Source organism: Thalia democratica, chromosome 1 (genome assembly GCF_965202585.1).
Source record: "Thalia democratica chromosome 1, ktThaDemo2.hap1.1, whole genome shotgun sequence".
Lineage (NCBI taxonomy): Eukaryota > Metazoa > Chordata > Thaliacea > Salpida > Salpidae > Thalia > Thalia democratica.
This window is the reverse complement of record NC_139165.1, coordinates 73446807-73518895: the sequence shown is the minus strand read 5'-3', so window position 1 is coordinate 73518895 and position 72089 is coordinate 73446807. Positions and strand designations below refer to the sequence as shown.

At 25.8% G+C, this 72089-nt stretch overlaps 2 protein-coding genes across 2 annotated transcripts; both read left to right on the top strand.

Moving 5' to 3' along the window:
• Positions 1-33688: 33688 nt before the first annotated feature.
• Positions 33689-42264, top strand: LOC145848231 (uncharacterized). Its single transcript, XM_082953844.1, has 5 exons — positions 33689-33713; positions 36571-36627; positions 36935-37039; positions 39036-39146; positions 41600-42264. The coding sequence occupies exons 2-5, from the start codon at positions 36595-36597 to the stop codon at positions 42257-42259; spliced, it is 909 nt and encodes a 302-aa protein (XP_082809970.1). The 5' UTR covers positions 33689-33713; positions 36571-36594; the 3' UTR covers positions 42260-42264.
• A 12958-nt stretch (positions 42265-55222) lies between these two features.
• LOC145841626 (E3 ubiquitin-protein ligase RBX1-like) lies at positions 55223-59431 on the top strand. Its single transcript, XM_082949013.1, has 3 exons — positions 55223-55312; positions 58243-58510; positions 58942-59431. Exons 2-3 carry the CDS (start codon positions 58269-58271, stop codon positions 59009-59011), a joined length of 312 nt encoding a protein of 103 aa, XP_082805139.1. The 5' UTR covers positions 55223-55312; positions 58243-58268; the 3' UTR covers positions 59012-59431.
• Positions 59432-72089: the final 12658 nt, after the last annotated feature.

Sequence of the window (72089 nt, the reverse complement as noted above, 5' to 3'; positions counted from 1 at the left end):
ATTTACTGAAGTTAAAAGCCTTTGTTTAAGTGCTATTTTTTATGTACTTATCTATCGCAAATAGTTATAATAGTTTAGTTTTATATTTAGACAGCAATCATAGCATTTTTGTCTTATTTTATTTTTTATATTTTAAATATACAAATGCAATAAACAGGGTTGCCAAAAAACCTGGAGTAACCTGAAATTTGACAACTTAGGCAAAAAAAATTAGAAAACTTGGAATTTTTAACAATTTTAACATGTTTAGTAGTAAAATTTTGTTTTGAAACAAAACATCTATTATATAGATAAAAAAAAGTTGTCATAATTATTATAAAAATAGACCCAAAAATTTGTACTTTTAAAAACCTGGAGAAAATTTGCTAAAAACATTTGGCAACCCTGAATAAATGCTGTTTCAGTTTATTTACTTTAGAACCTTTCTCATTTACACTCTCTTCGTGTTTTAAATTATTCTCTTGGTAATTTGAAAGTTTAATTGGTTAAGTCTTGGCTTAAAGTAATGCAAGCATTTATTTAAAACTTTATAATACATGAAGGTTTGATGTAACGTCAACTTGGTACCACTTTGTTTTTGTCTTAATAAATTGTTGGTGAATTTCTAAAACTTTTAAGTTCAGATTTTCTATCAGTAACTAAGTCAGCGAGATGTAAATTAAACAAGAATATAAAGATAAATTTTACCACAAAATTATTCAAATTAAGAAAAACATTATTCCAAATATTTACGAAAAAAAACTCTTAATCATAAAACAGTAAACAACGTTTTCCTTGTGTTTTGGAAACTTTCCAATTTTATAGTAAGTGATTTTTTGGTGTCGGCATGAGCCAATTAATTCATTTCTTTTGTCAATATAATTCTTATTTTCTCAAGTATTGTTAAAGTCTCCAAAAAAAATAATTTGCGCAAACAGTATTTATCAAAAAACAACAAATTTACGCTTGAATAAAAAAGTATTAGTAAGTAAGCTCTATAATGACAATACAATAAGTTTTACTTTGTAGGAAAATACAAACTTGTCTTTCTGAAACTTAAATTTAAAACAACTAAAACTGGCTGAAATTTATTTCTGCTTTTTAGCTCTCTAAATTTTGTTTAATTTGAGAAAAGTGTATAAGAAACTACAGCAAGTTAGTAAAGTGACTGAGCTTAATGCTTTGTTTTTATTAATACAAACGCCTAACAATAAACTACCAAAAGACTTATTAATATAAACGCCTAAGATAAGTTAATGGTTCGTAAATTATGTTACTTTGTTTATACGATTTTTATCTAATATATAAAGACTAACTGATAAATAAATAATGAAAGCGTTTCACATGTAGTTGAAACTAGTTTTTATAGTGTTTTGTTTAAAAAAAAAACAGTACTAAATGTTTAAAATCCATTAATATGTTACCATGCTATTCAATATATTACCACAAAGTTTATGAAAATATTAATTATTTTAAGAAATATTAGTCAATGCAATAAAGTATTTCAATGTATATCTAATAAACATAAACTTTGTTGTAACCTATTAAAAGGCATGAGTTTTTTTCTAAGGTTTTGTTTACACACAAATATAATCACAAATAATTGAAAACTGACATAATTATTCTGCTTTTACTAACAGTAGAATAATAAAATTAAATTTAGATTGAAGCAATAAACACTAATTAAAAGGAATATTACTGAGAATGAGTAACCGATTAGCTAAACGTTGACTGATTAAAGTTATGATTTAAAGTAATATCGTTATTTGTAAACTTAGTAAAATGTTCCTTTCAAGTAGTGAATAATTTATAGTTTCATTGATTTTTTAGTCGGCGAAAATTTAAATGAAACCTTTTACAGCAGTTATAAAACCATTTCATCGTGACATTAAATAGCTCAAATATCAAGTTTTTTTAGAGCAAGGCTTTTTCTTATTTGAAATTTTTGAACTAATTAATTTTATATGTTTTTCAATTTTTTTTATTTAATTCCAAAATTCTATTTATGTGCTAATTTATAATTCTAATTAACTAATTTTAGGGTATAGGTATTTTATTAGTAATCCTAAATAGACTATGACTTGAAAGAATTGGCAAAGGTTTGTATCTAACTTAAAGTGACAATCTATTATTTCAATTTTTTAAACATTTTAACTTTTTTTGGATGTTTGTTTATAAAACAGTGTTACAAAATTGATAATGTAATTTTTTTTTTTTAATCACGTTTTTTCTACTTTCTAAAGTAAGTAAGCACTTGTGAGACTAAACTTGTATAAATATTGATTGCATACTTAGTTTTAGGTCCGGTTTTCTTATCTGATTTGTAAGTTTTCTTTTAAATTATTTTAAAGTATAACTGAATAATCGCAAGCTTAAATTTTTTATTTTTAATATAATTTTTTGTCGTTCGTAGTCACTAATATTTATAAACCAATTTTTTATCAAGTTTAACAAGATGCTTACTATAAGAAAGTTTTTTATAACGTTCACCAGTTTAAAAGATAGTTCACGAAAGCTTGTTCAAGTATACTTATTTATTAAAAGATAAAACTACTACGAATTTAATATCTTAGTTAGACTATGGTCTCATTAAAACTTTTACTAATATTTATTTGCGTTAAATTTGTATGTCACCTGTGATAAAGCTTAGTAAACCGTTGTAATAGTTTACTAAAACAACGTAATATATTTCTATTTTATCATTATTTTGTTAGGAACTCTTGACAGAAAGTCCGATTTTTATCTACTTTTTATCTAAATTAAAAACTTAAATACTGCAGAACTTAAGTTGGTTTAGTTTTAAGTAAAAAATTTTGTGTCTCTGCATAATAAAAAGTTAGACAGAAAAACAAGTTAGTAATTAAAAACTAAATGCTTTTGTACTTAGACTTAAATAACACAGACAACTTAATTGTTGTACATTTTAGAGTTTTAAAAAAAAAAAAAAAAAAAAGATAAACTTCCTGGCATAATTTTTAAAATGATTAAACTGTTAAACCTTTTTTTTGCAATAACTTTAATCAATTCTTTGTTATCAATTTTTTTAGCTCGTTATGTAAGTTTTAATTATAAAAAAAAAAAGGAAACTGCTTTTTATGAGTTTCGTGTGTAGAAATCGGGTTACGAGCTTATAGCTTATTCTTTGATTTTATCTATTACTTTTACAATGATCAAAAGTTGTAAAATGTTTGTAATCAGCTTGTTTAAATAAATTTAAGTAACAATAGTGTTTCAAAAACATTGTAAAGGTTTGCTTAGTATAATCAAGTTCTTAAGTAGAACAAGTGTTGTTATTTATTATTTAGTTTAGAGTTCTTATATAGAATTCAGAACAAGTTTTTCTATACTGTACCACTTAAATAGTGCTGCAGTAATAAAAATTTGAAAATTTAAATACATTTGTAAATATTTTAAAATAATTTTTTCTTCTAAAAAATATTTAAAGATAATTTTTTTATAACAGACACATGTATAAGTGTATTGATTGAAAATAAGTATTTTGTTAGAAATAATTAATAAAGTTACAAACAGTTTAAATTTAATTGTCTAGTAGTTTTTTTACTTACAACTTGTTTCTATAAACTTATTACATCAGATTTTTGCTCATATCAGTTTAAGAAAACATTAAAACAAATACACGTTCAATGCACATATTTTGTTTTTTGTGTATGTGTTTTATATCTAAAGATACAAACTTTCAAACTTGTACTTACAAGTATTTCAGCACTTTAAAAGTGCTTTAGCATGTTCTTCTTATTTAAATAATACAATAAATACAAAGTTGAAGCGAGCGAAATTTGTACAACAAACTTAGTTGTTTTTTTTTTGCTTATAAAACATGTACATAGTTTAGCCTAAAGCTTTTAATGTAGTTTTTTATACAGTGTTGAGATCTTCATTGCAAGACATTACTTTTGCTTGACATTTTTAGACCTTTAATGTTGAAAGCTCACGCTTCATAGTACATACAACACAATCGATAATAGTTTTCGAGCTATTTTTATTTTTCATTCTAGTTAAAATTTCCCAACTGATACTAAAATCAATTATTTTACTTATAGCTCACCATATGTATTGTGATTAAGCTGTAGCATTGCTAATTTTTTTGTTAAAGCTGTTCCTATGTTTTTTCAACCGATCTTTAAAAGTAAACGTTGACAAACCATCATAAGATTGTTTGTCTCCCCATTTGCAGTCTAAGCTTATATTTCGTACATAAAAACTTTAATTAACCGAAAATATTTTTAAATTCTAATATTCGTTTTTCAGTTTTTTTTCTTTATCTTTAACATCCAAATACATGTTAAATGGTTAATTAATGTACATAATGTAAAATAAAAGCAAATAACTTCTGGTGTAGGTAAAAAATAAAAAAACTTTTACCTGGAAATAACAGATGAAAATTGTAAATATTAGAATCAAATATAATTTATTGTAGATAAACTAGAATACTTATAATAGTGCGAAATTAGTAAATACGTGCAGTATATTTTCAAATTTAACATGAACCTTATTATTAAATATCGATATATCTATATTTAAGAATTTATAAATTAATTTAATACCTCAATAGTTATTACCCCATGTTAAAACATATATATGCAAAAACGCCATATAAAAATCTAAGTATTTAACAGCATATTAATATTAACATAGTATTAGTTTTATTATAACAAAAAATTTAATTCATCAAATTTGATTAATGAAAAATCGAAATAAGAAGTCAAATGAACTTACTGATAATTGAATACTTTTTCTTTAATTCAAAACTAGTTTTACAGGCAACTAAAAGGTGTTGGTAACATATTTGATTTACAAAACAAGTTTTTTATTAATTTAGTCTAAAAAATTCTCGGTTAAAAAATATCTAAATATTTAGATAAATATATAACTTTATCAAGTCTTATTCTTATTATATGATATTATGATATCATATATGTATATTATAAATGTTCTCCATATATACAAATATATTTTTAGCTCATTATTTTTTTTACAAAGCTTAATTTGTTTTTAATGATCTACAATCCGCATGAAAGTATAATTATGTTTAAAACAGTATAACGTACTTTACATTTTTGTGTAGCATGTATACTTTTAAGATCACAAAAATAAACAATAAAATATAAATAACACATTTTCATACAAATTAACGATTTGTTAGAATTTTTTTTACAAATTATAAGTATGCTATACACTCAAGGCTTACAACATCTAATTTTCTATGTACCTTCCGTTTTTTCTTTAGAATGGTTTTTAATCTACAGAAGTTAAAATTTGTAGAAGGTATATAAAATATTACCTGTTCCTAATCTTTATTCATACAAGATTGTTTTCTGAATTTTGATAGTAGTTTCAATAGCAAGTCCTTGTAACATAAACCCTAAACTTAAAAGCGAAAAACTCTAAACCATAATGTTGAACAGCTTATATAATTAAACTGGTCAGAAAAAGTTTTTAAGAAAATGGTAACTACTGTAGAACAACACAAAAGATGCCTCGTAATATATTTTATTAAAAACAGAGGATATTATTTCATTAGGCTAAAATATGTTGCGTAGTGTATACAAAAACAAACTATTGTAACATTAAAAACAAGTGTTTTGTTTATACCTACCAATATCGACACGTGATATTTTTGGTGGGGAGTGCAAAAAATTTTTAAATGTCGAAAATTCCTCTTAAATTGATTTTTAATCTAATTTAATAACATTTTTTCAGTACCATAGTTATATTTGATAGCAAACAAATTGTTTTTTAACAGCACTACTATACAAAAATAATACTATTTTTGTGATCAAAAATTATTAACAACTACAACTTGTTTGAAATACTGTAATTATTTTAAAGTTTTAAGTTTTTGGGTAAAATTTTAGTTGAGCTAAATGTACGTTTTAAGACCATGATAACAAAATATTGTAAAGTTAGTGTTACTAAAATTGCCGTAATATTTAAACGCAAATTCGTTGTATTAGATATCTTCTAAAAATAAGATTAAGATGTTCTATCATTAGTTTTAGATTGAAAAAAAACTGTTCTAATTAACAGTTGAGACTTTAAGTTGTGCTAGTTATACGTTTAGAAAATATTAAGAGAACATTTCGTAAGGTTAGTGTTACTAGAGCGGTCGTACGTAATGTTCAGACCCAAATTAGGTGTTTTTTTGAGAATTTAGAAAAGATCTAGAAAATTAATCTAAATTAAACTTCAGCTTAGTGTTGTGGGGAAGTCTCAAAGGTGCAATGTTTATGGTCACATTGTAACGAATTCGATTCTCGATTTCGTTGTTTTATACTTTTCCGCCAGTTGGCGCTATAGTCAGCCGAAATTTTGTACTTATTTCAAGATAACGATAAGAAAATGCTCATTAGCCTCTAGCTTGCGCACTACGCGCAGCTCGATATGTTGTTCGTTATTTTAGTTTTTGGCTCAGTTAGCCATAAGATCGTGCAAAAAGCACACTAATCTTAAGAACTTAAGACACTGATTGAATTCAAGAACTTTGTTATGATTGTCATTTTATAAGAACTTTATGTTTATTTGTATAACTGTATTGTAATGTGCTCAGTTAAGCCATAAGACCGTGCGAGACGCACACAAATTCATTATAAGAACTTTTTTATTATTTTCGTTCTATAAGATCTTAATGCTTATTTGCGTTATCGTATTATATTGTGCTAAGTTTAGCCATCGTTGTGCATGAAGCGCGATATATATTAAGACTCTGTATTATTAGTATTTTTATTAGTAAGAACTATTTTAGTATTTAAGATTTTAAACACTTTAAGAACATTTCTATTTGTAGAACTTTGTGTTTGTTAATTGTGTTTATATTCGCAGTTTTATTCAACTGATTTATTAGCTGCTTTATCACTTCTAATTTTCTAGTTGTCACAATAACACATATTTTTGTCATCAGAATTTATTTGTTTGTTATCGTTTATTCGCAGTTTTGTCTATTCACTATTACAGGTTTAGCTGTGTTCTTTAACTTGAATAAATTCACATCACATTGAAACTATATTAATTAAGTTTATTATTAATTTCATTAAAGTTATAATTAACGATATGAGTTCAGGAAACTCAGGAAACCCATTCCCTAATATTGTAAGTAACTTACTGACACCAGGTTTAAAAAGGTCCAAACGCTTAGCAGAAAAAAGAAACGCAAGCAGAGCATCTTCTTTACCTAGTAGCTCCCACATGGAACCTACAAGTTCTAGCTCACTTCCCCCTAACTTAGACGCGCAACCCCCCGTAGATATTAACAGTAGCTCATATAGGCCCTCTAGGACTACAACATAATTTGATAGTAAATTGGTTTAAAAATTTATTTTGATTATGTAAAAGTTGTTTTCGTTTGTTAGACAAAATATTTCTTTAGTTAGCACAAAAGTACAAATTTTTTCAGCGTTATAAATAATAATAGATCCAAAAATTGTAGAAAACAATTATGAAATTTGGTGTAAAATTTTATATTGTTAAAAACAGTTGCCAAAGTTCTGAAAACTATATCCTTTTTTATATTCAACCAGAAACTATAACTTGTCAGTCAGTCACAACCGAAAAAAAAATTGGTTGCAACTGACTAAAGATTTTCAATAAAAACGAAACCCGGGTCTGAGTAAACAAAAAGTTTATGATATGATTAAACTTTTGTGTTAACTTGAATTTGTTTAACGGCACATTTACGTCCAGGCTTCGGCTCTGATAAAACCTCGTCGAAGTTTCTTTTAGATATAACAACTTCAGGAATAATTTGAAGAAACTTTATATCAACTCATAAGTTATGGTAAAGAAGATAATGATAAGAGATATTAGTTTTCTAAATAAAGATTTCCTAATTTCAACATGAAACATTTTTCTTTTTTTGTAAGATAAAAAAGTGAGTACTAATAGTTTAAACTTTGTTTTTAAACCTAAAATACTTAATCAAAGTTTGAATATATAAGGTTTATTTTTCAAGCAGTGGCATTTTTTTTTAACTTAGGTAAAAATTTAACGGTTTTTATTGGAATATCACTTAGTTGTTAACAAAAAACAATAAATCATTTAAATGATAATTATAGTAAGACTTAGTGTAAGTGATAACCTTTCAATACTTATTAGGAATTATAGTTTAAAAGTTGTTTTCAATAAAACAAAAAAAGAACTTATTTTTATAAAAAAATCTTACCACATGTATGACAACAATAAATTTTTTATTTTCAAACACTCTATACACGACTGTTCAATTTTGCAATCTTATAATTAAAATATTCAAAATCTACTCAAAATTTTTATTCATATGAACCTTAAACAAAGCTATTTAATAGTTAGTAAATAGTATTGTACAAACTTGAAGTTTCAGCACAACAATTATTTGAACCTTATTTTAGCTATTACGACTAAATTTTACGCATTTTTAATTTAGAAATTACGACTTAACCTAAAGGTTCTTTCGTACACCAGACCCTTCGACCAAACTTTTTGACCACTTTTCTTTTATCGTTAATAAAACAATATTATTACAATTAACTTATTGTGTTAAATTATACACACTTGTATTTAAACAAATCTATTTTAAGTCGTATAGACTAGGCTCTGCAGAAAATATTTTTTTTTCAACTTAGTTGTTTAGAAACACACTGCTTTATTTTTATTTTGAAGTATTGATAGCTCTCTTAATGAATGGTTTATTAAATTAAGAAAGTGTAAATTTGTTATAGTTTTTATGACAAATACTTTACGTTATAATTTTATTAACGATATGTTAATAAACGTATGTGTTTGAGTTTAATTTCAAAAAACTTTTGTCCTAAAATCTGAAAGCTCAAGCAACGCAATCTATGCTACTATAAGTATAGTTGTATATAATTATAGATAAGTATGTAACTGTTTTTTGTCTGCATACACACTATTTGCCAGTAAAGTACTTTGTTTTGTAGGGTTTATAAAAAAGTATATAATTATTTTTTTTAATAATTAGTTTTATTATAGTAGAGGTTTGTTTATTTGGTGGGCAAGATTTACCAGTAAAACTATTCGAAGTCTAAAAACTCCTAGTTTGCTGCATAACTTAAATAAACATCAAAAGTAAAACTACAATGAAATTTCATTATAAAAACTACTTAAATAAATTCAAGTTAAAACCGAACTTTTAAATTTTTTTATTAAAAAGCTCAATTTCCACAACATGTTTCAAGCAAAAAATACGTCGCTAGCAAATTTTTTTCTGTACGTGGGTCGAATCTGGTTAAGAGATTAGATGTTAGTAAATTTGTTATAAGTTTTTTATTTTTCAATTTAAACTTAAGTTATATGGATTTTGAAAATGTAAAGTAATCTACTAAAATATAGATAAAACAAGCTTAAAAAATACAACAAACGCATTCACTCAAAGATAAATGTTTATTTTTTGCATACGATAACATAATGTTCAGTTTAAAATCTTATAAATTGATATCAAAGATAGCTTTAAAAACTCTTAAAGCGCAACCCTAAAGCTTGTAACTATTTTTAAGGTTTGCAGTGTTCCGCTTCTATCTCGCACAGACCGTACGCATTGTCGACGTGGTCGCACCCGATGTCGTTGATCGTGTCCGCGTGGTCGGCCCAGATGTGCGCGCAGTCCTCGTTCCCGTTGTGGTTGTCCGGGTTCCCGTCGCTCCACCTGAACAACGCTCCGTTGAAGTCGAAAACTTCATTGGATGAATCGATCTTCCACGTGCCCTCCACTTCGGTGTCGGTTATGCCCAGCCACAGGTGCTTGTTGAAGTTTGCCGCTCTGACGTCCCTTATCAACCTTCAGCGAGTGTTAAGTTAGAAAAAACGATGACAGCATTTAAGTTTGGGTAACATCGGTGTGATTGCTTTTTTAATTAGTTTAAAACTAAATATATTTTTTTAGGTTTATAGTTTAAGGTGTTTAGAAGAAAAGAAAAATGTTAGTTTATTTGAAAACATCTTTTATTTTTTGAAATTTTTATCTAAACAATTACGTGAAATTATTTTGAAGATTTTTAAATAAGCTTTTGAATTGTTTTCTAACTTAAGAGTGTTCTCGACACTAACTTTTTTATATTGCAAGCAAATTACAGACTAAACTTACAACCTTAAAAAGTTTCAAAATAAAATAAATGACCTATTTGTTCATAGTTAGACAAACCATAAAATACTCAAAAAATATAACCTTTATATTTTAAACTTCATATTTACGGCTATAACAATAACTATAACTTTACTTAAAAATGCATATAAATACTTTTACAAACTACATGTTACCTATTTCTACAAGTTACTGTTCACCAAATCAATTATTAAATTAAAGTTTTTTAAATAAATTCTTTTAGGTTAAAAAAACATGCTTATAAAGGTAACTTTACAATAGAAAAAAATACTTGCTGACTTACACAAACAATTATTTTTATAATAAAAAAGTTGACTCACTGATGGTATTCGCTACCAGAGGCACCGAGTCTTTTAGAAACAATATGACCTCCGAACTCAGTTTCGCACGCTTGCCGGGAATCGTGGTAATTCAACTGTTGTGACGTAACAGCGTACGTGAAACAATCTGAAACAAACGACCAACATAAAACTATTTCCAACAACCTGATTTACTTGTTTCTAACCTGTGCACTCTTGTTTGTTGCACTCGGTTGTTCTTTCTGCCGGTCCTTCGCACACGCCCTGCGTGCAATTTCTTCTGTCTGTCCTGACGCCACCACCGCACTCTCTGCTGCAGCTTCCAATTTCCCATTCAGACCAAATTGGCTCTGATTAAGTTGGTGAACAAAGTTTTATTTTAAATTATAAATAAAGACAATTGAGCTGCTTACCTAGCTTTCAAACGATGTTAGCTTCCACAAACGAAGGTTGAAAAGAGCCGTTCACGCACTCAAGAGTGGAAGGTGAATCGTTCGCCATCATGTAAGGCTCGTTGCAGTGGTAAGTGACGTTTTCATTTTCGTTAACGACCTCACCGAAACCTGACACCGTCGAATATCCGTTTTCCAAAGATGCCGGTATTCCACAAGCTGTAAGAAATTTTTTTTCTAATGAAAACGCAATCAAAGAGTTCAATACTTATTGATTTATTTTTACATCACATTTTTTCCGATACAAAAATCTTATTTTAAAGCATTTTCAACTCAAACTTAAAGGCTTATCGTTCTTCGCCACACTGACGACCGCCGAGAACCCTCCGCGACTGACGCTGCAGTCCGACTTGAACACGACCAGCAGCTGGTTCAAATCAGTGTCCACTCTGCCTTCCCCATTGACCTCTCCCACCAGCTTCTTTGCTCCCTTTGCGCCCACGCTGTAAACGTTCACCGTGTCCAGGTCTTTCTCGAGGTCGACTGCCCCGACGTCCAGGGACAGCGAGTAGCCCTGGTGAACTCTGACCAGCCACCTGTGCTTGGACGCGTCTGGGTAATTCCCGAAGCCGAAATTTGCCGAGCCGATGTTCACTTTCAAGTTGTCGGGCCGTTCGCCGTAAACGTCCAGGACGGCCAGGAACTGGTTGGTCTGTTTCGACTGGTCGTCGTCTTTGGGCGCTTCGGCTTCGTAGTTGAAAGTGTATTCTATCCGGTTGTCGCTTCTCACCGTCGACCGGGTCGATGCGGTCTGCAGCTCGTGAACCTTGAGGTCGTCGTCTGGTAGCAGGAAAATTTTCAAAAGTTAATAGTTGATGTGATTTCAACTACATTATTTTAGAATTAAATTTAGAACTTCAATTTGATATTTTTTTAGAAACATTATTGAATTTACTTAATACCGAATTGCAATGTATCGTTTTAATTATAGTCTAAATTAATTTATATGTTTCAGCAAAAATGTCTGGTTATGTTATAGTTTTGAGCAGAATAGCTAAAAGTTTTCATTTTTACTTATTATTTTAGTGTACCTTCTAGCTCAGCAAGCTCTAGCGGTCTACTGTTTGCTTTATTTAAAAGTTTTTCCTTTGGGCCGCTCGATTTTGAACTGAATTCAAACAGATCAACTTGCTCTGGAAGGTAAACTCGGAATCCAATGTACTCTGAAAAACCTCCTCTGTTTTCAACGGAAACTTTTACGAGATCACCATCATAGCTTTTCGTTCTGTTCTACAATAGTTACAAGATTTTTTTGTAAAATTTTTCTAGCTAAGTTAAATATTTAAGCTATTAAACATTATGATTTACCAAAATTTATTTATAACTTTGAAACAAAGTAATATTTTTATAGAAACAGTTTTTTTTATCAATAATAAAATAAACAAATTAAATCAACAGTTAATTTACTATTTTACTTTTTATTCTGGTTAGAATTGCCTTTATTTAACAAAAACTAAAATTGTACATAGTTTTTTTACGATTTAGCATCTTTAACCTTTAAAAGTTATGCGTTTTTAAGCTATAAGTAAAAAAGAATAATTTTGGCCTTTTAAATACTTTTAATACTTAAAAAGTGTAACTCTGCTTTTATGAACATGAATTGTTTAAAATATTCGCATTTTAGACTAACATAATACAATAATTTATTCTTTTCTAAATATGTTAAAATACTATTAAAAATAATTTTGTTATATGTACACAATTTTTTTTTTGATAGTTAAAGTCGATATATGACGGTTAGACAAACAATGTTCTGAGTTTCCGTGTTTTTTTGAAACTTTATTTCAGAGCTTTTAGTTTTAGTTCACAATCGCATGACAAAAATTAAAGTGTGCGTTTGCTTACCAGCAACAAGCTTTCAGAGGAGCCGGCAGTCAAGTCAGCCAGTTCCAGGCTTACCAGTTCGTCGATTGGGTGAGAACCAATCGTTGAGAAGTAAGCCACCAACAGCACAAAAGTAGATACTAACTTCATGTTGCTTTATAAAAAAAAACTGTTTGGTTCCGTTGCATTAATAGCTGCTTATATACTTGAAAGATAGAGCGACTACGCCTGTATTAAAGTGTTTTTTCTGTCGGATTATTTGTTTCAAAAGCTTCTGGTAAACATTGCGTTGTTTTTAAATCGCTAAATTCACAAAGTATTGTTTTCGAAAATCCTGCTTACTTTGAAATATTTTTCTTTAATCTCAGAAGCCTTTGTCGTTAATAAGTAAAAATCTTTTAAATCGCGTTTCGGTAAACAGCGCTAATCATTCTAATTGTAATTAACTTAATATGTCATTCAAAACTCTGAAACAACGTTTTGAAGCTATTTAAAAAGCATGATTTGCTATTTTCCAAAAATGTCTCAGGAAATAGTTTAAAGTTTGATTTAAAAATCTCACCGCAAAACTTTAGTAATTACCAGAAGTCATTTTTAAGTTTAATTTAATGCACATTCCATAAACATTCATAATCTCCTAGCGTTTTTTGAAAACATAAAGACATTTCACCTTCGATTTAAAGCAAATACAAAAGGTTCATATCATAATTTAAAAATATATATATTTACAAATTTATAACCAAATAATATATTTTAGTTTTTTTGTTTGTAGTTTAACTTATATAATTTATTCTTAAAATAAAACTATTTTTTTAAGCAGACTGTATTGTAAAACATCAATTAAATACATTTAAAACTCAAAATTTCGCTTAATTATTAATATCTACTAAGTTAAATGTTTAAAAGCTCATACTTTAATAATAAATCGAAAAGATAAATAAAAAATGTTTGATCAAAAGTTAGGCATAATTTCAAAGACTAGTTTCAAAGACACCAAGTATAATAAAATAGTAAACTGCATATAATTATATGCAGTTTACTATTTTGTTATATTTGAAAGGTCTTTTTTTTCCACCGAAACCTAGTAGTAAATAAAATATTTAATTCGCAAATTATTATCTATTATTTATGATAATACTGTGAAACCAACAATAATTCAAGTGGAACTAAAAATGTTCACAAGAGCTGTTTGATTTAGTTAAATTGAAAATAAAATAAGTCGTAAAACTGGTATTAAAATTTATACTTAAGCACAATGTGATGTTAGCAAAACTATTTTTTTATTTAATAAAGTTTTTAGTTGAGTTTAAATAAGAGATAGGTTTTATTATTTGTTATACTTTATTACGAGCAAATTTACTATTTTATGACAATTCCAGTTTATAAAACAATACCCTAAGTTTGTGTTTATTTAAAACATGTAGTGAATTTTTCAATAAAAGCTTGAAAGAAGTAATGTACACATCAAAAAAAATTATACACGTTCATTAGCACAAATCTGGTTTAAAAAATCGTATTACAGTTAAAATTAAGTTTCTTTTTAGTTATTTCTGTTCAATAAAAAACATTTTTTAAATACTTTAACATTTGCAGGTCTGGTATTGCTTTAGAAAAGTCAAAATTTAACAATGGCAAAAAACTTTTTAATAATCTGTACGCCTTAGAAGTAGGGTTTATAATTTTATGAGAATGGGGTTTTTATATGTGGATTCTTATTTGCTTCCTGATGTACATGTTTTCTACAATAAAATACTGACGGTGGTTATTTTCTCCGTCATTGCTTCGGTCATTGTGGAATGTTTTTATGTGCACAAAGTTGTTGAGTGAGTTACTATATTAAAGTAATCTTATTTGTATTAAACAAGTTACTTCTAACATCAGATTTTCTGTTTTTAAATCTTGCTAAGTGCTTGTTATAAAATACTTTAGCTTTAATTTTATTTTGAAATATTTTTCATCAATGAGTTTTATAGTTTTATCTAGTGTTGATAAAATTAAAACAATTTTTTATTACAATAATTAATTTTGTTAAATTTTGTTTTTTAATAACCAACAACTGTTTTTAATATTTCAGGCACTATAACGCTTATTAGCATGTTGACTCAGTAAAAAATTTTGTTGCACGAGAAAAGTTGAAAAACGAGTTTTTTCATTGAAATTTTTTTTTGTGTAACTTATTAATGTTAATAAAAAATCTTGCTTTTTAAAAACAGATCAAGTAACAAGGTTTTGAAAGCTTTTGATTTATTACAAACTTTAACTGTTAATATCGTGATTTAGAAATTTAATACTAATGAAAAATGTTTTTTGTTAATTGTTTAAGTTCATAGTTGAGTTATGAAACCAAACTAAGTTTTCAAGTTTACTGTAATTTCAACAAAGCATTTAAACAAAATTTAAATTTACACGTTTTTGCTTAATAATTAGTGTTTATTGTATTAAATGTTTAAAAAATTCAAACTTTAATAATAAAAGTAATTTGGAAACATAAGTAAGAAACGTTTAATGAAATTTTAAGCATATCTTTAGTGAACATTTTAACTTATTTAGTTTATGTTCGAAAACACTACCAAGTATTTTAGAAATGAATGTAATACCTTATATACATCATTCTTAAAGAGTTTTTTTTTTTTAAACAATATTACTTTGTTAGCATTTAAAAAATTTTCTATATAAAATATACTAAAACCTGGAAATTTTCTGACAATAAAACTTTTTGTAGAAAACACGAAAACTAAAAACTAGTAAGTATAAAACAAAAATTGCAAAAAGTTAGGTAAGGTGTGAGTTTTTTAGTTTTAATTTATACTTGATAATGTAAAAACAGCAAATTTTATTTAAAAATTTTTCAGATTGGAAATCGAAATAGATTACTCTGAGATTTTTTAAGTACAAATAAATTGTAAAGTTGGTCAGAAAATAAACAAAACTAACTATTACTTTTTTTTTAATTGTTTCGAAATTTTTTTAATTAAAAAAGGTTTTTTTTAGTGTTAAAGACTTCATAATTAAATACAAATTTAGTAATGGTTGGTTATTCAACAAAACTTTATAATTTATAATGCTAACAGTCATTAATTGCTCGCAAAAAAACAAAAACAGTTACAAATGTATCTCAAGTGAACTGCTTTAGTATATTGTTAGTAGACTTTCTTAGTATACTATCTATTAAGTTGCAAAAGTTAATAAAAAAGTTAAAATTAATGCTTAAAAAACATATAGAATTAGCTTTATTTTACAGCTAAAAGCAATTATAGTTTGTTTGGAAACCCATTATAAACTTTAAACTTTTATTTTAAAACAAAATGTTAAGTAATCAAGTTTAAGGATAATCCTAGTAACTTAATTCATATTTTTAGACAATAAAGTCTTTTGTGTATTTTCGTTTAGATGTCCAATTTTGTGCTTTAGAATATATTTAATAAATAAATTTTGCTAAGTTTGTTTTTATGCTAATACCTTTTATAAACTTTAGTAATCTTTTCACTTAAGCCTTATTTCAACAAAACAAAAGTTAAATTTCACGCATATTAAGTTTTGTACCTCTGGTTTGCACTAACCTAACTATAAGTAAAGCAATTAACAAATTAAAATATTAAATTAAAAGTAATAGGAATTAGAGAATTATTTATTTTTAAATTTGCTTTCCTTGGCTTTAACTTTTTTGTAACATATATATTCTAATCTAACAACACTAAAAATACTTTAATCAATAACAATCATAAAAAGTACGTGTTAGCAACCTGAACGAACTGCTAAATAAATTAAATGAGAAATTAAATTTCAAGTGCTTGTTTTTAATAAACTTTTGGTTATAAGCTGAAGCATACAATTTTGATGTTTGTTTTATAAATCCGAAATGTTTTCTGCAGACTACAATTGTTTTTAGCTGTAAATAAAAGCTAATTCGATATGTTTTTAAAGCGTAAATAAATTTTAACACTAAAGTTTAATGAGGCTTAAAATACTATTTGTATAACTGAAACACATACGAAATTGAATAACATGAAATGCATAAATTTATTATAATCATTAAAAGTATTATGTGAATCTTTTGCTGAAAGAGATCCTAGCGAAGCAAGTTCACTGGATTATATGGATAGGAGTCTAATATGCACGAAGAAACATTTTTACACTGCATCATTTTTCCTCGAGGGATCATTGTTTCACAAAGACAGTTTTGCACGGGTTGAAACTTTTTTTTAATCTTTTTTCACTATCACTATTACCCCTAACCGTTATCCACGATCGGTATTTTTTTTATAATTAATTCATTATTCTTTTTTTTTTTGGATTTATAATTTTTATCAGGATTTTTTTAAATTTTTTTTTCTATCACTGTTACTCCTAACCATTACCCTCGGTTGGTAACTGTTTTTTTTTTTGTTATTTGTTTTTACTATCACTTTTACCCCTAACCCAGGGGTCGTCAAACTGCGGCCTACTAGCCAAATTTGGCCCTCGAAGACAAAATATGTGACACGCGAGGTAAATTTTAGCTAAAAACATAATTCTTTAAAACAATAAGAAAAATAGTTTTATGGTAAATACTTGCAAGTTGCAACTAGGGTTTAATTTAAGTAATTACGCATTAAGTGCCCTTTTATAGCTTGTTTTGTCATATTTTTTAGTTTAAAATAGCATTTTTGTATCTTTTGTTACAATAATTTTCTAAAAATTGCGGCCCGCGAAGACTTTTTTCTGTATAGTGCGGCTCGCGAGAAAATTTTTGTAAAATAAATTGGTCCGCTACTAATATAAGGCTGCCGACCCCTGCCCTAACCCTTACCGTCAGTCGGTGACTTTTTTTTGATTATTTTTTCAATTTATATTATTGTTTAGTTTTTTACTTTTTTTTATCTATTTTGTTCAATTTTTACTCTTGTGCAAAAGTGTCTTAGTGCATACTTGACCCGTTCCCGGAATGTATATTAACAAATTTTCACTGCACTCTTTATTCATTAAACTAACATATTTTTTTTCAACAAAGCTCTGTAAACTGAATTTTTATATAGGTACCAAAATGACCTATCTTATGCTTGTGTTTAGACTTAAATATCTCTTTGTTTAAAATCTATCAATTTTGAACAAAAAAGTTTAGTAATAAAAACAATTAAAAAATTTAAACAGTAAATTTATTAACATTTCAGACATAATTTTATATATTTGAGAGTTGATTTAGTGAAAAACTTTGATGATGTTAATAAAACACAAAAGAAGAAACAATAAAATAACAGTATTTGAAACAAAGTTTTAATTTCACCCTAAACTCTGTATAAATTTTAATACTGATGTGTCTATATATATATACTTAATACTTACCGATCCACAGATTATGCTTCGGGAGTAAAAAAGCAATTATTAAAATAAATTAAACTTTAGTAAACACATATATGAAAAGTAGAAGCTAAAGTAGGTGTATATTTGTGTTTACTAAAGATATGTTTATTTTAATAACTACTTTTTTACTCCCGAAGCATAACTTGTGGATCGGTAAGTATTAAGTATATATATAGACACATCAGTATTAAAATTTATACAGAGTTTAGCGTGAAATTATAATTTTATTTCAAATATTGTTATTTTATTGTTTCTACTTTTGTGTTTTGTTAACATCATCAAAGTTTTTCACTAAATCAACTATCCAATGTCTGAAACTTTAATAAATTCAATGTTTAACTTTTTATTTTGTTTGTATAACTAAACAGTTTTGTTCAACATACATTAATAGATTAAAAAAAAAGATTCAAGTTCTTTAATTTTTATTAAAAAAAAACTTAAATGTAGTTCTTACTCCTGTTTTTATTGACAATATTAAAATGTTGTCTTAAACTGTTAAGTTAAAACCCATAATGAAATATTTTATGCATGATAAAATAAAAACGATGTACTATTCAAAATTAGTAATTGACATGTTATAAATTAAGAAAAATAAATTTAATGATATGTAAATAAATTACTCAGTCAAGCAGTTCCAGTTAAAATAATTTATCTAAAAATGATATTAAATCAAAAAGAAACTACAATTTTAAACAAATTAAACAGTTACTTTACAATTTAAATTTTTTTTTATAAAACTACGGTTGTTCTGATGTTGTATAAAAAAATCAATATGTGATTTGGTCAAAAGTTTCCAAAGGTAAAAATGAAGCCTTTTAAGTTGTAAAATCATTTAAAAAAAGTTTTTATAACAGTTTTGATCGGTTTTAAAGGAAAAGTTTACATTGTTACCTAGTTAATGTTAAATATTTAATTTTAGAACTTTTAATGAAAAGCAAAAAACAAAAATGTACTGTAAGTTTTCACTACTTCCAAATGACCATCTATGAAATATCAGTTGTTGTTTTATAAAAGTTTTAATAAAAGAAAGACAAGTTTTTAAATATTGAAAAGTTTTAAAGAATATATTTTTTTATATACATCATTATTTTGTACAAAAAACCATAGATTTACTTTTATTTGTATCAACGCTAAGTTTTAACTTTTATTCTACTGGACTGAACTAGGAGTTTTTATTAAATTATATAACTAGAAAATATGTAGCCTAAAATAATAAAGGTCTTTGTTTTAATTTTTATAATGCGGTGCTTACTAGCAAAAAAAAAAAACTATATAGATTTTTCAAATCAAAATTACATAAATATAATTATTACTATTAAAAAACCTCCCAGAAGAAACATATGATGGATATCACTTAAAAAAACTTTGTAAACTGTCTTGGACAAGACGTTTAATGGTTTCTGTGGTGTGTCCGAAGGTTCTTCGTGCGCCAGGTTCTAGAATCAAGAAATTAGAGCGTATTTTTTTTCGTTCAATAAACTATAGACTATATAATCAAAGAAAAAACATAAAAAATTAAAAGCTTGCTTATATAGATCTGAGAAAGACATTTTGGCCAATGAGCTCCCGCATGTAGAAATCATAAGAGGAGTTTTGGTGATAAGAGCATATCCTAGCTCCTAAGGACGGTTTCAATAACTATTTTACTTGAACGTTACAAGATCAAAACCCAAGAATCGTCAAAAATACAATTTAAAAAAATTAAGTTAAGATTTTCGAGAAAACTATTTTTTCTGTTCTTTTTTTTTAAGAGAAATGTTTACTATATTTTAAAAACAGCTTGAAACTAAATGATGTAGAAAGCCCTAGAACAGTGATTGGCTTGGCACTGGATTATTTTTTTTAAACTTTAACAATTGTTTGTCTGCCGCATTGTACAGAAAAAAAAACTTCCGTTGACAACAGCTAATTTAAAGTAATTGTAAATTTATAAAAGATACTTTTTAGATTGAAAATTTGATAAATATGCAAATAAGAAACTTAAATTTAGTAGTTTTAAAATAAAGCTTAAATGTAGGTCGTTAGCACAAAAACTTTTTTAGTGTTTTTAAAATACATGGTTTATACTGAACAGTACATAAGCTTTTTTGGCTTGGAGACGCAGTTTGCTCTGGCTGTATATAGTTCTTGCAAAAGTTGAATGGTGAAGCTAGATAGTATTAAAAGAGGCAAAAATTTACATTTGAAAATGTTATATTATTTTTATATCACTAAGTCCTACTTATTCTAACTAAAAAATAGTTTCAACAAATAAGTTTCATACTTTAAACTGAAATGTGTCTTATATTTATGCTGAAAACGTAAGAAAATATTTTTATTCACTAAGATAACAGTATGAAATACATAGCCTATGTGTTATTACTTTTTTGAATCTAAAACGAGTTACCTCAACTTCATTGAAGATGAAATGTTTTTTATCATGAAATAAAAGTAGTTCTGCCTGATTTGTGTCTGCCCTGACCCCAAAAAAGTCCTGGTTATGTTATAGATTTATATAGTATAATAATATATTGTATAAGTTATACTACCACACTAAGTTGATCACTAAAGTTGATCAAGTTTTGTTTATGTTGTCCAAAAGAATGATACACATATACTTTTCAGCTGGATATTTTTTTATGATTTTTTTTTATGTTCTTGTTCTTGTATTTGACTATTAAAACTTATAGTTTTATGTAAACTATCAATTTTAATTGGACTACCAGAATTAAAGAATTCTCACATGTATTACAATCATAACAAGTCTATAAACACTTGTTTGTTTAAACATAAGTTTCATACTAGTACTCTATGGTCATAAGCTCAAAGCCTTCTGGTAACTTTAGTGGCAAATATGCCAGAGGTGATATTTCTACTTTTTTAATGTCTTGACAACTAATTATTAAATGATTTCAATTATTTAGTAAATGTTACAAGTTTAAACAAATTGTAAATAAGAAAATTGTATAGAAAAATGAGGATAGTTTTAAATTTTCTTAATAATCCGTACACAGATTTTTTCCTAGATTTTGAATAAGTTTGAGTTGATTTAGTTTCAATATACTGTTTTATTCTAATCAATATTGTTAAAGAAAAGAGGTAGGGAGTACAGCACATTTTTTTGGTCATATTGTTAAATGTATATGAGTGTAGTGTATATGGTTCGGATGTGTAATTGCTTAATTAAGAAGAATCTTTAAAAAAAAAATTGTGAAGAAAAAAGTATACTGCCCAAAAATTAATTTCAACACTACAAATATTTTTAAATTTTTTGTCTTAAACAGTAATAAAATCACTTATACATGACTTATCCTAGACTTATAATTTGTATCTTTTTTAAAGCTAATAATTATAAGCATACATTTAAAAACATTTCAACTGATTTTTATGTATTATGACATCATTATTACTTAAAATATGCAAACTTTGTCTGTAAAATTGTACCTTTTTTTTCTAATACAAAAGGCAAGTTTTTCTGTTGTTTTTACATTTAGTTTTTTTTTATTTTGAATGTACAATGTGTGAAGTCAGCTAGCCAGAAAAATATTACTGATTCATTCAAGTATTTTCACGTTATTCTTTAAGTCCATTGTTTTTGCCTTTGAAGACCACCAAGTTATTGTCAGACTTATTGTTGAAACTTATAAGAAGTTAGCTTCAACTATTAATATTTCTTCACAAGAATCAGTTAAACCTGTTCAGCTTTGGCAAAATACAACTTCCATCATGACAGATTAGGTTAAAAAAACTTTAATATTGAGGAGGAAGTTACTAAAAATTTTAAATCAAATGCTCCACCTCCAACTCATTTGTTGTGAAAATCCCATCCAGTGGAGACCTTTGATCATTCTAATTTGACAGTATTGGCTGAAATAGAATCCAAGTTAGACTTCTGAAAAAAGCTACAAAGTTTAAATCCATCATTTGACCATTTTTGCAAGGAAAAAAAGTGTAACTGAGTGTGCAATTTCATCCATATTAAGTTTGGTCAGCCATGAAAAATTAGTGCACAGTACAAATCAAGCAGATCTCTTTGATTACATTCTAAATAAAGAGAACCAAGTTAATCGCCTTGTAATTTATAACAAACGCAGGTTTACTAAACTTGGGTATTCAGCAACATCTATTTTGCAAAACCTTTTATTTACATGCTTGTAAATGAAACACATCTAAGCAACCAGCATGTGAAAGTTGTCAAACTACTGCTTGACTCAGAATTTCTAGTGACTGAACTAGAGGCACTTTTTTACTTTACTCACAAGGTGACACTACCTTTTTTACACTTTATTGAGGTTAGCTCTCAAAAAGACCTCCTCAAAGTATTTCCTAAGCTTTATAAGAATCTCAGCAATAAAATAATGAACACTTCGGATGCCTATGTGGTACATTATTTACATAACAAGGTGTTAAAGCCAACTTCTGAATTGTGTGTAAAATTCTTAACAAGATGTGTCTCTATGTTGCCCAAGTTTTTGATCGCCAAACAGGTAGAGAATATGGATTTGGAAACTTTCGTTTGCCTGAGCTCCACTTATTAACTTCTAAAAAACTGAAAGGACTCCCAAACAATAACTTAGAATTAGAAAGGCACCTTGCTAAATTTGGATAGCGTGCAGCAGTGGCAAAGTTTAGGAACAAACACTTTGCAGCAAAAGGGATAAAAAATGACTGTATATTACTTATATCACATTCTTTTCAAAGTAAACATAAAAGTTTTTTGATTTAGTTGTAAAATTTATGAATGAGATGGAGCATAGGTGGGTAGCAGAACAAAAAGTTTTAAAGCTTAAATAGATAAAAGAAAAATTGAAAAGGAGAAGAAAAGGGATCAATATGTGCAGAAGTGTCTGAAACTGTGTAAAAGCTGGGGTCGGGCCTGTAGTGAGCGTGGAAGAGCTGCGTACTATTTAGAAATCCTATCCTGATCCAAATGAAATTTTGTTTGTACAAATGTAGTGACTTAATTTACTTTAGAGAGTCACACAAATCTGAAGTTTTATAGAATCCAGAACTTTTCAAAGTAAATGGTAACACTTATGAGGAAAAACTCCTAAATGTATGTGCTTTTGTTGCAGAAAATGATGAGTGCTCTCAGTCTCTGTGTTCATTACCAACAAACGCTGATGTAGCATTAATTTTACAGGCCCTCCCCTAATGTACAGAAAGAAAAAAATAAAGATATTTTGGTAAGGCATTATTATATTCTGGTATATTAACACATGGTATATTACTATTTGTGAAGGTAAAAATGATTATGGGACTTACAAGATGGACCATCTCATGAGAGTTCAAGATGGAAATAATTTGAAGTGGAAAAACCTAAACGTGATTTGCTGAACATGCATATAGATTCAATTCTTGAATGTAAAATTAAAGAGGAATGGAATGTTTCTAATGAAAGATCTATTACTTTTTCACTGAGAAGCCATATTTAAATAGATTGTTTAGTAGAACACATGTCTTTTACAGAAAGTTTAATGATAGTTTTTTTATTTTTACCTTATTATTTTAAACAGATATTCCATTAGATTTTATCAATCATGTGACAGTTTTTTTATACTAAATTTTTTAAAAGTATCAGTCATTTTGCAATAATGTTAAGTGTTAATACTAAATAATACAGTACAATGTTTGTTTTATTTTGCAATGTTCTTTATTTCTTTGTAAAAGTCTTTATTTTGCAATCATTAACATACTCAATTCTATACAACATTATCTTGCCTATAATAAATCATAACTTTTTTATATTTTGTTAGTTTGTTGTAATACTTTTTGAATAATTATTTAAGGGTTTTTTAAACACTTAAAGCTAAATAATCTATAAAATCAAATATCCTGCTAATATACATAACACATCACCTAAATATTTAAAGGTAAGTAAGTATACCTAAAAAGTTTAGTTTTACAATAAATATTTTTACTTGAATTACTAACAAACTAGGTAGGCTTTTAATTTTCCAAAAAGATAATTTACAGACAAAATTTGCATATTTAGAGTGATTAATATATCATAATGCATCAAAAGCAGTTAATATGTATTTAAATCCATGACATTAAGTATAAGCTTTCATTTAAGATACAAATTATAATTCAAGGACATGTTTAAGTGATTTTATTACTGTTTAAGTCAAAAAATAGAAAATTGTTAAATTTTTGGGGTTGTAAATAGTTTTTTGGGCAGCATACTTTTTTTTGTATTTTTTTTTAGATTCTTCTTAATGAGTCAAAAACACATCCAAATCACATGTACTCTAAAGTCAAGCAAACATCACCCAAGTACTCCCTACCCCTATAAAGAACTTGATTTTAAAAGTTAAAAATAATCTTTTAATTCCTATTAACTTCTAAAAAATTTGTGTAAAGATTTGATAAACTCAGGATGACTCAAGACAGTTTAAGGACAGTTTTTTTATTTAAACAGTGACAACCCTGTTGTTTACTTTAATGAATAGTCTTTAACAATATCAAAAATGGTTACAAGTACACTTTAATGAGCTAGTTAATGTTTAAAAACTTAGTGGACCTTCTTAGCTTCAACTGAAAACACAATTGATATAATTGTAAACATTAACAAAAGCAATCACAATGAGATTGTTTGTTTGTAAGTTTAAAATCTTTTTTGATAAAGTTTAATATCTAAAAGTTGGAAAACAGTAAATGCTTCAAACTTTTTATTATAAAGAAAAAAAAATTCAATGTTTTTGTTATATTTATTTAAGAATCAAAAAGTTTTATCTCAGATTATTTAAATTGTTTAATAATTTTATTTTTCTGCTATAAGTTTTTTTGAACAACCCTTTTTTAGTTGAAAAGACTTTTAATGTTGCAATTTTAGAAATATTAAAAACTTCATTTTTAGATTTAAAAATAGGTTGTTTTTTTATATGATATTTGGTTTTGCACAAAAAAAACTCCTGCATTAAGGGCATAGGGGGGTAAACACCCTTTTTTGGTTTTTGATCTTATTTTATATAGTTTTTACTAAGCTACAAGATGCTTTTTATAGATTTTAAAAATTCAAAATATTTTTTGAGATATAGCTAGTCAAAGTCGGAGGCAACAATAGGTTCCTTATGGGAGGCGCAAACTAAAACGGCAAATAACTAGAAATCACTAAAAATCTATCTTCTCCCACGTTTTTTGAGATAACTACCTCAAACTTTCAGGAAATGTTCCTTGCAATATTTAGAAAATTCTGTCGGAACAGAATTTAAAAAAATTAAAAAATAAAAATTTTATAACAAAAAAACAAAAAAAAAACTGTTTTTTTTTGTTTATTTTTATTTAAATTTTTATTTTTCAATTTTTTAAAAATTCCTTGCGACAGAATTTTCTATATATATAAAGGAACATTTCCTGAAAGTTTGAGGTAGTTATCTCAAAAAACGTAGGAGAAGATAGATTTTTAGTGAAATAGTCTATTTTTGCCGTTTTAGTTTGCGCCTCCCATAAGGAACCTATTGTTGGCTCCGACTTTGACCGGCTATATCTCAAAAACTGTTTTGAATTTTTTTAATCTGTAAAAAGCATTTTGTAGCTTAGTAAAAACTATATAAAATAAGATCAAAAACCAAAAAAGGGTGTTTACCCCCCCCCCCTATGCCCTTAAATTGATTTAAATATTAGTAATAGACTTACTGTAAAAATTTGAAGATTGGTTAAAGAATGAAGAAGATAGATTTTTAGTGAAGTAGTCTTTTTTGCTTTTTTAATTTGCGCCTTCAATAAGGAACCTATTGAGGAACAACTTTGATTGCTTATATCTCAAAAGTTACTTTGAATTTTGTTAAACACCACTGATAGCTCATATCTAACTCTACAAAATAAAATTAATATGTAAAAATCAAGGTAGACCCCCCTATGCTCTTAATTTAGTCAAGTTCATAATTTATAATGCAATTCTTGCCAATTATAATTGTATATTTCACTAAATAAAAAATCAAGTTAAAACGAAAAGACTTAAACTTTTTTCACTAAATCAGGGTTTCCAAAACTGGGCTAAAAGGCCCCCTGGGGACTTAGAGCAGTAAAAGGGCCACAGGGGGGCCATGAGGTCATAAATTGAAACTTACACTAGATATTCTGGATTTGATGATGAAGATCAAAAAAAGGTCTTAAGGTGTTTTTATGGTAATGGCAGCAGTTTTGAAACTTGTACTTTATGTTAAGGAAAAAAATTAGGAAATTTTGCGGGCCATAATTTGAAACTTACATTAGATATCCTCGAGTTGATGATGAAGAGCAAAAAAAAAGGTCTTAGGCAGTTTTTATAGTAGCTTTTTGAGAAATGTTATTGAAGGGGGCCATACTTTTTAAATTTCTCTAAAGGGGGCCTTGTGCAAAAAAAAATTTGGGAAACCCTGCACTAAATTATCATTCTATAAAATAATTCGTACACACCTATTGTAATACAAGTAGAATTATTAATACAATTTGTTGTTCTATAATCTATCTAGTAAATGTAATATATATATTTTTAAAGCTGACTTTCAATAACATATATTTTAGTTTTTTTAAAAAGTTTTTTAGCTAAAGCTTTTGATAAATATATTAAAACATAATATTTTATTTCAGTACAGAACTTATTTATATCTTCTTATGTATTTGTTTTATATAAAAAATTATATTGATTGTTAGTCAATAAATTGTTTTTATAGATATTGTTTTAAAACATATTTTACCTTCTTTCCATTCTGCAAATAAATTTTATTTACAATGGAAAAGAATAAAGTGTTAAACATGAAAAAATCAAAAACACTTTCTCACAAAGAAAAAAAGAATAAGTCTCATACAGTAAGCTATTTTGTAAATAAAATGACCTAAATAAAAACATGCATACAGTTTTTAACAAAATCAAAAATAGAATGTAATGTTTCTTATAATCTAAACAAAAAAAAAACAATATAAGTTTGTTAAACTATTACTTAAAAACTTTAACTTTTTAAATAAAGTTTGTAATACATTTTACTAATTCTGTTTTAAAAACATTTCTAATTAAATAAGATTTTCTCAAAGTTTTTTAGAATAAACACAAAAACTTTTTAATCTATTATAAAACAATTTTTTACAGGAGAAGTCTTCTTTTCTCAAAATATTTTCTACTCTAAAAAGAAGTAAAAAAGAAAGAAACATACCAAAAGGTACCTAAATCAATGAAGTTTATCAACTAACTTATGTAAAATTTAATAATTTTACTTATGTCAATTTACTAATGTATTTTATTATACAAAGATATTTAAAATATTTTAAAGAGGTCTCTTGATATATAGCGCAGGATTTATCTCATAAAATTTAAATGAAGTTGTTTTAATTCAGGTTTTAATACTATGTTATTTTTTAGTATATTTTTTATATATAGTTTCAATTAGTTTTGATGTAGTGATTTCATTTTTAAGATAAAATTTTCTGCTTTTCACCTAACTCTAATTTTATTTAGACTTTTTTTTGTTTAAAAAACAAAAAGTTTATAATAACAATTTGTTTCAAAAAAGAATCATTGTTACAGATTTGCTTGAGTTTTCAACATTATAAAAAAGTTTTTTCTTAATATCTCTTTAATAAATGCTTAAAGATTTTAATATTTTTAACTGAGCTCTGTAATATTAAGATAACATGCTTATTTCTAATCTGCTTATACATACGACTTAAAGTATTTCTTTAAATTCAAAATATACAATATACATTAAATGTTTTTATGTTTTTACAAATGTATTTTTTATAGCGATTTATAAATATAGAGATTACAAACATATATTTTAATTTGCTTAGTAGCTTTTAATAGGCTATAAGTTCTTGAACCCTAGAGTAACAGTAAATTGAGTCAGAAAAGCAAAAAAATGAGTTTTTTATTAAAATATTGTTTGACTAATCTAATTTAATCAGGCTAGTTCTTGTTCAATCAGGCTAGATTTTGCCTAGATTCTTGAAAGCATTGCCAAAACAAAAATTGCTTGAGGTTTTAAAGATTAAAAAACTGATTTCTTTTTATAATATAATGAAGTTTTTTTAAACTTGCTTGTTAGTGGAAAAATAAAAAATAAGACTAATACTATGTTCTTTTTATTATTTTCACTACAGCATGTATTTGTTTGATTATTTAAGGTTTGTATGAGGATCCAAAAGTTCAAAACTCATTTCTGCTGTTTTTCATTATAATATTTTTTGGATTCTAATAAAAACTTAACTAATCTTTTTTATTATAATAAAGACATAATGTATATATAGTTTATTACTTTTTATTTTATTTATGGTTCCTTTTCTAAAAAGGTTCTTTTTTTTAATTTTTGTTAAACTTAACTTTATTTACTTTTTATTGACTAGTTTTTCGAAATTTAATCAAAGCTATAATTAGTAATTGTTTTTACTTTATTTTAAACATTACTTTTCATTATAATCAATGTAAAATAAGATTTATAGAAGCATACCAAAAATATGTAAGTTTTTAATGTTTCTGCTGTTGTTTGTTTATATTTTAGTTATAAAATAATACTAAAGCTTCTATATCTAGTTATAATTGCACTTAAACTTTGTTTTAAGTTGTTTTGATTTTACATTTTCAAAAGATATACCTTATCTCATTAAATTTTTCTATATATTGCTCCACATTTTTTGAATTGCTTAAGTTAGTTTTGTTTACAATAGTTTTATCAAACTAAGTTGTATTTTTAAACTCCATTTAATCTTTATTCTTTAAAATGGAAATTAACCTGCACTTTTATTAAAAAATTTTTTTTTTAATAGTTTTACCATTTTTGTTAATATTTTCAATTAAAGCAAAACCATTCTTTAACAAAAAAAAATAAGCAGTTGATGTCAATGAAGCTAAAGATTCATCATCCTTCCAAAGTGAATTGTCTGAAAATCAGAAGGATAGAGGTAAAGTTTATTGTTTAAAGTAAATTGGACAGATTGGTTTAAATTGGTTTAAAGTAATCAGCTGGGAGAAGGTGGACACAGTAGTTTTTTAGCTAATTTAGTTATTACTTTTATTTTTGCATTTTTTGTTTAAATTAGGGCGTAGGGGGGTTAATCACTTATTTCACAACTTGATCGGATTTTGTAGAGTTTTAACTTAAGTACAAGTTGATTTTTACATATTTTTAAAGTTCAAAATAACTTATGAGATTTAACCATTGAAAGTTGTAAAGTACAGTAGGTTCCTTATTGGAGGCACAAATTAAAAAGGCAAAAAAAGACAATTTTACTAAAATATATCTCCTTTTACATTTTTTTTTGAGAAAATACCTCAAATTTTTAGGACATGTTCTTTGAAATTTGTAAAAAGTTCTGCAGGAACAAATTTATTTTTAGTTAAAAAACAAACAAAAAATTGTAGTGATTTATATTTATTTGCCGTTTTAGTTTTCTTCTCCCATAAAAAACCTATTGTAATATCTATCTTTAACCGGCTGTATCTCAAAAGATTTTTAGAATATTTCAAATGTCTACAAAGCAATTGGTAATTTAGTTAAAACTTTTAAACAAGTTATGAAAATTCTTACTTATATACTATATTGTCATAAAGAAATAAAAACTGAAGTGTTTTTAATTTGCTATATAAAATAAATTATGCTTTTTAAATACTATTCAAATTTTTTCTTATGTTTTAACTATTATTGATCTACTAGTGTACTACTCCTGCACGTAGTTTAATACTGTCTATAGCATAACGTTTTCATTATATGCTATAATATAGAATAAACATAAAGATTGAAACATCAAACTCTATTCAATAATAAATGTAAACTTAATAACTTTGATGATGTAAAACTATAGTAGTATGGTATAGTATAGTAATATTTAAAATAAGAGAGTAATATTAACATATAAATTGATATTAAAGTTAAGTTAAAGAAGAGTATGAACAGCAGCTTAATATAGTTGTTTTCTAATACTATTTATCAAGCAAAAAAAAGTTGATAAATTCCCTATAAATTTGCTATATTTTATGAATTTCCTTAAATTTTTTTTTGAAATCTTAATGGGAACCCTGTAATATAGTATTATTGCCAAGTTCAGCTAAAATTAACTAGTTGTTTAGTTTAATACACAATAAGTTTTGTTTATAATTACATTTAACTTGAAAATATTTTACAGGTATGAAAGAAAATAAGTCAGACTTTAAAGTGAGTCTCTATCTTTTTTTTCAACTATAGTTGATTTGAAAAGCTTATTCAAGAGAATTAAAAGCACCACAATAGACATTAAAATTTAATGTTGATAAACTTGTGTATTATGGAATTTAATAACCAATTAATTTTTATCCTTATTTATTTTTCATTTAGATAATTTACTAATCTCTTTAATTTACAATCTAATTACTCACTGGTTAATCTAAATTTAACTAATAGTATTTACAAAATAATATTAAACAAATGAAAGACCACTGATCAGACCAGTTATTAGAAATTGCTGCTATTCTATACATTTTACCAATGCACTTTGCAATACTTCTTTAATTTTAAGTGAAAACCAGCTCTAAGTTTCAGCTGGTCACATCTAATAAAAAGTGAAAAACTTTTAATCATGTCAAGGTAGTTTAAGTATAGGGTGGGCAACCTATGGCCTAAATGCAAAAATATCTGACCTGCCACTTATTTTCTACTTGTATAAGTTTTCAACTTTTGCAAAACAAATATAATGGAACTTTTCTGTAACAAATAATTTGAAATTACTCTTTGATTTAAATTTTAATTATGCTTATTAAAGTATGATTTCGTTACAATTTTATTTTTTGAAGTTTTTCAATTTAAGTGTATACTTTTTTTAAATTACCAAATCCACAATTTTTTTTTTTCTGGTTAGTTTAAGCCTTTAAATTATAAAGTTGCCCACTCCTATTTTGCAAAAATATAGTTTGTATTTTTTCATCTACCAAATTAAGTCTGCAAACTTTTCTTAAAATGTTTATTTTAATTATATTTAGTTTTAATTATTGGTTTATATTTACTAAAGATTTACATTTTTAAATGGTTTAAACTAATAAAAATAATTGAGCTTAGTTTTTAATACATTTTTGAACTATTTTTTCTCCTGTATTGTAAGTTTGTAGTGATGTTTTTTTTATTTCTACAAAGTTAAACTAACTTATTGATAATTTTTTGAATATATTTTAAAAAATGTTAAAGGAAAATGTTGAAGCAACTTTTGAAGTCGAAGAAGTAAAAACAATTGATAAAAGAAAAAGACAAGCTTGTGTAACCTTGCCTGCTGAATGTAATCATAAGGTAAAGCTTGATTGGATTTCACTTTTAATGAATTTTTTAGTTTACTTTTCAATAAATTCTTAAGCCGAGTTCTTGTCCTTAATATTAAGTTTCAAGCTTTCCTCACGCTCAGAATACTCTGGCTAGTTTTCGCTAAGTTAGAAATTTTAAAAAAGTCGGTCCTGTTTTTTTATCCTTAAGCTAGTTTTTATGAATTACGATATATAGTTTTTCGTTAAAGTTTTCTTGTTTTGTTATCATGTCATTTTAAGGATATTATTAAATTTTTAGTAACTTAGCTTGATTAAAAGCATTTTTACTGGTTTATTGCTTTTTTAATTTTATTTTAAACTCGGACTGGCTTTTTTCTTCATAAAGTGGCAACCTTTATTATAGTGACAATTTTTTAAACTATACTATTAAGTTCAATTTTATCTTTTTTAATTTTCCATGACTCACAAATTGGTTTTCTTTATGAAGTGCTCAATTCAGAATTGAACAGCAATAATAATAGTATTTGTTTTGATGTTTAGTAAACAAATAAACAAATCTCAACTACTAGAGGAGAAGTAATGAATTTATTCTTTCGAGACTTAATTATGCAAACTAAGTTTTGGTCAAAGGCCTCGTCAGTGCTTATATAAAAAATCTAAAAAGACATGTAACAGTCATGGAAAATAGTATTTAAACAATTAAATGAAAACAATTTTTACTTAAAAAACAAGATGAATTTAATTTTAATCTTAAGGTTGAATTTATGGTAAAGTTTAAATTTTAGTTGAGTTCCGAAATCATTATAATAAGAAGAAGAATATGTAGGCTTCTTTTTATCTTCTAGTGAGTTTTCAAAATAAACATTCTTCGAAAAATGTAGTTAATAGTAGTAAAAGAGCTTTAAGTTAAGATTCATTCTAATGTAGCTATTTATAATTGTGAGATAACTATCGAAAATTTAAAGAATTACATGCTTGCAATAACTATGAAAAATTGAAAATTTGGTTGAATGCTTTTTATAAAAACTTTTAATTTCCAGAAAATAGTAGCTCCATAAAAACTTTTTAAGAGCATGCATAAATCCAATATTACGAACAACTAGTTTTGAAGTGTAATTTTTTTAAGTGGGGGCAGGAATATAAGAGTTCTACCTTTTGTTTAAGTTATCCCTTCTGTCGCCTTTAGGCGATCGCGACTTTTTCTAGTATGGATGTACTGCAAATACTTTGTGGGTTTTTAGCTTTGCCAATATGATGGATTATTTCCCAGTCTACTCTATTATCAATGTTGTTATATTTAAGTTTCCAGATGTATTTCGATATTTCTATGCCGTTTTTAAAATCACTGATATGGTTGTACCATCTTTTTTTGAAAGTCTTACCTGTTGAGCTTAAATAAATTTTTGTTTCGTTTTCATAATATAGTATCATATAATATTATATTATTAAGTTTTAATTTATTTATTGACTATGTATTTAAAACATACTTAAGGAAAACATTGAAGCAGCTTTTGAAGTTGAAGAAGTAGTAAAAACAATCGATGAATCAAAAAAACAGACGTGTGTAACCTTACCTGTTGAAAATAATCTGAAGTTAGATGTTGAAAAAATAACTATATCTACCAATACTGATGAATGCTGCTCAAGCTATGAAAAACTTCTTATAGAGGTTTGTTTTCTGTTAATTAAGGGTAATTTTTGAAAATAAGATTATTTAGTTGGTTTTATATTGTTAATTTTGTAAGCTTTTTTTTTTTTTGATTGATTGAACTAATTATATACCTAAATTTTTAGTTTTGATCTTGTATAATCCTCTTTTATTCCAACAAAGTACAACAAAATTTTATTTATATACCTCTAGTGTCAAATTTTCAGTATTGACCATAGTAGTAATTTTAAAAATTCTTAAATTTTTTGAAACTAAAGAATAAGTATTTCCACTTTTGAAAATTTTAAGAACTTTATATTAGAAAATCATAAATTTTAATTGTGTAAATTATTCTTTGAAAGTATTAAACTATAATAATTAAAAAGTTACTTGAACCTAAACACAAAACTTTTAGTTATTGTATCTAAGTCAAGAAATACATCAATTTTATAAATATATTTTTACCTTGTATAACATAATTTTGTTATCCATGTATCATAAATACAGAATTTTAAGATAAACATGTTTTCATAAATGTTTAAAATCTAAAAAGTTTAAAACAAACAAGCAGAACAAGATATTGCGTGAAACTTTAAACTCTATGAAGCAGCAAGTAGGTGAAATAGAAAGTCAGAGGCAGAAAGTGGAAAATGCACAGGCTAAAGTGACTGAAGCTCTACTTAGCAAGGTTTGTTGTATCTAGTGTGTAGTTGCTAGCTTGTTAACGGTTTCAAAAACATTCAAGTACAGTCTTTATGTTAATACATAAAGATATTAGAATGTAATTTTGTTGACATGTAATCTTTATCTTACTTTTTAGGAAGATGAAGTCCTTGATCTTAGAAAAGAAGTTATGAATTTGCAAAGAATAGAAAATGCAAACAAGGTTAACTAGAATAATTTAAATATTAAATATAATATTTGTTTCAAGCTTTCTAGCTTTTTACAAATTATTCTTATTTTGCCTCAGCTATTACACTCATTTTTATACATTTCTAAAATTCAAAGTAAATTAATAGACATTAGGGGTTTTAGTTTATTAATCCAGTTCCATGGGAAAGTTTCAAACTAAAAAAGTCGTTTTTAAACAAACTCAAACTTAGCTTTTTTTTATTAAGTGTGTAAATGTTTTAACTTAAATAAAAAGTTCCTATTTTTACTTGTAACTTTTTTTTGAGGATTGTGAGTAATTTTTGAAATCTCATTTGTGAATACTATAGTAATGTTTCCTGAAATTTTTAATCCTCTAGCTCTAAAAAAACGTAGAAAGTGATTTTAAATTTCTTAGAAAGTAAGTTAAAGATTGAAAAATTTTGGTTTATATAATTGTATTGAAAATTTTTACCGAAACTGACAATGTATCAAAAGAAAAATTAGTATTTAATTGAAATAGTTTTATTACATTAAGTATGAGTTGTACTTCATACTGTGAGGTCTCATATGAGAGTCAATCTAAGTTTTGTAAAATTGTTATGATTGAAATGTATGGATCTCATTTTCTTCATTGTTGATTTTCTCAGAAATTTAAAAATCCCTAATAATCTATCTATTTTAATTTTTTTAGCTAGAAACTAAAAATTTCAAGGAAACAACTTTCTTAAATAGTTGAGAATATTTTGCATGTATTTGTTTTTTAATTTAAAAAGTAATAAGTTTAATTGAAACGAAATCCAAAAATTTTCAAGTAGAATTAATTTTTAATTAGTATATCGTTTGCTGTTTTATTTGAAAAAAAAAAAAGAAAAAACGGTGCAATTTTAATGAAATAGTCTTTTGTTGGTCTTTTTAGTTTGCGGCTTCCAGAAGGTAATGTAGTTACAGGGTTGCCACATGGTCAGGAAAAACTTTTTTAAAATGACAAAAGTCAGGAAAAAATGGGGCTTGTTGAAAAAAAGTCCGGAATAGTCAGGAAATTTGACTAAATAAAAAAAAGTTCAGATTTTGTCAGATTAATGTATAAAATTCCTTATTTTCTAAAGCCTTTAAATATTAAAAAATTAACTAAAAATCCTTTAAAGTCAGACTAAAATTGCAAAATTTTCCAAGAAATTTACAAGACTTTTTAGTTTCTAATGCCTTCATCTGGTATAAATTAATAAAATATCCTTTGTAAAACTGCAAAATTTTTCTATTAACATATTGAACAACTACCCTACTTGAACAAGCAGTTTTTTATGCTCTTTAATATTGATGATCTATGGCAAGAACACTTCCATAGTGAAACTGTGATATATACACAAAATTTTCTTGCATTTATTTAGTTATGTGATATCTCTTATGCAGCCTTTTTTGACATTGTACCAGAGTACCCAGTCTGTTGTTGCCTTTATGCATGAGAACATTTCGTTCTTGGTAATTAAATTGCTTGTGCATCATTATGAAAGACGTGATAGTTTCGAACCTCAGCTTAACCAGTTATTCAAGGTTCAATTAAATGATCAAGCTTCCCTAAAACCTGCCCTTGATCTTGGATGTGCTGCAACCAATTTGCTTGCATATTCGAGGAAAAAGACCTAGTTGAAGAACAAAAGGTCTTAATTTTCAACTAAAAGTATAGATTATTTGTTATAAAAGCGGTTGAAAGTCTTCAGAGCAGAATGGCTATTGGAAGTACATTTGTAAAAAAAATGTCATGCCTAAATCCACATAGCCTTGAAAAATTAGAAGTCACCATTGTTGTTAAGCGTTTTGCCAACATTGTGCACTCCTGAACATAGTAAAAAATGTGCTCCAACTCTGAACGTGATACTAACATTGAACAATTTAGAACTTTGGTATGTTGTCCGATGAATGCATTAAAATTCAAGCAAAAGAAAGATTGTTTGGGCCAGTTCTATTTTGAAACATTAAAAATTTTTACCAAATCTTCTCTCGAAAAGTTGTTGAAACCATTTCTTGTGTTGCACAATGACCAGGGTGAGGTCGAACTAGATTAAGTATTAACAAGGCTCTGCTTGAAAACAGTATGAAATGAGAATTTATTACATCCAGAAGAAGAGTTAAAGATTATATGTATGCATACAAACAAGAACTGTATCAAGTTAGAAAACACAAGTATTTTGCTGATAAAGCTGTTTGTTGCAAATACATCAATCATACACAAATGGTTCAAGTGATGTAATGGAAGTTAGATGATTGAATTCATCAAAAAAACTGTTGTTTTAACTTGTATAAAAATAAGGTTAGAAGATTTATATAATTTCAAGTGTTTGATTTTATTTTTAGAATAAGTTTAACTTAAGAGTTTAGATTAAGAAAAGTCAGGAAATTTTTCTCAGCTTGATCTGTGGCAACCATGTAGTTATCAATTTTAATTATCTATATAAAAGAAGTTAATTAGAACTTAATCAAGTAGTTAAAAGTTCATATTAGCTTTGATAAAACTCAACAAGATTAAATTTAAGAAAAAAGTAGGTGGACTCCCTCTGACTTAAAATAATACTTTCCATTGTGTTTCCAACATGCACTATAAAATTATTATAGTTTGGTATAAATAATAATGTTACTTTAGATTTTAAAAAAAGTCTTGTACCCTTAAAATAATACTTCCATGTATACCAACTTTATTTAACTTTTTAAAACAACTGCTGGCTAGGACTGTTAGTCTTCTTTTTTTTAGCCGAAAAAGTTTCTAACAGCTAATATAAATACCGTTTTTGATTTATAAAGCACTTATCTGTTATTTATTTTTAAATTTTAATGTACGAAATGTGTTTTTATATAAAAAATTATCTAAATTGAAGCACAAAGTTCAAGACTTCTCCTTGATGAAAATAGAAGTGGCAAAAAAGACAAAACAGGTCAGAAAATTTTCATCTTTTAGACTTTTATACTTTTTTTCATATATTTTATTCTAAATCATTTGATGTATTTGATAGTAAACAATTTTAATTTAACTAAATTTAGAGTCACATTTTTCTATAGATTCTATATTTTAGCCATCAAATTTTGGTTTTTGTACTTCTTATTTTAACACATTCAGTAAGAATGATATTATAATAATTGTTTTCAAGTATTTATTTTGATAAATTAAATTAGATATTTTTTAATACTAAGTAAAGAGGTTTGAAAAAAAAAAGTTTAGTGCTTTATTGAAGCAGTTTTTAGATAATAATGTTGATGTCAGAACTGAGCGATTCCAAGATTTTACTGAAGTCCATTGAGTGCCAAGTTAATGAAAAACAAGCGGAAATCGACCAAATAAAGAATAAGGTTTGTTTATGTGATTCTAAATGTTTCACCTCGTGTGTTTGAACTTTCAGAAGTAAAACAGTTAATTTTGTTTGTGTTTTGAAGTTTATTTTTTGAAATGTTGTTTCAGTAACTTTTAATAACTTCTGCCATTTGATTAATCTTAAAAATATGTTTTAATGTTTATTCCTGGCTTGATAAGAACTCTAATTTAGTTTTTCTATATGGCTATACAAAATATATATTTAAGCGTTTGCCAATTAAAATCCTAGCCAAACAAGCTCACTGGAATATAAGAAAATAACAAATTTAAATAGTACTCTTTCTTTATTACACTAACACATGTTTCCGTTGAAGTGTGTTAACATTTTAACATACAGAAACATGTGTTAGTGTAATAAAGGAAAAGTACTGTTTAAAATAGTTTTTTCTACATTTATATATATATATATATATATGTATATGTTATTATTTATATATTGTTGAATATTGGACTCTGACATCAAAACCTGAGCCACTGAAATAGGACACACAAGAAAAAAATATTGAAAATACTAAATACATAAACAAAAAAAACTTATAAAAAATGAACGTTTTGCAGACAGTGGGGCAAGGTAGATACAAAAAATCTTATTTTATTTTTTACATCTATACATAGGTATTAAAAGTTTATGTAAATAATAGAGATTAAACCTATTTTAATCTAAAAAATTTAAAGGGAATTTCTTTTAAGGACAGCAACACCCCTACTTAACCTATGTTTTAATTACAAGCACAAACTATGGTATCGTTGACTTTAGGGAGTCAAACATGTTTCAGTTAAAAAATAAATCAATATCTTTTATGTACAAATAATTCTCTACAATATTAAATTTAATTAAATCAAATTTTATATTAATATATTCAGTTCTTAAATGATTATTCTTTCAATTGATACATTCAAAATTGTTACCATTATTACTAATTATATCAGATAAGCTGTTATGCTTATGTATATTTAAAAACTTTGACTAACAGATTTTTTTATTATCCCAGAGTACATATTTCACATTTTAGTTTTTTTTTCTGCTGTGGCTTGCTTGGTTTTCATTTCTTTCCTCAAGTTTTTGAAATTTTTAAACTCTTCAACAGTTTGATCTTGGTTTATGTAAACTTTTGATTGTATTCCATGCTATATACATATATATATTTCATATTTCTTAATTTTAGTAGTCTTTGTCTTCTATTTTGGTAATTTAATATAACTACAATAAGCATAAGTTTGCCTTCAGCAAACCTACAAACACAATACAAGAATTTTAATTTGTCTTTCCAGTTTAACCTTTTTCAAGTACTTGTTGTAAAACTTTCAAGTTCTTTTTACAGCTCTGGAAAGATTTTTGTTGTAGAAGTATTTGTGGTTTCTAGTATGTTATATATTATGATATTTAAAGCTTTTATTTCAACTAACTTTTGTTCAGCTTCGATTTTTTTCTATTACAGCATTTAGCCTACTCTGCTTACATCCGTAAAAACCTTTGTTTGTTTGATTGGATAACATCAGCATACGATTTGAAGTTTGTTTCAAAGCTATTGAATTTATTAACAAAATCCTTTTAAAGTCGAAAAAAACTTTTTGTATTCCGTATATTTTGTCTACCTATGTATTGATTTTGCTTTGATCACTATACACAAGTTCTTCATTGTTTAAATTAACAATATGATTTTCTGTATTTTGACTTTTTTCTTCATTTTTATTTACAAACTAAACCTACCAGGTTTGAGAGACTGCGGCTCTTCATCTTTTGCTCTATCAAAACTTGTCAACTTTTCTTTTAACACCCTATTTTAGTAAATTCGACCAGATTACGGATTTCAGCTTGACATTGGTGTTTTCGTCCGGGCGAAATATTTTTTCTTATAATACTAAAAATTTCAAAAATATGAAAAATAGTCTGCATACTTAGTTTTTTAAATAGTGAACTTAAATATAGTTTAATTTATGTTTCAACTGAATAAATTTCTACTCAACTTACAGGAGACACCACCGAAAACGCAACTGGTGAAGAAGTTCGGTTGGTTTTTCTGCACGTATTGCAAACACAGTTGGACCAGCGACAATGTTCTGTGCTATCCGGACTCGAACAGGGTTGGTTTCTGTTAGAAATTCAAATTGTGCGTTGTAATTAGTTGTTGTTTTCATGATCCATTGAAAAAATGTTGCATAACATCGGAGATACTAATAGTTGTTAGGAAATGTTAAGTAGTTTATTGGAAATAAACAAAAAGGTTGTTTTATTATTTCACAAAATACTTTTATTAATAATTTTTACTAATACTTCTAAGTTTACTTAGAGTTTCGTTCCTAGAGTATTTATTGATAACAAAGTTTTAAATATTTATACAAAATACATCTTAATTTAGTTAGTTGAAGTTTTTTTTTGTTGCAGATTAAAGTTATATTATTTCTTTAACCTCAAAAATAAAAAATGATACATTAATTTTTAGTAGAAAAGTTTAGATCAAATTCATATGATTTTTTGTTACTTTGAATTTGAAAGTGTAGAAAAATAATGTAAAGGGATATTTTTAATATTATTATGATTAACATTACAGTTAGTATTCTAATCTACAATATTATCTGTTCATTTTGCTGAAAAGAATCAAAATTTATATGATGTGTTGAGTTTCTAAGTAAGCAATTATTTTACACCTTAGATTAAACACTAGCCGGTTCGCCCAATGAAATGTATAACGAGGTGTAAAAATATTTATTCAAGGTTTTCGTGCTCCAAACGTGCAACATTTGCAAGCGGATCACCCACCCGCACAAAGTTAAAAAGGCGAGGTTTCACAGGCGCCGCAGAAAACCCGCCAGCCGGCCCACAGTGAAAAACTCTGTGATTTCCGAGGAAGCTTCAACTGATGCAAGCGAGCTTGTCGATCCCTCTTCGAGCGTCGCGGTTTCCGGGTCTTGCTCGATGGCGTCGCAGTGCCTCGACGATTCCGTCGTTCTTTTGTGAATTGAGAAATTCTTGTTCGTTATTAAAGCGTAACAGTTTGTTAATGTAAAGTTAATATGAGTTTGTTTTAATTTTACTGCGTTTTCGTGCTTCGTTCAGATTCTTATTGTTTGTAAAGTTTATGTTTCGTTATTAAGTTAGTTTTCAGGGCAGTCATTTCTTATAACTTATTTTTTTTTAATATTAGAATAAAGTCATTGTGTCCTTAGTAGTTTTTCGATAATGTTTCGTTTAGTTGTTAGTTAAACATCAGAAATAGTTTTTTTGTTGTTTTTGTAGACTGTAAGAGTAGTTTTGTTTTAAGTAAAAGTGAATGAAGAGCATTTATATCAATTGTAGTTATAGATTTTAGCTGTTATTATTTTTTGTTTTCCATGGAGTTTTTCTATAAGTTTACAAAAACAACAAAAGAACTAGATCTTGTATTTTAAGCTTTTACCGCGATGTAAATTTTTCATTCAGTTGTTTTAGTTTGTAAAAAATTGTTTTGTTATAAATAAACCAGTTTTAACATCCTTCTAGAGTGCTTTGTAATAAATTGTATTGTTATAAATAGACCAGTTTTAACATCCTTCTAGAGTGCTTTGTAATAAATTGTTTACAATCGGTCGGCCTGTAAAAAATCCTGTGTTGCGTTAGAAAATACAGTTTAGTAAATGAATATAGTTAATTGATATTATATATTAAACAAATTAAATTATTATATCAGTTAAAAATTGGTAAATAAATCCTAAAAATTGAAACAACAAAACTGTTAAAAATATACAAACAGAGTAAGTAATTATTTTAAAATGTTTGCTAATTGTTAAGTCTCCTTGGCATAGAGAAGAAAAAAGCAGTGCATATATAAATAAGATATAAAAACACATTTTTTGTTAATTCATACTAAATTAACAGGGTTATGTTATAAGTTTAGCAAAATTAGATTCTGATTTAGTTAAATAAAGTATCTGTTTTTAAAGTAATTTTACTAAAAATAAAAAGTTAAGTACAAAAATATCTGTAGATATTTTATAGTAAGAATAGTGTAAATTAATTGCATTTTTTTAGTTTCCAACTAATAAATTTGTTAAAATAATCATAGTTAAGAAAAAACTTTAGATATCATAACATTTTCCCGTAAGCATATACACATGCTGACAAGCCTAACTGGCTATCAATAATTTTACCACATTTGCGTAGGCTTTCATATTTAAAATATTGTTTTATTCAAAAATTTCAATAGCTATTTTATTTTAAAAGTTAATTTAACAAAATATACTAAAACATGTCAGAATAAATTAGATTAGCATAGCAAAAAAATAACCTAATGACAAAATAGACTAAACTTTATTTCGAAGTACCCTATAATTAAAAAAAAAGCTTAATTTATTATATATTAGTTTTGAACGATTCTGTTAAAATCAAAATAGATTTTATACGTAATAATTTGGTTTTAACTCAATAGTTTTTGAAACTTTTTATAGCATAAATAACTAATATTTCAAACACTCTTTCATAAGTGTAATCTAAGCAGTAAATTCTAACTGAAGTTTAGATCTTTCCTGAATAAACAAATTAAGTAAAATAATTTAAACAGGTCTTCAGAAAAGTGACTTGTTCAAAACTAAAGTGTGGAAACCACCAGGGCTACGTGGAACCCTACGCTCTGTTCAACCGACGACCCTCGGTGAAGCCCCCCAGCGTCAAATGCTTGGTAGATTTGCACAGCGATCCAACCAGCATCAGTTGCGACGCCTCAATGGATTCAAGCCATTTGTTCAAGTTGATCAAGCTGTGCGCGGAAGACAACAAGGAAAATGCGTCTTCCTCTACAGTTGGAAGTCGGTCGAAGACGCAAACAGTTTTTGCTAACGTGCAGCAAAACCAGCAAACCGAAAGCATTTCTAAGGTGACGAGAAATAATTTGAAAGAAAATGTCATGAACCAAATTAAGTCCGCACCTTCTGCCAACATAAACCTTTACAAACAAACAGGAAGTACTTTGGAGAAAACGTGCGATGTAAAAAGAGAAGATGCTGAATTTGTAGCTCACAAAAGTCAGACTGTAGAAGAAAAAATAGAAAGAGTGAAAAGGATGCTACAGCAGAACGAAAAAGAACTTAGCGATCTTTCAAAACTGAAAAGAACTCAAGAAACTTATAAAGAGCACAGAAGATTAACAAACAGAAAGCTAAGATTTTTATCAAAACTAAAAAAGTTAGAAAATGAAAAATCTTCAAGTAGTGATCCAAAATAAAACTGAATTACTCTGAAACCTTGTATTGTGCGACTACTGTAGTTTGCTACCTGGCTATAAATGTCAATTAAAATTTATAGTTTATGTTTAGATCAATTAAAATTTAGGCAATGTTATTTAGATATAAGTTTATTGAAAAAATTACTTACTAAGACAACGATTTATTAGTCGTTTATTTAAAAGTTGATTTCGGATTACTTATTTCTTTCTTATTACCAATTTAATGAAATTTATCAAACCTCAGGTGCTAGTTAAATGATTCAAATAATTCTAAATTTAGTAATTGAAAAAACACCTTTAGAAACTGACTTCGTCAATTATATAACTAGTAGTTGACTTTTAAAGTGTATACTCTTTCTTTTTGTTTTAAAATCATATATAGTTAATTTAAATAGTTAGTTTTTTTCTAGGTAATTTTGTTTTAGATAATGCTTGCTAACTTATTAATAGTAAGCTGCTATGCAAACCATCATGACTTTTGAAAAATAATAAATAAGTATTATTTCATGAAGTTTTTGTTATGTATCACTTTTGTTATTAAAAAATTAAGGATACAACAAGTTTAAACAAACAATAGGTAAAGTATAAATTTTAAATAAAAAGTCTAACAAAAAAGATGGCAAACAGATATACGGTTTCATTACTTAGTAGAAATCAACGTAAACTTTCAATTAAAGTTATTTAAATATTACTTGGCAGTTAAACAGCAATATATTAATTTATTAGCTTAAAAGCTTTAATTAGTGCTTTAGCTCTCAGCTGTTAAGTCAATTAATGTTTACATTCAATATACGTAAACTGTTACATGAAAACATGAAGAAAAAATAAAGTTCTATAGCTGTTTGTTTTTAACTACCTTTACAAAAAAGCAAAGTACATCCAAAATTTTACTATTAGAACAATTTAATTTATATGACTGCAGCATTTTAAGTTTATTTAAGTTTAAAACTTGTATTGAGTTATAAAATATAATTATCTTTAAAAACTATTATTTATACAAAAGCTACTAGCAATTCTGAATGAAATAATTTTCATTAATCATTTGCATTCACACAAACTATTCAAACTACTGTTACTTTCTGGATCGGCCGTTAAAGGTTTTATTTGGAGATTTTTTCTATTGCATAACTTGATTTTGTAACTTTTTCTAATTCAACTTAAACTAAGTTAATTGAAAAAAATTAGCATAACTATTTATTCAGCTTTAGCAAACGTTTGTAAAGTTTTGTGATTTTTAGTTGAAAATAAAAACCAAGAAAGTTGCACGAGATATAAAGTATTATACTAAATGAGTTTTTTAAACACTTTTTATGGTATACTTACAAAGAAAAGAAAACAGTACTTTTTACTTTAAAATGTATCATACATAATAAATATTAAAATAATTATACTTTAGAGAAGTTGTATGTGAAGTTTTGAGGAAGTAAAGAATATCAAAATACCAAACCGCCATTATTGTTATCAAAATTTTTAGACAAAAGTATTTTGCTTTTTATTATCAATAAACTTTAACAAAATGATAAACTTGAATCACAGCTTTTTCACAGTTGGTTTTGTACAGTATTTGTAGATTTTCACTCTATAGTTTTTTGTTTAGTTGAAGGTTTTAACTTAGATATTAAGTAGCGAGCAAATCTTAATATACCGTATGTTGTAGATGCGAAACATAAAATAAACTTCGTTCATTTTTAGAAAATAACTACTAAAAAGTTTTAAGTCTTTCTAACTATACTACTTATTTTTATATAGTTTAACTATCTTTTTTACAACCATGTGCTTTTAACATATAGCAAAGTGATCAGTAATTTTTTTTTCATTTTATAAGACATTTATATATTTATTTTAGGTTTTGTAGCTGTTTTATGTATATATATTTTTAGTAAATAGATAACATTTATTATGTTATAACTTAATATAATTGTTTTTACTTTTAAACTTATCATAAGCATATCTCTGCAGCCTTTGATAAAAAAATGTTATTTTATAAAACAAATTATTCTAATTGTCAGTATGACCTCTTAATGAAACTAATGTTTTTAATTCTTAAAAACTAGCAAATTATGTTGTCAACGAAACAAGTACACTTTCTAAAAATGCTAAATCAGTTCAGTCAAATTTCTAATCTTTAAACACATTCTCTAAAATTAAGGATCAGAAATTACTTTAAAAAACTTAATTTATATCTGGGATATTGAAAAAAAAATTGCACAGATTAGTATGAAAAGCTTACCCTAAAATAATAAGAAACTTTTCAAAAGCGTTAATGAAAAGAGTAACGACTGTTCTATTAAGATAATATTAAGTATAGTCATTTTATCAAGTATATTTTAAACAAAACTTTTTTCTGCTGCAACTAGGAATCCAGTAAAATGACCTACCATCGAAAAGTTTTTTCTATTTACACTTTCATTTTGACAAGTTTTAATCACACACTCACTATATATAGCAATTAATAAAACCTGATGCTTTAAATAAACAACGGTTTACATTAACATTAAAATATTACGATGGTGTAAATAGCATAATTTTTTCTTTTATTATACGCTACCTTATTTAATATTTTTAATACTTAAACTAACTTAAAATTTCTACTACAACCGTATGATAGTTTTTGTGATTAAAGTACTACAACCTAAATAATAAGCTTATTAAATGTAATAGTGTATATGATAATCTAGAATACTTTACTTACGTTTTACATTACTTATTAAAAAGCAATGCATGATCTACTTTACAATTTATATACAAACTACGTTGTATGTTATTATACGTTGTATGTTATATGTGGGTGTTTTGTCTTTGAATCACCTTAAACTGTATCCGTGGAGTAAGACTTGATAACCAAAAGGTTTTTACGTAAACCAGGTCCTTATAGCAAACTTTTGAGATTTTTTCGTTCATTTAACGATATCTGTTATAATTATTAATTTATTCGCAGATTTTTGTCATGATTTATAAAAAATTGATAACTGTAAGTTTTTTGATAATTGACATAAAAATAAGTTTTATTTTTGGTACTTACAGATTAACTTATCATTTTATCAAAATTCACGGTATTCGTTCCCAATCCGCCTTAACAGACAACGTTTATAACAAAAATATGAAAAAATTAACTTAGGTTTTGCATGAAAATAGTTTAATAAAGATAAAAAAAGATCTTACATAACTATTTGACAAAGGCTATCGAATATACGTTTTTTGCAAACGATCCTTGAAATAAAGTACCATACTTTATGTACGTATTACTTTGAATACCTAACATTTAGACTCATAGTAAATATACTAAGTTTTAATAACTAACTAAACCACGTATAGTTACATAAACTTTAACAAACTTCAGACCAAGTATAGAATAACCGAATATCAAATAAAACTTCATAATAATCAATCGTTTGGACAAAAAATTTTTGTTAAATATAGGCACCAAACTATAGCAATATAGGGGACGAGAATAAAATAAACGAAGACACTTTAGCACATGTCACTTTTACACGAAGCACATTTTATACATTTATGTATGTTATTAAAAATTGATAAATTTCTAAACTTTAAAAGTTTTAAGTTTAAATAAGTTTTATTATTTTTTTTTGAATAAACGTTACAAAATGTTTAGAAGCTTTGGATGTAGGTTTTGTTTAACGAACATATTTCATAAAAATTTAAACTAAAAAACAACAAAATAATTTATTAAATTTAAAACTTAAACTAATCAAAACTTACATAGCGTATAAAAGAAAAAGTTTAAGATATATAAAGATACTCAAAATGCAAGATTTCGATAAAGTTCCTTTAATATTCACAATTTTGAATATGTCGTTTTAATCAAAAAATCAATATCTAGACTAAATTTTAAATCATATTTAACATCTTGATACAGTATTTCGTTTTTGTTTCTTTTTTTTAAGTTTTGACTTACTCTAGTTTAAACTTTTTTGTTTTTGCTTTTTCTTGTCAGTTAATGGAAGCTTTTTAAGATATAGGTATTGAGTTCTTTCTTCTTAAGCTAAGTACTTAGCTCTTCTAACTTTGCATATTTTCTTTTATCTTCGTCAAGGCTTTCAAAAAATGACATTATCAAGCTAGAAAACATCTTTATTTTATTGCTACTTATTTCTTCGTTTCTTTCTTCAGTTTCTGAAAGTTTTTAAAGATTATTTAATCCAATTTGGTTCTCATTAAGCCTACCACTTAGTTCCTCAAACTTAGCGTGTTTTATTTGGTTGGCGTCATGCAGTTTTAAAGATAAATGTTCACTAATCATTCTTTCCGTGAAGTAAGTAACTAATTGTGAAAGTTGATGTGTTGAGCAAAATCTTTAAGTTGCATTTGAAATTTTTCTTATCATTATATGCGTATTGTCTTTCTTTTTTTTTTTCGTCGATAGATAGAGAAGTCTTCCCAAAGGAATCAAGTAAAACTTGACACCATCGATGAGTATAGTAGTATTTCGATCGCTAACAGCTCTTGCAACAGATTGGCACTCGGCATTTTTATTACAGGCTGACGGTTAAACACAGCGTAGGGCGCGATAGTATATTGCTCCTCACAGTTCCAGTTAGGACACATTGGTTTATTAACGACCTAAAAAACAAAAAAAAAATTTTGTATGTTTTGTAATTAGCTTAAACAATTAAATTAGTACGCATTCAATTATAAGCTAGACTATTTTCTCATTAAGCAAATTTGTATCAAAATCAATTGCAGTTTTAGTTCATTAAACTAACTTGGAAGTTAAAAGATTTTGATTCGAAACCAACGTGGTTTATTCAAAACAAGTATGAATAAATTATATCAGCTGCTTTATCTATATTAAGTTACGGACAGTTGACGTTATCAATGAACTGGTTCATAAAAGGATTTAAAACACTTATAGTTTTTTTTTTCAAACTATGCTATAAACACATTTGGCAAAAGCACCATCGACTTTTAAAAAGTAGTTAGAACACCTAAAAACATATATAAGTATAACTTAAGGCTTAGTTAACATAATTAATCAACTTATCCAGAACAAAAATGTTATTACGGGCTACTATAACAAAAAGAATCTAAGCTTTTTTGACAAAACCATTGAACTAAAGTTCATATCAAAAAAGATTTCTTCACATAAGTGTCAACTTTATACTAAATTACAGACAAATATATAAATTATAACCTGAAATATACAAATATTTTGCTAATAATGGCTTTAACTAATTTTGTTCGACTCTTTAAAGTAGTAAACTTCATCACAGGCTTAATGGTTATTACAATATTTCCATTTTTTATCTCAATATTTAATTGCATTTCACGAAAAAGGACTTTATCAGACTGCTTCTATAAAATTAAGTCTATTTTTTTATAGATGATTTTGAACAAACTTAAATAACACATCAAACTTATAGACATTAACTATAAAAAACTTATCTCAATTAAAAATTTTGCTTAATAAGTACGCTCCTTTTTTTAGTCTAACATCTACTTAGTTGAAATAAAGTTTTAAAATTTGAAACAGTAATTTTTAGCTTAGTTTATAGAATATTTTGTCGCTATCAACGGAATAACGCTTATTTTATATTTGACTTTAATAAAACTAATTTGAATTACTTACCATTTACTAAATGTTTAATAAATCAGTTACTTAATTTAAACTGAGTTCGAATTTGTGATCATGAATATATTTACAATGAATTTGCGAAACGAAAAGATGATAAAAAACTGCACAACATTACACTAGAATAACAGAAACTAAACACTACATGTTTAAACCAAACTCAAAAAACATTCTAAAATCGAAATCACTTCAACAAGATTGAAACCATTAAAACTTAAGTGCAGCAAAAAGCTGCACTGAGTTCAGACCGCTCAATGAAGTAGAAACTAGAAAAACTGAACTGTACTGAACTCTCTATTACTCGAGCCTATTGAGTTTATACTCGCTTGAGAAAAAAGAAGAAAGTAAAAAAGAGACAATAACCGCCTAGCGGTACAATTTAACTTTTGTAGCATAATTTACTTAAATTTATTTAAATGTTAAAGTTTCTATTTTTATTCAAAGCTACAACTTGTTTTAGATCAGCAATTTCCAAACAAAGAGTCGATATCGGTACTCTTAGAAACCATTGATTTATCAATTAGATGGTGTATCATATTAAACAACTGCTTACAATTTTGTTTAGTTTTCATGTAACTTATTTTTTGCTTTTAAGTTTTACAATAACAAAAGTTTTATACAGCATTATTAAAATGTCTAGATCAGGGTTTCCCAAAGTGGGCTAAGTGGCCCACTTGGGAGCCATGACAGATAATCAGGGAGCTATGAGCAGCAAAAGGGCCAAAGGGGGGAGTTAGGCATGAGCAGTAAAGAAGCTACAGAAAACAAAAAGGTCTTAGGTGTTTTTGATGGCGGTTCAGAAACTTACACTAGATATTCTGGAATCTGTGATGGAGAGCAAAAAAAAAGGTCTTAAGTGTTTCTAATGATAGTTTTTGAGTAATCATGTTGAAGGGGCCATAGCTTTTTTTTATTTTTCTTAAAGGGGTTATTTAAAAAAAAAGTTTAGGAAACCCAAGTCTAGATTCTATGATGAACTTCAGCAAAAAACAAGTAACTAGTTAATTTTAGAAAGTTTAGCCAATTTTAGCAAATATGGACGAATAAACTTTCAAAAATTGTGCTGTTTCATTCTAACTTTCTTTATAAATTTGAAAGTTCTAATTATAAAATTGAAACTAAGGTTTGTATTTATGACTTAATGGCTTGCTACTTTAAAAACAATTAATTTCACTACAAAATTTACAAAACAATTAGATCAGAATTTTTTGGTAGATCAAATGGTACATTGTACTATAAACAATTAAATTGCATCTAAATAACCTTTTGTAGTTCTTATATTTGCTTCGTCTCAGAATGAAGTTTATTAATTTTTTCAGTGTGATTTTCACAATCGTGTTATATACTTTCTCATCAATCTGGATAACTTAATAAATCAATAAATAGATGAATAAATAAAAACTTCAAATATTTTTGCAAGCAGTTTATAATTTACAAACATTTTTGATGAAAGCTACTCGATGAAGTTAGCCATAAAAATTTTTATAAGTAATTTACTAAAAAATACTTACATAAATACTTACATAAAAAAAATTAAAATTATGGGGCATAACTTATTAACCAAAGTTCTTTAGTTGTCTTAACCCTTAATGATAGTTCACAAACACCCAATTAAGACCAAGGTTTCCTAAACTCTTTTTCATATAAGAAAATCCCTTTGCAGAAACTTAAACAATCGCCCTCATTTGTTAGATATCGCTAATTTGCTACTAAATTTTCCATTTACTTTTTTGCCACCTCACTAATTAAATTTCCCTGATTGTCAAAATCGCCCCTAAAAGGACTATACTACCATTTTTGAAAAACCTTTAAAACTATGTTTTTAGAAATAAAGTAAACAACATAATTAGAATTTATTTAATGAGTGTAAAAATAATTTCTATTTAAAATTTCTCACTTATAAAATCTTCCAAGGAAAAAAACAACTTTTATAGAATAATATGTTTGAGATTAAGCTTTTCATTACAGATTTTTCACTTTAGAAAGTAAAAATAACTACACGACCATTAAACTTTATTTTTACAGTATTTTCAAAATATGTTATTTCAAAATGTAAAATTTAGTTTAAAAAAATATTGCTCTATTTTTGTTTTTAAGGTAACTAAACGTTGTAATAAAACTATAATAATATATAAATCATGTTAAGTATTTGTAAGCTTATTAAAATGGTTACTTAAAAAAACTAAGTATAAAAATAAAACTTTAATAAGTAGAGTTATTAAATTGACTTGTTTAAAAAAAATACACAAAACTTAACAAAATGTTAGCATACTAAAAATTTAAAAGTTTTTAATTACAAATTTAATTGTAATATTATTTTTTTGTAAAACTAACTTTTAAAAATATATTTTACTTGTCAGTTTGAGATCAGTTTATATTTCAAATTTCACTTGATGATAATTAATAAAGTTCATTTCAGTCATTTTCAAATTAATGAAACTAAAAAATTTCAATTTAACAAATTTTAGTTTGCATTAAGTAAATAGTTTTACTACTTTAACTGCTATACGTATACCACTTAGTATACCTCACCTCTTCAGCTTTAAATTCTTAAACAAGCTTTGAAAGTTTCTGGAGCTCTAAGAATAGTTCCGTAAATTTTCCCTATTAGAAGTGATCAGCAGTAAAGTCTAAAATATTTTCAATAAAAATTATATGCTTGTTTATGATTCTAATTCAAACAGTTTTTAACCATAAGTAATATGTTAGTTATTTTTAACTTTGTCGCTGTCAGCTGCTTATATTTAATATTAATCACCACTCTTTTTATAACCGTTGTTAGACTCATTAGCAACATAAAAAGAATACAAAATTGTATCAGTGAAATATTTTAAAGACTTTTGCTTTTCAACTACATAATTTACTTAAAAAATTATTTTTAAAAATCTTATCAATCAATTTAGTTAAACTAATTAATTTAAATACTAACCTTTTCAAATACTGATTCAACCTTTTGATTGTAATGACTTTTTAAAGTAAACTTAAGAAAATATTTTAAGTTTGTACGTATTTTATTTTTAAGCTAAGAGTATAATTTAGTTTGTTTGTGTAGCATACAATGTCAAGCTTTAGATCCAAAATTATTTTAAACTAATGAAATACCAAAATTTATCAAAAAAATTACTTTTGGTTGAATATAATTAAGAGTGTAAGCAGATTTTGTGATACTTAAACAAGTTTATACAAAAAATGTTTAAGTTTCAATCAGATCAATTTGAAAAGTACTTGGCTAGACTATACTTAACTTCTTTATTAGTTACTAGATTGTACATTTAGAGATATTATCTATATTATCTTAAAAAATACAAATTTTTAACAAAAAGTAAATCGCGTTTTATATTATTGGTCTAACAATGTATAGCAGAGGTGTTTTTTTACTCGGCAGGTCAAATGGTCTTTGGAGGGCCAGGCCAGAGGCCTGAGAAGAGCGTTTTAAATTCGCTTAACTTACAGAATTACTTAATTTTCTATTTCGTTTCGACATAATATTAATTTAATTGACCTTTATTTATTATAACTGATGTAAGTTTTTAATCACTGTAAATTCAACCTCGGGTTTTTTTTTGCTCTTTTAGTTCTTTTGATTCTTGAGGAGCGGTATTGGCCTTTGTACCGTACATTACCCGCTCAAACTTTAGAAAAAGTTTTAAAATGTCTGTTTAAGTTTAGTATAATGGACAACTATTTATTCTGTATAAATTAAAAATTTGAGATGTATAAAAAGATTTGAGAAATTTTCTTTATATCAAAAGATTTACGCTTTCATATGTTTTCACATAATTGTCATTTTGGCTATGCTGCCAAATGCCACACCACAAATTAGTGGTTCTAAAGATTTCGTTAATAATTTTTAATTTGTAAAAAAATAATTCTTGAAAATGTAAGGGTAAAAAACTGCATTTCATTAACAACCGCTAGTTTTTTTAATAACTTCAATTATTTTGCATAATGCAAACTTGTGTTTTAAGATAGCTTCTATTGTAGCGATGAGTTTGCAGCACAAAGTTTATCTAGCTTAATATATGACTTATAACAAACAGGTATTTATTTTGTAATTTGCAGTTTTTATTTCGGACCTTCAGGCAACTCTTTGTTTAAGTCGTTTAACTCAGTAATTTATTTCCCTTCCATTCATTAATTTTTGAATAAGTGTTGATTTTTTTAAATAAATTCATTAATAACTCTGTTAATCATAAATGATTTCAAACACTTTTGTGAAAAGAAAGCCAAACGATACAAATGTGTTTAAACATAAAAAAACAGTATAAGTAATTTAATTAAGTACTTGCTTAACCGTTTTGTCCTGGACAAGTTGTTAAAAGGTATCCGTGGTGTGCGACTCAATAACCAAAAGATTCTTAGTGCACAACGTCATAGGACCAAATATTTTGAGCGTCTTTTTTTTCGTTTAATAAACTATATTGAATATAAGTGTTTTATTAATTTTATAAAAAAAGTACTTATTAACTCAAGTTCTAAAAATAAGCCTTATACTGTTAATGTTACCACTTTGTATAACATAAGGCTAATTAATCAAGTAAGATTAATTGATTACAATAGCACATCGTTTTCTCACTCTAGTTATCAAAGTTACCTATTGTATTGTAAAGTAGCCCTTAAACATTTAAGTAAATGGTTTGAGTCATTCAATATTAAATCATTAGTCAACAAAATATTAACATCTTAGTAACAAGAGTTATTTTGATAGTAAAACGTCAGACTGTATAATATACACTTACACTTCTACGACTACATAATATATTTAATGAAAAAAGTAGGCATGTGAACTTCCTTACAATTAAGAAATATTGTATGGGCTGACTAAATTTACAACGGAACTCAGAATCCTTTAAATTACTACTCATACTAACTATTTTTAATATTTGAACACATCTCCTTTTTAGATTTCTACCTTTGTCAATTTGCAAATGTGTGGTTTTATTTAAGTAATGTGTTGCACATTTTTGAATGGTGTTTTTGTTAGTTTTTAAGGGGATTTTCTCTTATATTAATTAGTAACACTATTTACTAAATGGATTTGGTAAGAGACACCAAAACAGTGGACTACTGTTAGAACATGTGTTATTAACCCTTAATACATTAATTACATTCTTCTGATGAACTATGTTATTCTTATTTGAAACCTCTGATGTTATTTTCATGCTTCTGTTTAATGCTATTTTATTTATTTTTATTTTATATCTAGTATAAGTTTCAAATCACTTGTTAATTACTCCTTATTAATTTTTTTCATCTCCATTTAAATTCCCAGAGTAATCAATGTTAGTTTCCAAATTTCCTTTGAAATACCAGTTTTACATTCTTGTGGACCACAGCTTTACCTTTCATGAGCTGAATTTCAGTTTGATTCTGTAGAGATTGGTGGGGCAATCATTTTTGTCCATGGGCTGGATCTGGCTTGCATGCTCATGGACAAAATAGTTATCAATATATTAAAACTGACTCTTATGAAAGCTTAAGTAAAAAGCAATAAGTTCGTTTTTAATTTTTTTTGATTAAGTTTTGAAATAAAGATGTTTTATAAAGTATTTCTGATAAAAACCTATAAAATCATATTTTTTATTTCTTTTTAGCAAGTAAAATCTAAATTCTTTTTTTTTGGAGATACAGGTCTTAAGTTATTAAGAAATATTCCTTGCAAATTAAAAATAATCTGTTGGTCAGGATTGTCACTTTACCTGGAGATTATCAATTCAGGCAATAATAAAACTGGAAAAACCTTGAATTTAAAAACTTTTGAAAATAACATGTAAAAACCTGAAATTTTGAACAAAAGTCACTAAAAAACCTAGAAATTTTCATAGTTCATGTTAAGTAGTAAAATTTCTATTTGACTCAAAAAATCTATCATATAAATAAAAAATTTTGTCATCAAAAATTATTTATTAAAAAACATATTTAAAGTAGCTTGACAGTACCTTTTCAATGTTCTTTCACTATTAAACACAGTTTTTTACCTTACACTTAACTTTAAACTAAAAAATAGACCTCAAAATGTGTACTTCTAAAAACCTGGAAAAATTTTTGAGAAACCAGTAGCAACCCTGGTTAGTACAAACTTTAAAAAAGTTAAAAAACGCAAGTTATATAGCAAGAAATTAAAGTCTTTTTTTTAGAAAAAAAATTTCAAAATTATTAAGTTCTAATATACTGTTCTAAAACCATAAAATTAGACTGGGAAAGTTTGTTAGCAGTTCCTAAAAAGCTGTTGACAGGGTTGCCACTTTACCTGGAATTCTGGAAAAACCTTGAATTTAAGAAATTATGAAAAAAACCTGGAATTTTAACAATTTTCACATGTCCAGTACTAAAAATTTGATTTGACTCAAAAAATCTACCATGTAAATAACAAAATTTTGTTATCATCAAAAGTTTTTTCCATTAAAAACATATTTAAAGTAGCTTAACAGTATCTTTTTAATGTTTTTGTACTATTAAACACAGTTTCTTACCTTAAACTTAATTTTAAACTAAAAATAGACCCAAAAATGTGTACTGTTGAAAAAATATAATTTTAGTCAGGGTTACCACACACTCAAGATATATAAGAATATTTTGAAAATTTCAAAATGTACAACTCAGGATTACTCAGAACATTTAATTTATTCAAAGAGTGTCCTCTGCAAACTAAAAGAGCATAAAAAGACTATTTTGTTAAAAATCTATCTACTCTTATCAATTTTTAATAATTTTTTAAAATTAACTTGTTTAATCTTTAGGAAATTATAAAATCTGTAGAGAAAAGTTAAAAATTTTAGCGTAGAATATTTTTTTAAATAATTTTTTTTTTTTGTCATAGAATTTTTATTTTTATGTTTTGAATTAATATTAATATATATATATATATTTTAATTTTTCAAGGTACACTTGTTAAAAATTTGAGACCTCTAGAAAAGTACATATATATTTAGTGCAATATTAAGTTTCTTAGATAATCAATAAAAATGTTTTTTTTTATTTGTAGGTTTGTAACCTAATTATTTTACAAAAGTGACCAAATCTTAAAAATAAAACAAATTTTACTCTCTTTAAAACTGACTTATAGTTTATACAGCTTACATTTAAGAACCAATATTATGTAAATTGACTCCCTTAGTCCTTACCAATATATATTTTAATGATTTTTAGTATTAATAATTTTTTTAAAATAAACACAGGCTACCTCCTACTATTTATATATAACCCAAGCTACTCTTTATTGTTGCTCTGGCTGTTTTTTGTCTCAATGAAAGACAAACATGATAAATTAGTTTTTTTTTTAAGTTTTATGTTGCACTACCAAGTACAAAAACTTAAAATAACTCCACTGCCATTTTAATTATTGAAATTTTATCAACTACAATTTTTTTATAAGGAAATTTTTACTTGCCACTTAAACCAAAAACTAATGTTGTAAAATAATTAAAACCACTTGAAAACTACCAAGATGGCCACACTCTGAGGTTAGTTGTTTTAAATTTCAGTATAGTTCTGGCTAGTTTTAAGTTCTATAAAAAAACTTAACCTATAAAAAAGACTGTTTTTTGTTGGTTTTTTTTTTTGTGTTGAGTTGTTTCAGTTAAATTTTTTTTTGCATTTTTTGTTCACTTGAACTATTTTATTTATTTTATTTTTAAACATTGAAACTAATAACAGGTAATTTTCATATCCTTAAGTAAACATAAAACCATTTAATAAACAGTCCAGCATTGAGTATTTTTATGATAAAAATAACTACATATCATTTTAAAATTATGCATAATGGATAACCTAAGAAAAGTTATAACTCGCTTGTTTTCATTCCTACTTATATCAGGGGTAAGCAAAGTTTCTTACCAGTCACTTAAGCCATGTTTTAAAAGTTGATCTTATATTATAGAATTTTTTTAAGCTTCAAGATGCTTTTTATCATTTAAAAAAATTTAAATAATTTTTTTAGATATGAGCAATCAAAGTCGGGCCGCATAATAGGTTCCCTATAGGAAGGGAAAACTAAAACAGCAAAAAAAGACTATTTTATTCAAAATCTATCTCCTCCTACATTTTTCAAGCAATCTTTTTTAAACTTTCACAGTTTAATCTTTATACAATAACATAAAAACGTTACTTTGGAATTTAAAAAAAAATTTGTAAAAATAAAGAAAATTGAAAAAAAAACACTTTTTTTAAAATATTTTATTAAAATTTTTATTTTCTAAGTTATTAAAATTCATAAGAAACATATTTTTCTTTTAATATAAGGAACATTTCCAGAAAATTTTAAGAAGATTGCTTGAAAAATGAAGGAAAGAGATAGATTTTTAGTGAATTTTAATATATCCAAGAAAATTGACCCCAAAAAATTTGCAGTCTAAACACTTTTATTAGAAACATTTTACAAAAAATGAAATATCTCAAAAGTTAAATGATATTTTTGAGTTCTATAAAAAATGGCTTGTAGTTTGTATTTAAAGCTTTCATATAAAAGCTAAAGTTAAATTTTGTAGAAAAAGGTGTACCTTAAATGCTAACAGTTGTACAATTATCAAAATTTAACAATTTATTTGTTTTGTAATTTATTTGTGTGACGTAAACTCTCTTCAAAGTTTGCTGACCATGGTTTGACTACAAAATTAATTATCTATGTTTAAGTTAAGAATTAAATTAAACATAACCTGATAAACTTTCTAATAAAAATAAGCAATGTATGAAAAGTTGTTAAAATTGTAAAATTATAAATTCCAAAACTATTCAATATAAGATGGCAAATTTATTGGTTTTATTTAAAATCACTTTATTACAAATTAAAAAAACTACTTAAAATACAAATTAAGTTAGTTAACATTTCAGATAATTTAAAAATTAAATCTTGATAAATAAAACACAAGTTAATACTTGAACTCAAAACTGTTTTTAAACACAAATAAAGTTTTATAAAAAAGTTACGACTAAATACCTTTTTATAATTAAATTTCAAAAAGATTAAAACTAGCAGAAACACTTATAAATTTTATCAAGTTTCTTTAAATAAATGTCCAACAAAATTTTAAGCCAAAATATTTTTTCTAAGTAATTGATTCTAAAAGTTGAACACAAATACAAGGTTCAAATCAAAATTTGTATACTAACTAAGAACATAGGGGTAAGAATTTCTTGTGCAAAATTTAACATTTATTCTTGTATGTAAGTATAAACTATATGTTAGTTTTTATACAACACAGAATTTTTACAAAGCTTGTTAGATGAAAACAATTTTTTTAAGTCTCTGATACAAATGTATGGTTTACATTTTTAAAAGAATTTTCTTGTATATTTAAGAATTCACTATAATTATATCTATATTCCTTCTTTTTCGCGCTATAGATCTCTAATTTTCAGAAAACTTTCAATGTTGGAACTTAAAAATACTAAAAAATTAAAATTTTAAACTAGGAAAAAATTAAAAAAAATGTTAAAAGTATTTTCAAAATTTATATATTTGTGAATTAAGAAATCAGGTATTAGCAATAAACTGACTGTGAAATTTTAGTGAGATCGATTAAAAACTGAAGCAGAAAATAGATTTTTATTTAGTAGTCTTTTTTTCAAGATTTTAGTTTGCTCCTTCCATTAGTAACCTATTGAGCTCACCAGCTTTGATTGCTTATATCCTAAAAGCTACTTTGAATTTTTTCGAGCATTTAAAATTTCTGATTGCTAAGATAAAATTCAAAAACATAAGGTTAACTTTTAAACAAGGTAAACTCCCTATGTCCTCAATTGCTAAGTTTAGAAGTTGCTTTTAAAATAGTAAGCAAGTAAAATATTTTTCAAGTGAATAAATAATTCTGATGTGTTAGCTAAAGAATATTTTTAAAAGAGCACAATCATTTCTTATTTAAACCTTTTAAGTTAATTAGTTTACAACTGCAAAAAATTAACTTAATATATTTTACATCTATTTACTTAAAAAAGTTGAGACTTTTTAAGAATGTTGGCCTAGTTAATGTTGAGTGAAAAAAATAATAAAACTTATTCATTCTATCTAAACTACTAACAACTTAAAAAACTGTATTATAAATGAATTTTTCATAAAAATTCAACACCACAGGTAATAAGTTCAGAAGTTGATTTTAAAAAAGTAAGCTAGTAAATATACACTTTCAAATTTTTTAAAAATGTATAAATAATTTTGATGAGTTAGCTAAAGAATATTTTTAACTGAGCACAATCAATTCTTATTTAAACCTTCAAGTTTAATTAGTTTACAACTGCAAATAATAAACTTAATATAATTCAACATCTATTTACTTTTGGCCAAGTTAATGTTGAGTAAAAAAACTAGTAAAACTTATTCATTCTATCTAAATTACTAACAGCTTTAAAAAAATGTATTATAAGTAACTTTTTTTTTCATAAAAATTCAACACTACAGGTAATATAAGTTAGTTCTGATCAAAAATGGATACAGAGCAGCCATCAACGTCCCAGCTGCAGCCCAAGAAGCGCTTCGAAGTGAAGAAGTGGTCGGCTGTGGCGTTGTGGGCATGGGACATTCAGGTAGACAACTGTGCCATCTGCCGCAACCACATAATGGACCTGTGCATTGAGTGCCAGGCAAATCAATCAGGAGCAAGCAGTGATGAGTGCACGGTGGCATGGGGAACTTGCAACCATGCCTTTCACTTTCACTGCATTTCCAGGTTAGAAATAAACTTTTGGAACTTAAATTGATATATAGGTTCTCATATAAGAATGTTTTTTTTTTGATATATCAAAATAATAGTTTCTAAGTATCAAAGAAAATTTAACTCAATTTTAACATTTTTTTTAACTTTAAGTTTCACTGCAATTCCAGGTTTAAATTGATTATTTTTTGTCTGTCAAAGCAATTGTTATTAATAAAACTGATGTTTATACTTTTTTTTTATTGTTAATATATTAAAATGTTAGGTTGGAGTACGAAATAAAGTAGATACCAATTTTATTGTTTCTTTAACTTAAAAGTAAAAAGGTTACTACTTTTTTTAAGGTATTGAGCTATTTAAAGATATTGGTTTCATCAGGTTGAGTGAATAAATTTTGCTTTATATATATAAAAATATATTTATATTACTCAATGTTTTTCAAACAGGTGGTTGAAGACCAGGCAAGTTTGTCCTCTTGATAATCGTGAGTGGGAATTTCAAAAGTATGGACGCTAATCTACTGGATTGAACTTATGCTTTGTCGTATGGTTGAATTTATTTTATTCATGTAATTTCATTTTGTAAATTGTTTCAAGTATTAGCTTTTTGAATCCTCTATTGAGTTGAAAGTACAAAAATTGATTAAGTATTTATTAAATTACAAATTTTTCTACTAACTAAAATTTTTGATTATTGTTTAAGAGAAATAAATAAGTAGAAATTTTATTTTGGTGACATGCCAAGTTATTTTTGAACATTAAATGATTTTTATACTACAGTTTTGGGTTTATAATTATCTTTCTGTCAAACAAAACGTTATGTGTAAGGTCACAGCCAACAATTTTTTTTATGGATGCACACAAAAAAGCTTTTTGATTACACTGCATTAAATGTTCTCAAAATGTTGGTTCTATAAAATAAATTTGTCTATTTTCATGATGTTTTTTATATGATTACTTAATTCAAGTTTAAAACAATAGTCATTTAAAAAAATACTCAACTTAGCTGAATCATAAAATAAAAGTAAGTTTTTAACCAAAGATTCATGCAGGGTTGCCACATGGTCAGGAAATCAGGAAAAGTCAGGAAAATCTTCTTAAATGACAAAAGTCAGGAAAAAATGGGGAGTTTTTAAAAATAGTCAGGAAATTTGATAAAACTAAAAAAAAATCAGATTATGTCAGTTTAAATTTACAAAATTTTTATTTTCCAAAGCCTTTAAATGGTGAAATTTAATTAAAATTCTAATTTTTTCTAGAAATTTACAAAATTATTTAATTTCCAATGCTTTCATCTGGTATAAATTAGTAAAATATCCTTTATAAACTGCAACATTTTACTATTAACATATTGAACAAGCAGTTTTGTAAGCTTTTTAGTATTGATGATCTGTAGCAAGGACACTTCCATAGTAAAACTGTGATATATACACAAAAATTTATCTAGCAATTTTAGAATCAAAGTGTTTTTTGTTTAAGTAATTAATTGAGTTCTTTATAATTAAGCAGTTAATTTAGTATTTTATGTAACAAACTGATGTGTATACTTTACCTCTTTATAATATTTTTTAAGTTGTTTAAACTTATAAATTAAGTTATTAGAGAGGTATAAGCCAAGATTAAGTTTACTTATTATTTATATTTTTAGTAGAATAACTTATGTTTTTAAAATAAATAAGAGTATGTTTATTCGTTACAAGCTTTATACTAAATGATAAGAGGAAATATTTTTTACAACTGATATATGGTTTACAATTACTCAAGTATATTATTTTTTAATTGATTATTAGTTTAAGGATTTTATGTTAAATAGTTTAGGCATTATTTTATTAAACTAAGTGAACAATTTATATAAGTAAAAAATATTTTAAGTAAGTATTTTTATTATTAGATATTTTTACCTTCTAGGTTGTTTTAAAACTTTTATACTTTGTCTGACTAAAGTTTAATTTAAAAATTCTAAAAGATTAAGTTATTTATTGTTTTAAGGTTTTAATTGTAAAAGTTCGGTATTGTTTTTTGGTTTTAGTTGTGAAAGTTCGTTATTAATTTAAGGTTTTAATTGTAAAAGTTACTTATATGTCGTTTCCTTTATTTAGATACATTTATGCTAGGAAGTTCTAAAAAATTGTGTTCTTTATTGTTTTAAGGTTTCAACTGAAAAACTTCGTCATTATTTTAAGGTTTTAGTTGTGAAAGCTCGTTATTATTTTGAGGTTTCAACTGTAAAAGTTTCTTATATGTCGTTTCGTTTATTTAGATACATGTATGCTTGGAAACATTGTGTCTTTTTTCAGACAAACTGTGTTTATAAGGTAATAATACAAGATAGAGATGTTTATTGCAAATACATCAATCATACACAGATGGTTCAAGTGGCGTAATGGAAGTTTGATGATTGAATTCATCAAAAAAACTGTTATTTTAACTTGTATTGAAATTAGATTGAAAGCTCTTTAGTTTTAAGTGTTAAATTTTGTATTTTAGAATAAGTTTAAATTAAGAGTTTGATTTAGAAAAGTCGGTAAAATATTGATAAAAATTCAGGTAATTTTTCTCAGCTAGATCTGTGGCAACCATGTTCATTTTAAATTAAGTCTCAGGTATTTAGTTAAGCATTTAAACTTGAATTAGGAACCTGAATAAATTAAACTGCAAAACAAAGTCAGAAGTAGTTTTATATGGTATGGTTACACTTAATAAATGTTGGAAACAATTTATACTTTTTTCCTTTTTTGATTTAAAACCTGATTTAATTATTTTTATAAGTAAGAAAATAAAAAAGTATTGAAAGTTAAAAGGTTCAGTTATTTAAAAGAACTGTTTAATAAGGTTTCTTTACAAGTACCTTGATTGTATCAAAGTATTAAAATAATAATGAAGTAAAATTAATATTATAGTATCATGAAAAATGAACAATTACTTACTTTAATTTCAAAAAAAAAAGCATTAATCCCTTTTTTTTAAGATTATGTAATAAAAAATATTTTTTTGTTAACCGATAATAAACAATATTAGCAAACATAAGTTGAAAAAAAAAAATGTAAACTTACCAAGTTATTGTTTGTTTTTAATAAAACAAATTTTTCATTCAATTAACTTCTGATTTAGAAAAATAATAGTATGCAAGTCTAGTTTTTTTGTCTTATTATTATTAATGGAACTGTTTTTTTCTGTAGATACTTATACGAACCCCAAGTTTTTATTAGAAAATTCTTTTTCTAAAGGTCGGCATTAGATGTACTAATTTAAAAAACTGTTTGTATATATTAAAAGGAATACTACTTATCCGGGTTGTAAATAGAAATGCTTATTTAAAGCAATTAAAAGTGTATTTATTTTGAGGGAACAATGCCTTAAACTATAAAAGGTCTTTTCAAAGGTTATGACTTGAATGTTATACCAAATAAGCTGATTATTTAACAAGCAATTCAAATAGTAAGTAGTATTACATCGGATAATTTATACAATACTAATTTCTTAATATAAAAAACTGGCACCTAAGAAGAGTTCCTGGTCTAGTATAAGTTTTGATTTAAACTTTAAATAAATTATTTGTTATATAGTATTTTTTTAAACTAAACATTGATTTATAAAGCTTTAAATTTCAACTTGCATTAAAAATTCTGTTTGCATTTGCATATTCTTTTGATAATAATATTTAAGTGTAATAAAATTAAAATTCTCGCTACGAGTTTAAAAAACTAACATATAATTAAAATTAGACAAAAGTCTTTTACTTTGCAAGTCCTTTATAATGTACTTTTTGTTCTTATAAACTCTTAATATTTCGATATCAGTCCACTTTTTTTGAACCTCTTAAGTTTGGATAATCATAAATTTTTGTAAACTTTAAGTCAGGGTTTTCAAAGTGGGCCATGTCAGATATTTAGGAGGCCATGAGCATAAAAGGAGCCACAGGGGGCCATTAGATCATAATTTGAAACTTACACTAGATATTCTGGACTTGCAGATGAAGAGCAAAAAAAGGTCTTAGGTGTTTTTAATGGTAGTTTTTTAAGTAAATATATTAGAGGGGGGCATAGCTTTTTTATTTTGTTAAAGGAGGTCATTTGAAAACAAAGTTTAGGAAACTCTGCTTAAAAAGTTTATTTCAATTTTTTTATTGCTATAAAAAGCTAAAACTAACGGCAGCCACTGATAGTAATTACTAATGAAATTATTTTATGTGATATCAGGATATTTTCTTTCATAATATTTCTAACTCATTAAAGTTATAAAAGGTTTTTTTTTTATTAACAATATTTTGCTAAAATTTATCATTAAATTAAAGATGAAGCCATCAATAAACATTTCGATGAGTTTATTTAAGCTTTCGCTCCGTTCAAACAATATTTTTTAATTGCTCACTTGGCAGAAATTAAAAGAACAACCTTCCCGTTTATAATGTATCACCTCTTCACTAGATAATAACTAACTTAATTCGATATCTGCCATTTTTTTTTGCCTACAATAACCCTGCTCTAAAAATTAGCTTACGTGTTTTAGTACAACAAAATATGTAAATACGCTTTTTCCTAACTAGACATAAGTTAATTTATTTTCGCATTGTGTTCGTAAAAATGTTTCAAATTTCAAAAATATCATAAGAAACTACGATACTTATGAAATAAATAATATTTATTATGTCTTTACACATAACACTGGCTTTTTTTACTTAATTTTTACTTAAAAGTTGATTCAGAAAAATTAATGGGCTAGGTTTGAAAAGTGAATGAATAATTTTTAATTTTACTACCTTGATGAATTAAGCTTTTACATTATATAAATGTTAAGAACTTTTTGGTACTAATATGTTTTCAAACTAACTTAGAAATTTAAAGAGTTTAGTTGGTACAATTAGAATTTCTATTTAAGTTGACTAAAAAAGGCCATTGTCATAAAACGCTTTGTAACTAAAAAAAAATATTTTGTAATTAACACAGTTGTTAACATTTATAATTTTAACATAATAAAATTAATTTAGTTTTCCTAAACGTTTAGAAAAACTTAAAACTGACATTTTTAATAAGCTAAGTAAATCTAAATACAGTAACAACCAAACACAAACTTTTACTAATCTTATGACTCATATCTAATTTATTGATATTACTTATAAGCTTGCTGGTTTGGATATTTCTACATTTTAGTTTTCCATGAATAGCAAAATGTTTTACATAAAAGTCCGTTATACAATTTATTATCGAGAATGAAAACTGCAACCAATGAAGTTGCCCTTTACACAAACAGCTCAATTACAAAAAATGGTAGTTTCAACTTTTTTATAGTTCAACATAATTTGTTTAAGCCAAGGTTCTCAAAGCAATAACTAGTAAGGGATCAAAAGATAACTAACTAGTGAAGGGGCGACTATTTTTTAACTTATTAAAAAAAAAATTATTATCTAATACTTCAATAGACTTTTAGTATAAATAAGATGTTGTAGAATTACTTGTATTTATTTTAACTTGAAAAGTTGTCATGCATAACATGAATTTATATTTTGAAGCAAATATCATATTTTGAGGTTAGTATCTTTTACGTTCTCTGTGATGCCTTACAGTTAAAATAAACAAGTTGAACACAACATTAAACGTAAAAATCAAAGAGTTTTGCAACCTTAAAGTTAATAAAATCGAAGATTAAATATCGGCGACTCGATTACAATAAAAATATCGAGCGTATAATATAACATGTGTTGGTTTAAATAACTAAAGTTTTTGTACTCACTGGACTACAATGAGTTAAGTTATACATTATGTTATGGCCATTAAAGTTTTCTGTTTAAAAAGTCATGTAAAAACTTAAAGTTTCATATAAGTAAGGCGCGATACAAAAAAAATGTAACAATTAAAACGAATGTGTCAGATGCCGAAATCAAATTAAAAAACTACTTTATTTTCAGTTTACGATGCATAATAAAGTTTGAGCTAGCTTGAAGATCTACTGAAAATTGTATAATAAATTTTAAAGAATATAAATACTTAAGTTGAGTAAGTTTGAAAAACAAATGTTTTTAAATTAATTTACATCAAATTACTTCTAAAAACTACTTTATTAAAAGCTTTTTTATACTAGATTCAACTATCAATTTAGATCGTTTTATTTAAATTAACTTTAAACTAGTAAAAATTATTAAGAATTTTTTATCGTGATGTTAAGAGTATACAAAAGTATTTGTAATTATACAATAAGTCGTAAAAAGTGAAGACAAAAAAATGGTTAGAGCACAATTTCGTGCCAATGCCAAAAAATACTTTCTCAAATAATATAAAAACCTAAAAGTTCAATTTAATTTTTTTACGGTTAAAAAGCTAACAAACTGCTTTGTTTGATGCTTTGTGGTATAATAGAATATTAAATTAGTGTTTTCTCAGATAATGTAAAAGTACTGTCATTTGTTTATTTAGCTGAACTTTTGGTAACTTTTATTTTTATCAAGCTTTACACTATGCTAATAAACTAGATAATTCAAACAACAGTAATTAAGTAGTATTCTGGGAAACTGCTAATATGTTTTGCTATTACGAAGATAAGAACGAAACTTATTTATCTCTCAAGACACTTTCAAAAAAATAAATTAAATTTTTAAAAAGATAACAAAATTTGAAGTTATAAGCCTTACGTATTACGAACTAAAAAGTTATTTAATTATTCTTTTAAATAATAAGTTTTAGGAAAACTCTAAGGTACGTTTTGATGATTCAGTTTAATTTAATTGTTCTAGTTGGAATGAGAAGATTATTTAGCTATTTATGGCTCCAGTATATATTTAGATTAGTTCAGTTACTTAAAGTACTTTATATAAAAAGTCTTATTATAATTGAGCAGACTTTTTATTTCATCGAGTACATAAAAATTATAAGCACTATAGAAAAAAAACAATATATTCATATTGATAAATTATATAGAAAAAAAGTTTTTTGTATATAGATATGTAAAGTTGATAATAAAAAATAGCATACACAGGTCGATGTTTTTAAACGTTATAAAAAAAAAATACAAAATACTGCTTTTATCATATAACAACAAAAATTTAAATATTTTTCTATAAAATAATTTATAAAATGACGTAAAAATTATAAAAAAAACACAAAAGAAAAGCTATTTAAATATAAGCAAGTTGACAACATAACGTTTATGAGAAATATTTTATCTTTAAACATTCACTTCACTAGGAAACAATAAAGGTTATTGATTCAACTTTTAAACTACGGAAGTTTTTGATCCAGCGGAGGTTTAAGATCCAGCGGAGGTTTTTGATCCTGTTTAAAATCCGGCGGAGGTTTAAGATCCGGCGGAGGTTTTTGATCCAGCGAAGGTTGTTGATTCTGGTGTATTGCTAGTTGTAACTGCAAGCTCATTATTCTATTTGGGCATGCTGCACAGCTAAAAAAAGTTTGACATAAATATTTGAACTCGATAGAATGTTCTTAATTACACACTTCACTTATTCCTTTAAGTTTTTAGGTTAGTATTTGTATCTTTTACTAGTACTTACCATGGTGTAGTACAAGGAGGTGGTTTAAATTGGTGTTGATTCATGAAATTGAGGTACCTATAAAATCCCAAATAGTTCAATTGTGGTTGAGGGAAGTTATCTGTTTTAGTTTTAAACTAAGTTTAGATTGATATAAAACTTTCTAATAATTAACTTTTACAATCTTTATTTTTGTAGAATAGTCGTTAATTTAGTACTTAAATTTAACAAAAAAATTTAACAATTGTTTATTATTTCAGCAATTAAAGTAATTAAAACTTCAGTTATTTAACCATATAGCACACCAACACCGTACTAAATTTAAAAAAAAGTTCTGATTTTTGATTAAAACATAGTGAACAAGATTTGAAAAAATTTAAGTCTATTAGACTAATAAGTACTAAATAAGTGATACTATGCAATATTTATTTAACAACCGAAAACAAGTTTTACTTTAACAAACACAAGGTTTAAATGTTTAAAAATCTTAGATATAAACACTGTTTACTTATTTAAAATAATAAAATTAAGTGCGACTTTTTAATAAATTTAGATACTAATGAAAAAAACTATAAAGCTTACTGCAACTTACTAAAATACTTATTTTAAAAATGTTTAAACTGTTACGGAAACTTACTAGGCGTTTGAGAAGGAGTTTGGTTAGATAGATGGCGTAGGGTTAGATTGATTAGTTTTTTATTTTCATTTTTTTCTTTTTCTCTTCGGTTTTGAAACCACATCTACAAAGTTTTAGGTTTTTGAGTTAAACTGTTCAGCTTTTTTTTTATTACTTAAAAACATTGTTTACAGAATTTATAAGTGTTATGAACATTTTTTGACACTTACATATAGAATCTTATAAACATATCCATAACCTTATAAACATAGCAATAACTTATCCAATTGTTCATAAAATAAAAAGATTTATATGTCTTAAATAAAACTACAATAAAAATTCCCAACATTTAGATTGTCATGGAGTAATTAGTAACCATATAACTACTAATAGTTAAGGCCAAGAAAACTAAAATATAGTTAGATAAACTAAATAAGTAAAGGTAATACAGTTCTAAAGGCCGTTTTTATTATTACATAGGTCTAAGTTTCAATCTGTTCAATGGAGGTTATTTTTATTTAAAACCATTCATTTCTACATTGAAAAATAAAGAAGGACAGAAATTCATTTTGTATAATTAAAACCCCAATAAAGTTTTTATATATTTTGAACAAAACTTGAACTATTTTTGACATGAAATTAAAGTTTTTACCTTTATACTCCAATCATCTGTTCCAGTTTTTTCTTCCAGTTCTTTTCTTTCCTCCTTGTTTGGGTTCTTCCCCTTTGTATTGAAATAGTTTTCTAGCATGTTTATTTCCTCGCGATTAAAATCACGCCTGGGTCTATGAAAACAAAAAAATATAAATTCAAATTTATCTAAATAAAAATTTTAAGTACTAATCTTATATGTCACTAATATATGAGTCAGTTTATTTATATTGTCTGTTTATTTGTATCATTTGTATAGCAAAAATCCTGTATTTAACCGCTTCGTATAAGTTTTTTAGTAGAATTTAAGTTAGAGAAATTTTTTCAATAATTTTATTTTTGTTGCTGGTAGTAATAATATTATAAAGGTTTGTTGTCTAAACACTTAGGAATTTTAAACTTTCAATAATGTTTTTGTTTTTTACCTTTTTGGCTTGTTTTCTGGTTTTTCAATAGTACCAGTCGATTTTCTCACACGAGAGTTGCCACTACGGGTGCTCAACTGGTTTGTTGTTGACTTTTCAGGAGAAACATTTTCATCATTTATCAAACTTTCACCAACTGCTTCCGAGAAATTCGAACAAGATTTGCTGCTATCTTTGTTAGTTGACATTGTTTTTTAAGAGTTAATTGCTTGAATTTTCTGAAATAGTACATTATATTTAGGAATATAAGTTGCTCATAATTTAAATATTGGTATCTTTAACTACTGTAAAATGAACTATATGTTTATACATTTCATAGAAAAATTAATCTGCTGCTATAAATTAACTTTTAGTGAAGCTTACTTTGTTACAAAAAATTTCTCAAGTAAAAATATGCATTTGTTCTAAACATAAAGTTCATATACATGTTCGGAGGTCAAGTGCTGTTGAACTTTATTTAAAAATAACTTGCCTAAATCTTTAATACAACAATTGTGGAACATTAAAGGAGTTACTAATAGTTTTCGAACACTAATGGAATTTCATTACTGATTTTTAATATATTATCATGAAGCAAGAAAAGCTAAAACTAATTTTTTTTTTCAAAAAAAGCTTTTCAGTTTAAAAATCAAATAGTCGTTTGGCTTATTAGGTAGCAAGTTAAAAAACTTAGAAAAAGGAATGTTATAATCTTTTGTTTATATTTGTCTGCTTTTTAATAAATAACATTGGTTTACAGTTCTAAAGATGTTAGATACTCCTGTTCAATAATTTTAAACAATTGTTTCTTGTATAGATTATGCTAATTATAACAGATAATTGCTAAACAATTTAATAACTTTTGTCTAGAAAATAAGCCTACTTAAGTTGTGTTTATATTTTATTTAAAGAAATCTAAGTATGAGTTTGATTAGGTTCAGAGTACTTGCAGTAGTTAATAAGAATAACTTTTCTGTGATTAACTGCTTAATTGGTGCTTTTGGAACAAGAAAAGATCTTTAATAGTGTAAAATGTATCAACTATTCTTATTATAAGATAATTTTATTGGTATGATACATGCAGCATATAGAAAAATTTTCAGGGTTTTTTTAAAGCTTGTGTTTAAGTCTTGTTTAAAATTTTTAAACACTTAATTTTTGGTTACATTTTTTATAGAATAACTCATTTGATTAAAAAGATAGTTTTCAAAATACTCTTCTTAAAAACATTGAATACATCTTGAATACACAACACTAAAATAAGACTATTTATTAACATTTATTTCCTTAATACGAGTTTAGTTTGGCAATTAAAAAATTTTCGATCAAATCAAAAAGTACTTCATCAATTATTTTTAACATTATATTGATTTACCTTTATTTTTTTTTTTAATTTGTCTTAATAACAAAACTAAAGTATAAATAGATCACTTCAACGTAAATAGTTTTTTCTATTTTACTGATAACCGTTGTTTTAAATTGAAAAGCATTTCAAGCTACAAGTTACCCTTGTAATTTTTTTTACATGATAAAGTTGATTTTGATTTTTAGACGACTATAATCAAAATTTTAATTTAAAAAGTTAAATATTTTTATTTTTAAACTTAGTTTTAATCATTTTTTTTTCTATACTGTAACAGTTTATAAAATTCTTATCGCAGGTGCTAAGGTTTTTGGTTAAACTTTATCGTTTACTTACTTTAAACCTAAAACTTGAGAATATATTCATTTTATTAGGTCTATACTACAATATTTTTTTGTTATTCAAGAACTAGAAGACTATTTTCTTTGTGTTACCTCAGGAAGTTTTAAAATGTTGCTAAATTATATATTGCTTAATACTTTATAAATTACTTAAAAATACCTTCAATCTTTCGTGTATTGCCATAATGATTATAGTAAAATTTTCAAATACTTTATATATTATTTTTATTATTTAGTTTTGATTTCGTTTGCAGTGCTTCATACAAAATAAGAACCTATAATAATTTAAAATTTTAGCATCTTGAGGCCGTTTTATTGTTATTAATAAAAGCTGAAGTTATTGTAAAATATTTTCGTGTTATTTCTACCAAAAAAATAAACTAGGTAATCAAACGTCCATTAATTTTAAGAAAGGCTATATCTAAAACACTAGGTCTACAGTAGTTCCTAGACAAGACGTTTAAAGGTATTCACTCACGTGGTGTACGAACCGATAAACGAGAGTTTTTCGTACCCCAGGTCCTATGACCAAATTATTTAAGCGTTTTTTTGTCGTTCAATAAACAACATACTATATTACAAGCCTAGTTGTAAGTTTTAAATAAAAAGCTTTTTTTATTATTGTTTAAGTTATGCTAATAGCTAAAAATGCAGACCGCATATTTATGCTGTGCGGGGCGAGTTTGGCTGATATTTTTTCTATCTTTGGTACTTAAAGTAACAACTACTAAGTCCTAAAATAATAATGTATCCACAATTCAGAGGTCGGAAAACAACGGCCTGTAGGCCAAATATGGCTCGCTAAGCAAAGTTATTCGGCCTGCGTGGTACTTATTTGCTAAAAACATACTTTTAAAAACAATAAATTTATAAACTATTTGTAGTAAGCTTTTAATTTACAGATTAATAATTTTCGTTATTTGTCTTGTAAAATACATTAGACTGTGTTTAAACGGTTTACGGATTGATTGTTTTTTTGTACGTCAAGTTATAGGACCAACTATTTTTAGCGGGTTTTTACTCTCGTTCAATAAAAATTTAAAGTACTCTACTATTGCTTTTTTATTTGAATATAGTTGAACTATAGTATTATTTTATTGTTTAGTTTCATTATTTAAACCGCGTAAGATTGTTTATATACAGTGCAGTGCAGTGCACTGTGCAGAAACTTTTTCTTTAAAAACTGGCAATTGACTTGTGTAGATTCCGAGTGCTGACCCCAGCGGAAATATTTTAAAAAGTTTCTACTAAGGTACTTTAAATTTATTTTTGAAAAAAGCTATGTAACAGATTTCAACCATCTATCCATTTCAGCAGACAAGAAAAAAATTAAAGAAGCAAAAATATAATGCCCACAACTATGTTCAATTTGTACAAGGAATTTGTTATATAAAACTAACCTTTCAAAAGCATTAATTTCTTTTGAAATATATAAATACACAAATAATTACTAATTAGTTAGTTGGCTTATAAGAAATATCACCATTTTAGTTTTAGCCAGAATACATACATAATTAAACTTAATATTAGGTAAATATTAAATGAAAAATTTATTTTACACCATATAAAATATTAAATTTGTGTTTAAAAAAAATTTAAATAAATTTACTATATTTAGGCCATACATACTAAAACTGCTAGTTTTTAAAATATTAAATGGTAGATATTTATTTTGTAGTTTAAATCTTATTTTTAAATCTTTGCTAAGCTACTATTTGTTTTCTACTGTTGCATTTAAATATCAGAGTTAGTTTTGTGAACAATTTTTAAACTTTTCAGTCTCTATCTATTTGATAATTTTTTAAATCAGAGTTGCCAAAAAACCTAAAATCTTAGAAAAACCTGAAATATGATAACTAATGCTAAAAAACCTGGAATTTGTGATATTAAAAAAAATCTAGAATGTTGAAAGAAAATCACTAAAAATCCAAAATTTTAATCAAACATTACTTAAAATTAGATTTCAAACAAATTTTTCATGTTAAGTAGTGAAATTTAAAAATGACACAAAAAATATATCATGTATGTATTATAAGTAACTCTTAACTAGTATCTCTTAAACTTTCATAGCTCCATTGAAGTTTATTAACTTGTTAGCACTTAAAAACATATGTTAGTTAATTAAAGAAAGAGTACTATAAAATTTTGTATAATTATTTTAAAGATAAAATTTATTTAAAATCATTGAAAACTATTTTTATTAAAAAACTTATTCAAAGTATCTTTACGGTATGTTCACAATTTTATTAAACTACATTAGACTGTTTTATACCTTACTCTTAATTTTATACTAAAATTAGACCCAAAACAATGTACTTTCAAAAACCTGGAAGAAATTCCTGAAATACTTTTGGAAACCCTGTTAAATAAAATTTCAATATGGTAGTTATTTAACCTAGAAATACATAAAATCAAAGAATAGGGAAAAAAAAACTTGAATTTGATATTTTCTCAAAAAACCTACCTAGAATTTCAAACAATTTATCTCTGACAAATTATTACAAATCATAAAGTATGTAAATTATTTTATTTTTATTTATAGCAAAGTAAATTTAATTTTCATTTATAATTATAAAGAACAAAGTTAAGTATTCTAGTTATGTACTAATGAATGAACACCTAATTGAAAACAGAAACTAATGGTTTTTGTTATTATTAATATTGAAAAAATTACAAAATGTTTTTTCTTGTTTGAACTTAACAGTTTTATAGAACCTAAGTAAAAATTTGGTTAATGAGT

Bases quoted from the DNA above. Each gene is read 5' to 3' on its own strand.
- LOC145848231 (XM_082953844.1), top strand. From the start codon at position 36,595: ATGAAAATAGAAGTGGCAAAAAAGACAAAACAG. The intron at 36,628-36,934 runs GTCAGAAAATTT...AGCAGTTTTTAG, and splicing joins TGGCAAAAAAGACAAAACAG to ATAATAATGTTGATGTCAGA. The intron at 37,040-39,035 runs GTTTGTTTATGT...CTCAACTTACAG, and splicing joins TCGACCAAATAAAGAATAAG to GAGACACCACCGAAAACGCA.
- LOC145841626 (XM_082949013.1), top strand. From the start codon at position 58,269: ATGGATACAGAGCAGCCATCAACGTCCCAGCTGCAGCCCAAGAAGCGC. The intron at 58,511-58,941 runs GTTAGAAATAAA...TTTTTCAAACAG, and splicing joins CACTTTCACTGCATTTCCAG to GTGGTTGAAGACCAGGCAAG.